General features: G+C 43.5%; 1 protein-coding gene across 1 annotated transcript; it reads right to left on the reverse strand.

Annotated features, from left to right (window-relative positions):
• Positions 1–11701: 11701 nt before the first annotated feature.
• LOC146072528 (procathepsin L-like) lies at positions 11702–33264 on the reverse strand. Its single transcript, XM_083179746.1, has 8 exons — positions 33218–33264; positions 29883–29986; positions 29160–29302; positions 26544–26735; positions 22843–23025; positions 18074–18233; positions 14544–14661; positions 11702–11939 (listed from the first exon to the last, which is right to left on the reverse strand). Exons 2-8 carry the CDS (start codon positions 29983–29985, stop codon positions 11840–11842), a joined length of 999 nt encoding a protein of 332 aa, XP_083035872.1. The 5' UTR covers position 29986; positions 33218–33264; the 3' UTR covers positions 11702–11839.
• Between the last annotated feature and the right edge of the window lie 27763 nt (positions 33265–61027).

The following is a 61027-nucleotide window of genomic DNA, read 5'->3' on the forward strand; positions in this document are numbered from 1 at the left end:
CTCTTAGCAACTGGGAAAGGGGTAAACCTTTCTTAAGTGGACGAGGGTGAAAGCTCTCATTAAACAACAACGTATTTTTGTCAGTACTCTTTCTGAACAAACTAGTGCTTAACACACCTCCATTGTTGGAAACATTTACATCCAAAAAACTAATTATAGTGTCACTGAAAGACATAGTAAAACAAATAGTTGTTTTCAAAGCATTCAAGTGATCCAAGAATTCAGTCAGAAGCCTAGCACCACCAGTCCAAATTAGAAACAAATCATCTATATAACGAACGTAAAAATATATGAGATGAAAATAAAGTGTTTGCCATAATGTTTTGATTTTCATACATATGCATGAATAAATTTGCATAGCTAGGGGCCATGTTAGACCCCTTAGCGGTGCCCTGTAACTGTAAATAAAAAAAAATTTCAAAAAGAAAATAATTTTTTGTCAAGACAATTTCCATCAAAAGTAATAAAAAATTGACATTAGGACCTTTATATTGTGGACTGCTGGTAACTAGGCTTCTGACTGCATCCAGACCTGACTGCATCCAGTACTACTACTACTACTTCATTGTGTTTGATATTGGTGTATAAACTGGACACATCCAGTGTGACCAGTAAGGAAGACGGTGGCAAGGTGCCTAAGTTCTTAAGTTTAATCAAAAAGTCTGTTGTATCTTTACGATAGTAAGTTGTGTTCTGTACTATTGGCTGAAGCCAAAAATCAGCGAATTGAGATAATGGTTGGCATAGTGATCCACATGAGGACACTATGGGACGTCCTGGGGGGGCGAACAAGAGTTTTATGTATCTTTGGTAAGATATATATAATAGGGATTCTGGGGTGATTTTGTGTCAAAAAGTAGGCTTTGGACTCATCGATCGAGTCATTAGACAGACCCAGGTTGACAATAGCATCTATTTCTTTTTTATAAGCATAAGTAGGATCATATGTTAATTTCTTATAGCAAGTATCATCCTGGAGCTGTCTATTAACCTCATCGACGTAATCAGTTTGATTTAACAATACCACCCCGCCCCCTTTATCAGCGGGGCGGATTATCAATGTGGCATTATTCTTCAATAACATTAAAGCTAGATTTTGTGGCTTAGTTAAATTAGAATAAGAAATTTTTTGATTATTAATGAAGGGCACGGTATCACGTTTGATCAATTTAACAAACATCTCAATAGCTGCATTCCAGCACAGAGGATCAAATATGCTCGCTGGCTTAAATGTAGAGACTGCTCTTGAGGGACTGGGATGTTTTGCAAAATAGTCTTTTAATTTTAACAAACGTGTAAAGCGATAGAATTCCACCTCAAAGTCAAATGATCGCTGTTTGAAGGTCCTTACAAAGGACAAGCCCCTTGTGAGGACATCAATCTCATGAACATTGGGAGTATAGCTGGACAAATTAAAGACTACGGTCTCCCTCTGCCCTTTCTGTTTGTCCTGTGATTTAACCCTTCCCCTTCTACAGGGTTTCTTATTGTGTCGTCTTTGTGTCTGGACTGGGTCACTGTTCCTTTCGGAAAAACTTGTCTATAGGAATGGTCAGAGTCTGAGGCCGAAGTATGTGTATCAACCTCAGAATATACCTTGTCATTTCTATTTGATCTTTTCTTCCTGAATCTCATGTTATCCCTCCAGGATTGTTTAGAATCGTACCCATTTAGCCAACCATAAACTCTCAATTCCTTATAGTCATCTTTTACAAGTTTGTACTTGCTTTTTTTAAAAGACAGTAGTTCAGCATGGAAAAGATTAATGGACTCATCAAGCAATAAATCACCAGAAGGGTCATTTTTCAATGATTCTGCACCTGCTTCCATACAAGTGGTTATTTCAAGTTCCAATAGAGATAAGTCAGTATTCACCTGGACTATTACTAGTAACATCAATTGAAAAGAACAGTCATTAAGGATCTGACACCATTGTTTGCAGAAGGCAGCATTGGTTCTGCCTAGAGTAGGCTGATTACGGATGCGGAACCTCTGGGGATAAGTTTTTCTTTATAGTATTGAGATAAGGTTAATGGATGTAAGGTTAATTCAACCTTTCTCTTTCTTAATTTTGTTAAATCAGCATAGATCTCAACAGGTGTTTCTACATCAAAAGCTAATGAGTTGGTATCTGCAAACAATATCCTTGCTGCATCCAAGGTGTCAAATCGCTTAGTACCCGACAAATCATCTATTGGTAATGTGGTATCCATTTTACAATGTCACACTAACTCAGTACATAACATGCAAAAAAAGAACAAGACAAAAATAAACAAAAACAACAAATTCAACAAGCACCATCGATAGCCATCGATGGTCAAAGATTGATCGATTTATCTTCCAAGGTGCCAACTGCATATAAATGTAAATCTTGATGTTAGCAATCCGCACACTTCTGAGGTCTTTTTAAAAGGCAGGTGCACAGTCCATTTAATGAATGTTATATTGAGTAATTAGAGGCTGGCTCACCATTGCAAAAATAGAAAAATATTTTTATAGTGAAAAAATGAAGAAGGTATCCAACAACTTGCAGTGGAGCTTTACAGAATATAAGCAATACTTATCAGCCATTAGAAAGCATCAGAGAAAACAAATCCACTGTGTCAGCCATGCTCAACAGCTGTTTCGGCATGGGGGTGTTGCTGTCGTCAGGAGCATACTTGGCTGAGACAAACAGCGCATATACTGTATATAGTGTCACTAATACAGCCTAATGAAATTGAAGCATGCTCACCTGTGCTGTATGTACCAGCAATCAAACATTACACCTCATCTCCCACTATGTCCGGGCGGCCGGATGTGACGCGGCGTCACTTCCGGTATCAGCCGGCTAGTAGCGTTGGTCACCATGGCAACCAAGACAACGTTACCAATAGATACATGGCGCAGGGAATGGGATGACCCGCCCACTGCGTCCGTCACTAAGGCAACGGCTAACACAGGAAAACACCAAAAGAAACAGCGCAGACAACCTGACAGAAGCCAGATCGCTCCGCTGATCACACCAGGGCTCCAGGTCAGCAAAAATAGAGCGGCGTGTCGACTAGAGACCAGGGGTAACCTAGGGCCTACTTATGCTTATAAAAAAGAAATAGATGCTATTGTCAACCTGGGTCTGTCTAATGACTGGATTGATGAGTCCACAGCCTACTTTTTGGCACAAAATCACCCCAGAATCCCTATTATATATATCTTACCAAAGATACATAAAACTCTTGTTCGCCCCCCCAGGACGTCCCATAGTGTCCTCATGTGGATCACTATGCCAACCATTATCTCAATTTGCTGATTTTTGGCTTCAGCCAATAGTACAGAACACCACTTACTATCTTAAAGATACAACAGACTTTTTGATTAAACTTAAGAACTTGGGCACCTTGCCACCGTCTTCCTTACTGGTCACACTGGATGTGTCCAGTTTATATACCAATATCAAACACAATGAAGGTCTGGATGCAGTCAAAAGCCTAGTTACCAGCAGTCCACAATATAAAGGTCCTAATGTCAATTTTTTATTACTTTTGATGGAAATTGTCTTGACAAAAAATTATTTTCTTTTTGAAAATTCTTTTTATTTACAGTTACAGGGCACCGCTATGGGGTCTAACATGGCCCCTAGCTATGCAAATTTATTCATGCATATGTACGAAAATCAAAACATTATGGCAAACACTTTATTTTCATCTCATATATTTTTTTACGTTCGTTATATAGATGATTTTTTTCTAATTTGGACTGGTGGTGCTAGGCTTCTGACTGAATTCTTGGATCACTTGAATGCTTTGAAAACAACTATTCGTTTTAATATGTCTTTCAGTGACACTATAATTAGTTTTTTGGATGTAAATGTTTCCAACAATGGAGGTGTGTTAAGCACTAGTTTGTTCAGAAAGAGTACTGACAAAAATACGTTGTTGTTTAATGAGAGCTTTCACCCTCGTCCACTTAAGAAAGGTTTACCCCTTTCCCAGTTGCTAAGAGTAGTCCGCATTACTTCTGACACCACTAATTTGTATGGATTCCTTTGTGAGATGGGTAACAGATTCTTGGAGCGTGGATATCCCAAATGCGAAGTAGATGATGCCATAAAACAATGGCCCTTATTCAGATCTGTGCGGCCGGAGCCGCACACGGTGCTCCGGCCGCACAAACCAATCCCCGCCCACGATACGGATCGCCACGGCCGTCCGTACACGGACGGCTGGCGATCCGCAAGAAAATGGTGGGGCGTACGCCTCCACCATGGTGGGAGCTGCCCCCTGCATTCGATGGTCGGCGACCATCGAAGGCAGGGCCGCACGCCCCACCAGGTCCCGCAAGCTGAGACCACACGGACAATCGTCCGTGTGATAGCTTGTATGGGGGCTGAGAGCTGACATCCGGCGACGTCAGCTTCCCGCCCCCATCACTGGCGTCATACCCTCATTAGCATGCATACGCCCCGCGTTTGCATGGGAACGCCCATGAAACGCGGGGCGTATGCATAGGGAAATGAGGGTATGAAGCCCCTCACGCCCCTATACGCCCCCTTTGCGGCGGACGAACTATGTCTGCGGCGAATTGGGCTGCACATGCGCAGATTGACCTCTGCGCATGTGCAGACTGAAAACATCGGCGGTACGGCCGCACGCGGGCCGTACCGCACGATTCAGAATAAGGGCCAATGTATGGAACTCTCACGAGAGGATTTACTGTTGGCTCAAAAATCTGCTAAGAACAGTGATCATTTAACTTTTGTATCTACATTTTCTATCGCTTCTGGGAGGATTAAAGAATTTTTTTTGAGGCATTGGCACATCTTGCAGTTAGATGACACCATGGGACAATTTTGTAAAGAAAAAACGTTATTTTGCTACAAGAAAAGCCATAGCATTAAGGACATTGTTGCTAAGTCCGATATTCAGCCACCAAAAAAGGTTACATGGCCCTCTGCTAGAAATGGCAGCTACAAGTGTGCCAAGTGTGTGAACTGCCAATACATGATAACCGGCTCTAAGTTTGTGGATCCTGCTACAGGAAAGGAATATGCCATTAATCACAATTTAGATTGTGACAGTCGATATGTGGCCTATGCTATTATCTGCTATTGCCCAATGGTGTACAATGGAAAAACTATACGGACTTTGAAGGAGAGAATTAATTTCCATCGTTCCTCTATTAAAGAAGCATTCAATTTTGTTGATCCTAATACCCCCCCTGTTGCAAGGCATTTTGTGTCTAGTAACCACACATTTAAAGACTTTCATTTTTTGCCTTTAGACCACATAGCTTCATTGAGAAGAGGAGGAGATCGTGGCAAGCTTCTGCTTCAGAAGGAATGTTATTGGATTCATCAATTGGGATGCATGTCACCGCAGGGATTGAATGAAGAATTATCTCTGCACTGTTTCATATGATGTATTTTCTGTATTTTGTGCATTTTTTGTATTTTTTACATTTTTCTCTTTTCTATGATGTGATTATCCTATATCAATGTCATTACTCAGAACTGTGATGCTCTTATGTTGACATTCGCGCATATTGTATATGTGACCTATCAGCCTGCCTTTATTGTAGCGCTCCCTTTATATTATAGTAACCGTCATTTTTCTCCTACTATAGGGTCGGTTTGCGGCAGGGCCCTAGGTTACCCCTGGTCTTTAGTCGACACGCCGCTCTATTTTTGCTGACCTGGAGCCCTGGTGTGATCAGCGGAGCGATCTGGCTTCTGTCAGGTTGTCTGCGCTGTCTCTCGTGGTGTTTTCCTGTGTTAGCCGTTGCCTTAGTGACGGACGCGGTGGGCGGGTCATCCCATTCTCTGCGCCGTGTATCTATTGGTAACGTTGTCTTGGTTGCCGTGGTGACCGACGCTACTAGCCAGCTGATAACGGAAGTGGCGCCGCGTCACATCCGGCCGCCCGGACATAGTGGGAGAATGTTTGATTGCTGGTACAGCACAGGTGAGCATGCTTCAATTTCATTAGGCTGTATTAGTGACACTATATATATGCGCTGTTTGTCTCAGCCAAGTATGCTCCCGACGACGGCAACACCCCCACGCTGAAACACCTGTTGAGCATGGCTGACTTACAGTGGATTCGTTTTCTCTGATGCTTTCTAATGGCTGATAAGTATTGCTTATATTCTGTAAAGCTCCACTGCAAGTTGTTGGATACCGTCTTCATTTTTTCACTATAAAAATATTTTTCTATTTTTGCAATGGTGTGCCAGCCTCTAATTACTCAATATATATATATATATATATATATATATATATATATATATATATATATATATATATGTGTATATATATATATATATTGCGTCTGGTGGACGGCGGCACTCGTGGAAATGTGTGAAATAAACAGGCAAGAGACCTTGTTTAACCGACGTTTCAAGCCCTGGCGGACTTTTTATCAAGGTGCAAGAGACTCTCTTGCACCTTGATAAAAAGTCCGCCAGGGCTTGAAACGTTGGTTAAACAAGGTCTCTTGCCTGTTTATTTCACACATTTTCACCGAGTGCCGCCGTCCACCAGACGCAGTATACATCCCTGTCAGGGATAATTAACGGAGGGCACCGGCTTTTCTTCATTGTTCCTGTACATTGGAGTGCTGCCCGTATGCAAACTATATATATATATATATATATATATATATATATATATATATATATGTATATATGAATATATCTATATGTATATATGAATATATATATATATATATAGATTTATTGTAGACTTATGTTTCTGACTGTATATGTATCTAAGCTAAGCATCTATAAGCCTCCAGGTGATTCATATGCAGCTAAGTCACAGTTTCTACTTGAGTCACCTTGTTAAAACTGGGTGCAGTGTGGCATAAAGAAAGTGTTTTAGACATTCTGCTATCGATTTTTGGTGGTTTCTGTCTTCTGGTTTGGACTGGACATGATGTAGAAGCTAAGTGAATCCTTGGCAGAGTGCCATTAGTATGAAAAGCCTTGGACCACAATCTTTTCAGATCAGTAACCTGTCCTTTATTTTCACCTCTTAGCAGTAATGTCATAGTATTTAGGGGGGTTAATAAATGAAGGTTCCCAAGCTACAGTATGTGGTCTGAGGCTAGAATTGGAGATGGAGAGTAAGCAGGAGATATCAGTGATAACTCATGCATTACTATTGTGCTAAGTTGCTCCAATACCTAGATTTTACAAATGTAGAGCTGGCCAAGATTTATCGTACATTCTGACAAACAAAAATCTGGTAACATATGGGAGCAAGTGACAGTTGACCATTTGCTTTGAAATTCTGGAAAACGGACAAAAACAGTCCTTCAGACATTACCAGATTTTTGTTCAAACCAGCCAGATTGGACAATAAATCTTTAGGTGCATGTCAGGTGATGATAAATGGTCGCTAAGGAGGTTATTCTGGTTGGTGCGGTCTGTTCCGAACTGTCTCGGAGCTGACCGAACGCCACGCTGTGCGGACATTGTAAGAACAAACGCCCACAGGTCCTCCGCATTCGGACGGACTCACTCTCTAAGAAGAGGGTGTGTTTTCGGACAACATCCAAACCGTGCGTGTGCGGTGGGATCACAAAGATTCTGCACGGTCTTACAGCGTCAGAACGGACGGGAAGCTGCCCGTACGCACCGATGTGGGGTATTTCCGTAAAAGTGACATGTATATTTATATTAGTGATACCAATTTCTGCCCATTGCTTGCAGTGTAAATGTGTGTAAAATAGCAAGAATGCAGTCGTGCTTTCAGCATATATTTGTGTATTTAGTAATGGTCCATTTAGGCAGCAATGCTTCCAATTGAAGCTATGAAAAGAGTGTAATTAATCACTAATGAGTAGAGGAGTGGATTGTATTGAGTTCAGCTGAGAGTGATTCAGGTGCGGGCATACTAATTGGGCGAACCGAATGCCTAGCGCATGAATAAGTGCTGTCCGCAAACTGAAACTTGCTTATGAAGACCGCATATTTCATGCGTGTTGGTTCGTTTGCAGTCGGTGTGCTGTCCGAATGCACACCTACCACAGTTCATGCACTCCCTCGTGTACGCCCATATTTACGCCCAGTTTTTCCTACTTTGAAACCACGCCCTTGTGTAGGTCCGAATGACGTCCATATTACGCCCATATTTCCCGAGTCAATTCGGTGGACATTTCTGTACGGTATTAGTGAGAACGAGTACGGAGACCATGCGTGGCACATGCGCATTGTGTTGCCTACGCATGCGCAGACGGCTAAAAAGCGCCCTCCGAAACAATTCGGAACAGACCGCACCAACCAGAATAATTCCCTAAGTGCTTTGATGGAGAGTGTGAGGAGTTTTAAATGGATTCAGTAGAGGAAGACTGTGAGGGAGTTGGCATAGTGGGAAGCTCGTAGCAGAATGACTGGATAGGAAGACTGGATAGGTAGGCAGCAACATTGAGGAGAGATTTGAGAGAGGAGAAACAGGAGAGAAGAAGCCCAAAGAGAAAGAAGTTAAAATAGTCAAGGTGGGTGGTGATTTTGAAGCTTTTTATTCACAATGAATATGTTTCTAGGAAAAAATAATAATCAGTGGTTGATTTAACAGCCATCCCACTGAAATCAGGCTGTTGCAGGTGCTGCCACAATGATTTCCCTTTGGAAGTGCTCCCTGCTAATCTGAGCCAAAAAGGAAGTCCCCCTACCCCCCATCCCCACAGCCTAACCCTAAACCCCCACCCCACACCACCCCACCCAGTACCTAAACCTCTCTCCCTAAAGCTTTCTCCCTACCCCCTTACATGATGGCAATTCTCCCTGCAAACCTACATTTGGGCTGCCGGCAGTAGGAATGCCAGCATCCTCAGAAATATAGGCATTCCGGCACCGGCCTTCTGGCACTAGTTGCGATGCCGGTATCAGTTTTGTGACTTTTAGCATCCTATCCTTTGGGATGCTAATTGCATCCCCTATTTATTAAGCCTTGCAGAGAAATTAAATGGGCAGATATAATGTAGCAGTTATTCAGTTCTTAACTACATGTTACAAGCAGTTAAGCATTGGTTGGCTGGTACTTTTTCTCTGTTCTCTCTCTCTCTCTCTCTCTCTCGGTTTAGTAAATAGCTCCCATTTTCTTTAACAAGGTCTATTTACAGAAAGGCAATATATAGTGGCTCCTTGCGGATATACAGGCACTGAGATGGGTTGTTTCCAAGCTGCTGCAATAAAGTGGGGTAGTCAGTTTCACAAAAAGCAATATTTAACACAACAACAGAGGTGCAGTGCTAATATTGAGGAGAGAGATTAAAAACTAAATACCATGGGATATTTTTCAAATATACAATGCAATGATATCTAAAAAATATGCAATGAAAATGGCAATACAAAATGGCTAATAGCAATTGATAGTAGTAGACGAGTACCATTTATAGCACAATATTGTGTAGCAATCTCTCACCCGAATGGCTGGATGTGAATAAGGTGCAATGTGTCCCGTTCCTATTGATGACCTCTTTGTATATTATATTCAAAACTGGCAGAATGTGGACTTGCTGTATAGTTGTCTCTGACACTCTCCAGATATAGGATCTCACTTGTGTTGATGGCTCATACGAAGCAATTGGGGTCCCTGGAGTGGAGACTGCAATCTTTAATAGCAGATTGTTGGTATTTGTTGGCAAATAGGTCCTGAGGTGTGTGCTGGGTTAGGCAATAAAGTGGATAGTGCAGGGGTCAGGGAACTTTTTTACATTTTACCCCCAAACATATTTAGATACGCCGATGTTGCCCTCTTGATTTCAAAGTAAGGGAATCATATGATTGTAATACACACTGTACCCCCAATAATTTATGATATATTCTGCTAGTACGTACACAGCCTGGAAGATATTCTTGATGATGATGATGATGATGATGATGATGATGATGATGATTACCATGTATGACTGTGTGTGGTACAAAATTTGTACCACACACAGCCATATATGGTAATCATCATTATCAATGGCTGCCAGGCTGTGGGTGGTATAGCCATTGATAATGTGACATCCAGGCAACTATTAGTGTCAGTATTTAAAGATGATATAGTGACAGTCTGTGCAATTTTTTTCCCCATAGACTAGAGATGGATATACCCTAACAGGAGCCTATAACCAAGCGAAAAAACTTAGCACCGCAGTACAGACTGTACGCTGCCGAGGTGGTGCAGCAACTAGTTGACTTTGAAGAAGAAGTGAGCGGACTTGGAGGCAGGGCCCGGGGACGTCACGCAGGGAAGCATGTTATACACAAGGTCCTTGTACACTACAGTACTGTTATATATATATATATATATATATATATATATATATATATATACACTGTATGTAGATTCTATATGCAATTAAATTAAATTCTTGGGGGTAATGAACGGTTGTGCTGCCGAGACACAGCCTAGGACCACTGGGCTAGTGCAAGCATCTAATGTGTCCAATGGGTGGTATAAAAGTCCATTTGATGGGTAGACTGCAATGTAGGTACTCTTAGGTAGGTACTTTTGATGCGTTTCACCGGTATTCAAGTGACTCTAAGACTAAAACTTAATTGAAAATCCTTGCCAAAATGGACACTGATTGCCACACCCTTTTTTCTGGAGCATGCAGTGGGGCCACGGCCTGGAGTCCCAATCAATATGCTGGGAGGTATGTAAATGTATTTGCTCCCCTTGCTGTACAAAATGGTTTATTCCAGACACAGTTACTAACTTTTTTTTTGCTTTACTTGCAAATCTGTATCAAACCCAATGTCTCAGGCGGGAGGTTAATAGCAGAAACCTGGCAAACACTGTAATTATTTTTTCCATCTTTGCTATTTCCCTACATGATGTGATTGCATAATTTTATGTCTTTTGGAAATTGCATACATTATTCATTGGTAATTTCAGACCTGTTTGAAGCTTATGTTGTGATTAGGTACCACTAATTATCTGAAATTGACTACTATCATCTGGTCACTGTCTCAAACAAATGTCCAATAGCCAAAACCAGGCACACGTTTTATATATATATATATTTTCTCTCTGCGCTATTTTCCTACAGTGATATTGCTCCATAATTACATTACTATAAATGATGTATTTTGTAATTACATGCATTATACTACAGCAGTTTGAGACAGATTTGAAATCCATGTTGTGATAAGGTAACATTAATTAGCTTCATTTGGCTAATAAATAACTTTTTTGTTTCCAACATTACCCATGTTGATATATACAGTATATGATGATTCTAATTGGTTTAACACTTTGAGTGCCAACGTTGCTGTGAGGGATGTGCAAAATATCTGCCAAATATGCCAGCGTCGCTCACAGCGACTGTTTTTGGTGCAATGTTTAACTAAACTTCACCAATAGAGGTGAGGAGTAGCCTTCACCTTTCATTACAGTATATACTGTAGGATTCTGTTATGTGCCTGTCCTGAATTTTGATCTGTGACTGATCGTTCTCTTTTGTTTTTTTGCTCTGTATTTGGTTATTGAATGAGATTCAATCTCCAATGCTGCATATATTGTTTGCATCAGCTTCAAGTAAACCTGGAGACAAGTGAGTGGGTGGCTTATTAAATACTGTATTTTGTAATGTATATAGTTTAGACTCTTGCATTTTATGTTCAGACATTAGCCTTAATTAAGAGTTCCACCTTCCCATAATTGGTTTAGCGCTGTGTACTGTACTCTTCTATTAGATATTTGCACAAGAATATAAGTTCAACAGTCTCAAACGTGCTTATGAATCTTTATTTACAAATTATGCTACAGAAATAAAGAATGCAAGATAAGTACTCTAGACATGGTTACAAATACATTTTTTTAGGGGATTAATTCATATAGACTTTTGATGATTCTTTAATGATGAGACTATACCAAATCCACAGATGCTGCCATCGATGTTATACCACACAGGTTAACGTTACGTCTCATCTTTGCATAGCCTTTCTCTCCCCAATCCTCGCCCCAGCTGTGTGAAATAAAAATAAATATAATTGAAATATTATTTGTAATACAATGGAGCAAACATAAATGCAATTTAAAAATTCATAATTTATAGTCTCCTTCTTCGGTGACTATAGGCCACCATACAACTGGGATCGGGAAATTGTGACAATCCGTTGCAGATGTATGGAGGCCTTAATCCTGTATGAAGATTTCTGAAAGCCAATTAAGTCATGTTAGACATTAAGGGCCAGTTGTATCAAGCTACAAAAAGTGATAAAATGGAGAGTGATAAACAACCAGCCAATCAGCTCCTACCTGTCATATTTCAGACCCAGGCTTTAGCATGACAGGTAGGAGCTGATTGGCTGGTTGTTTATCACTCTCCATTTTATCACTTTTTGAAGCTTAATACATCTTGCCCTAAAACCTGCAAGCGAGGGTGTAATGAAGCATTCATATGTTGATCAAGATTAGTCAGGCAATGAGCATATTCTGATCTTGTGCACAGTATCATCTGTTTCTTTTGACCAAGGGCCTAAGGACCTTATTCAGGTTCATACCCTTGCATGCAAATTCACATGTAAGTATGATATTTTTGAATGTGCATGCGCTGGGTGCATGCATCCACGGAGAACAGATCATTGCAGCTGGTGGGCGCAGGGTGGCAGGCTGGGGGGACTCACCCATGGTAATAGGGTGCTCCCATGAAGATGCTGGGCGTTCCCATGGAAATCGCCCAGTGACGTGGGCACCAGTGGCGGGTAGCTGAAATTACTAGATGCCAGCTGCCCACCCACTTCCTTCAGAATAAGCACGCACATCTAAGGTTGCTCTGACCAACCTTAGATGTGCGTGTGCCTTCCACATCATTCAGTGGTCAGCAACCATCAAATGATGTGGGTGTTCCCCCGCAGGCTGTGAATGGAAGTTTGTGTTGTACACACACTGTGAACACACACTGTGCGAACACACGCTGCGAATGGGAGGCGGCCAGGCCACCATTTGCAAGGCAGAGTTTGGTGGACTCACAAGGCTGCTAATTTGCAGCCTTATGGATCAACCATAATAACCCCCTAACTCAACATGGATTGCTAATTAGAGTAAAAGCAGTTGTCGGAGATCAAAAAGTCACCACTCAGAAAGAAAGAATTAATGCCCATTGCAAAATTGCAGATGCAATGCAAATAGCGATGCATTCGCAGATACATTTGCAAAAAAACATAACATTGAAAAAAAAATTTCCACCTTAGTATACAGTAGGTGCTCATACACAGTACAGTTATTGTGTGTGTTATGGACGAGATCGATGCGATTTGCATACAATGCGATCTAGTTCAAATAGTATGTGCAACACATAGTTTTTGAGCTGTGCGATTGGATGTGCGCTGGAGTGCGCATCTCATCGCACACAGCAATTGTACTGTGTATGGGCACCTTAAGGCTAGGTATCCGGACTCATGAGAGATTGACTTTAGGTCGACAGTCATTAGGTCGACCACTAATGGTCGACAGTAGGTAGGTCGACACCTTTAAATGGGTGACATATAAAGGTCGACAGTGACAGAAGGTCGACACAAGCAAAATGTCAGCGTACACATGATCGACACTAAAAAGGCACACACAATTTTTTTCCTATTTTTTTGGTTAGACCAACGTGGTTCATTCTTTACCATCCTACTGTGTGGAGGGAGAATAGAATAGTGTGCCGACACGAGTTTTCAAAAACATAAAAACTTGTGTTGACCTTTTCAGTGTCAACCATGTGTATGTTGACATTTTGCTTGTGTTTAGCTTCTGTCACTGTCGACCTTTAGTATGTCGACCATTTAAAAGTGTCAACCAACCGACTGCCGACCATTAGCGGTCATCCTAATGATTATCGGCCTAGAGTCAATCTATCATATACACCATAACCGGAAGTCTAGGGCTTCCACTAATCTGCTAAAGTCCCAGGCTGGAAGTGGTCATCGCTGATGTCAATGACCCACGTAAAACTGCCTTAACACTCCTGCATTTTCACAAACACACCCAGAAATTTTTATGTTTCTGCTCTTAAACTCTGGCTTCTTGTCAATCAAACTGTGACTTCTATACAGTTGCTATGCGTATGGATATTTATTTGCAAAATGCATATGCACATGCGAAATGCGAACGGTGAAACCGCAGTCATTAATTGTCTGGACTGCAAAATCTTTCAATAGCAATCAATACTGAATTAGGTCCTGTGTTCTGTCGGATTCTTGGTCCACTTGTGGAATAACCAGACCTTTGTAACAGATGTGTATGGCTAACATGAGCTCAAGCCCAATCATTTTCACATTGATTATATTATATTCATTATTCTGCATTCAAATAAAAAAATGTTTTATTCCAGTTGACTTTACTGCTTACTTTATGCCTCTTATGTCTCAATATCTTTTACTATCTCATCTCTTGTGTACACTCGCACATTAGTTCAGTTCAGACAAGGGCGGAGCTCATTAACCAGTACCATGCTGCAGCATGGCCCCTGCTCCCTCTATCGCTCCCCCCCCCCACCAGCTTTAGCAACTGTGTATGCACTTGCCGTTGTCGGCAATGCTCCGGGTCCCACTGCCACCAATATGTATTCATATGGAGAACATACCTGTTCCTGATGATCCAGTAATCTATATCCTCATCCTCCTCTTCGTCATGCTCTGTGCCATACCCCACAATAATGACTGCATGATTTGCTTCTTCGCTGCAGTCACCAACAAAAATACCTGAAATAAAGTAGCATAATTATCATTACTATTATACCTTGTTGCAAAAACATATTACATAGTGTGGTTAAATGAACCTTTTATTGTAATGGTAGGCATTTGGCCTTTACTAGACCATAAATCCTGTATCTATAACCACTATCTGCTGTGTACATGATTATCCTATTGTATACACAGTGCATTATAGTGGTATATATAGACATGATCACCATCACAGGCTTTATTAGTATTCATATGTTACAGTATACTGCGTTCCCATAGTGTATTCACAACAGTGTATCTCTATAATCTGGTAAATTATATGGCATCATCTTTCACTATGTACAAAGGAGCCCAGGCCATGCACTGTAGCATACTGTATATGTTGTCTGCAGGCCATGTCCTCTCTTGGTTTTAGTTGATAGATCTACAGTGTTTAGATAGACAGTCACTAGGTTTACCCAAAAGGTCAACATACAATAGGTTGACAGGGTCAAAAGGTCAACATAAAATAGGTAGGTATATGACATGGTCTACTTCACCATTAATATCGGCACAGACGGAGAACATAATAGTGTGCCGAGCATGTGAAGTTACACGTTACACTAATTTTCAACAGTTGTTGACACCGATGTGAAAAAAATGTGAAAAACTCATGTTGCCATTTTCATGTGTCTACCTTTTGCATGTTGACCTTTTGAACCCGTCCACCTCTCCCATGTTAGCTTTTCCCATGTTGTTTTTTTGAACCGGTGTTAATCTATTGCATGTCGAGCTGTTGAGGTTCACCTATTAACTGACTATCTAGACTCTGTCTATCTAATAATCCACACCCTCCTTTCTAATGGTTGGCCATGCTGTAGTGTCTGCCCACAACCGATACACATGTCCACTGCATTCTCCTGGTGAGCCCTTCATGCCCCAGCCCAACACTGAAGAGTCTTAAATGAACAATATTGTTACATGCTAGTTTTATTTCTCTTCAAATTATTACATTTTGTTGCTTCCAAATCAATTGACTTAACAACATCTGTGTAGACTTCTCACAAGGCACATGAGGCACATGCCTAGGTGTGACACTTGCCGGTGGTCAGGGCCGGATTATAATGGGGGCACAAGGGGTCAGTGCCCTTGGGCCCCCCTATAGCTAGGGGCCCCCTGTGGTTGGCATGTATTTTTTTTTTTTTAGCTAAAGGTTTTGTGCATGGGAGTGGGGTAGTGCTGCAGCTTCACCTATCTGCCAATGTGACAATGATTAATGGTGCTGAGCATTGGGAGCCAAGTGTGCAGTGCATTACTGGGAGTTGACTAAGTCCCATGACACTTTGCACCAGAGGGCAGAGGCTGAGACGTTTGTGCTGAGCTCTGATTGGTGGAGCTCATTACATGCTTCTCAGGCCCATGGATAACAGCAGCAGCAGCCTAGTCATGGGAGGGTTTTTAATCAGAGGCAGCACTGGGATGTGAGGTCTCCTACAGAGTAAGGTGCAGAGGGACAAACACAGGCTTTTCATGTGGCATGTATTTATGTATGTATGTATGTATGTATGTATGTATGTATGTATGTATGTGTGTGTGTGTGTGTGTGTGTGTGTGTGTGTGTGTGTGTGTGTGTATATATATATATATATATATATATATATATCCCCTGAAGTTACCCATTGACCAAGTTTATACTGCCTTTACTCTGTGTTTTGACAGTGTAATATTCGCCCATGCAGTTTGCGGCCAGTAATGACAAGTGCAAGAGTCCGGCTAGGCCAATTGTCAGATGAGGCTATTTGATTCTTTTTTGTGTTTGTCATTTAGGGCGGTATTCAATGAGGCTGATTCGCCAGGTTTTTATGGCGATTTTGTGCTGTAAGGCGAATTTCTGACTAAAACGGTGAATCACCCTATTCAATGACCAGATGGTGAATACATTTCAAGGTTTTTTTCGCCATGATTCACCGAGTAGCAATCGCTATCTTTTCGCTATCTTTTTATGGTGAAGTGGAAGGTGAACTTTTAAAATAAAGTGTTTTGTTTTTTACAATTGGTGTCAAAAAATCAGGAATTTTATTCTGAGGAGGGGCATGCTATTTTTATTCATTCATTCATATTTTTTTTTACACAGACCAGCCAGCAGGGGGCCGGAGCCGAGCCGCTCATTAGATATTCATATATTCACTGCACCAGATCATTACATATTCATGATCGGGTGTAGTGAATATACCCGGTCCCCTGCTGGCATGCCCCAAACGTTCTGGGGCAGGCAGGGAGACTTCCATCTCCCTGCCTGCCGCCGTCCTCAGGCTCCCTGCGGCGTCCGCCGCAGGAGCTCAAATTCGCCGGTCAGGGGCAGCGAGCCCCTGACTCGTTGAATACCGGAGCCGTCGAGGCTCCGGAACGCAGCAAGCAGTGGCGAATGTGCAGCGAATCCTAAACAGGATTCGCTGCACGTCGCCAGTATTCACATTGAACACTGCCCTTAGACTTTTTTGATATTTTGCAATTGCTGAGGGAGTAGGGGGCAATGCTTAGTAAACTGTGGTGGCTGAGGTGGGTGTGAGGTTGGTGCTTTTTTGGCAGTCGTGAGGCCCCAACATGAAGAGTTCAGTGTCATGATTTTTGGTCACCAATAATGTGCCTAGGGGTAGTCTCACTCCTAAATTCGCCCCTGCATCTGGGTCCATTTTATTAAAGCATTTTTACAGTGTAAAGTCAGGGTTTCGTACGTGAAAAAGATAGGTAATGGCAGGAGCTATAATTGAAAGGAGATGGGGTTTAAGTGAGTGTGAAACTTTACCTAATAAAATAATCAAATAACATTATTTAAAATAACATTCAGCACAGCAAGGTAAGCACAGGCTTCATTACCCACATTGATTAAGAACTGCAAATACTTAGATGTTTGCTCAGAGAAATTCACTAAAGCCCTAGATTAACTGCTTCACATTATGGGCCAGATTCTCTAAGCTTCAAAAGTGATAAAATGGAGAGTGATAAACAGCCAGCCAATCTGCTCCTGCCTGACATTTTTCAAACACAGTCTGTGACATGGCAGGTAGGAGCTGATTAGCTGGATGTGTATCACTCTCCATTTTATCACTTTTGAAGCTTAGAGAATCTGGCCCAATATCTCTGCAAGGCTTGATACAACTGCCGCATGTGAGAGAAAAGAGGCTTGTGCACAGAGAAGGAGAGAGATAAGAGAGAAGAGAGAGAGAGAGAGAGAGAGAGAGAGAGGTAAGGAGAAAGTATAGGTGGAAGAGAGAGAGGGTGGTGATGGTGACAAAGCAAATAAAGCCCGACAAAGCTAAGTAATATATATAGTAAATGTAAAATACATTAACATGGGAGATGGGTCACATGCTCATCTTCATATAATTACCGAGAGTAATTGAAATTGAGTTAAACAAGGTTATTTTTCCTATTACACAATGTATCTTACCATCCTTATACAACTGAAAGTCATCACTCGCATCAATTCCAACTGTGATAGGTCCATCCAGTGCCACTGATGATGCCATGTTGTCTTCTCCAGGCAGAACATAGTATTTGCTCACATTAACTGTTACTGCATTATCAGGTTTGTATAGGCAGGTGAATTTCTGGGCAGGAGAACATGGATAACAGTGATTGATCAATTCATATATTTCCTATATAAATTATTAAGCAATGTTCTAATCCACAACAATTATACAGTTTGTATATGAAAGGTTTGTTAGAGAATGAGACTCTAGTGATGAATGAATGTCTACAGTTTGTTGTGAACTACTGGACTGTGGTATATATTCATCATATTGTCAACGTTGCTCACATCAGCCAAACATTCCCATGACCCTGTCACTGGCTATACACTGATAACATACTTAGTGATCAGTACGGATGGTGTTATGGTTATCATTACTGCCTCACAGCGCTGAGGTCATGGGTTCGATTCCCACCATAGCTCTAACTGTGCAGAGCTTGTATATTCTCCCCATACTTGCGTGGGTTTCCTCCGGGTACTCCGGTTTCCTCCCACAATCCAAAAATATACTGGTACGCTAATTGTCTCCCAACAAAAGTAACCCTAGAATGTCTGTGTGTGCATGTACATGTGGTAGGGAATATAGATTGTAAGCTCCACTGGGGCAGGGACTGATGTGAATGTTCAAATATACTCTGTAAAGCGCTGCGGAATACTGAACTTATGCGCTATATAAGAAACTGTTCATAAATAATAAATCAGTCAGCTTGGCCAGCTTTGGTGACACTGACTCCAATGATAGATAGTCCATTTAGGACTCCTCCCCAACACTACTCATTAATTAGTGACACCCCTGTGAAGCACTTGTGTGTACTCTGTGTGTGTGTGTGTGTGTGTGTGTGTGTGTGTGTGTAGACCAGGAGGAGATTTAACTCTGTCTCTACCACAAGACTGCAATCTCCTGAAGAATGCACTAAAGTATCTCATGAGACACTACCCTGATTTTTCAGCCCATTATATTTCAATTGAAACTACAATATATAGTAACACATTCAAAAAGTATAATAATGTGTTCTGCTGATGGTTTTGTTATCATTGTTGAGTAAAGTAAAAATGAGAAAGTTTTATGATCAAAACTCTTCACAGTTTCCAGTTGTACACATTCACTATGTCGAATCTTTTGATGTGGCATGGATAATACATTAAAAGTCAACATTGTACCTGTTGACATAAAGAACATGGACCGTTAGCATTGCACGGACCTGGGAAAGGGGCCGGTTAGGGGCCTTGGTTCCACTGCACCCCATCCACTTCCCTGTTGTAGACAATGAAATTTGGGACTGGGAGAGTGAGGACCCTCTTCCCAGGCAAACACTCACAGTGCTGTGTGCTGGGCTGGGGTGAGAGCCAGTTGCAGAAGCAGTTAGTCCTCTCTCATCATGGCGGATGGTTAATGATTGCACCCTCCATCCCCTATTAGCAGTGCTATATTAAGGTCTAAATGGGCCTGGAGCTGAAAAATATCAAGGGCCATTATGCGCAATAATAGGGGTTGTGGCCAGCACCTAATAATGTGGGGGGCGTGACCAGGGTGCTAAGAATGCTGCCTTAGGAGTTGAACTGTGCACACCTTCCTCACTGGACCACTATATTATTTCTAATTTCTGACTAACTTCATAGCGCCCAGCTTCACCAATCTGAACAATATAATCCCCTTTAAACTTTGAAGATCTACTGAAGGTGGACATCTCTCAAACTGTTACCAGTCCCACTTACCAATATTATCCAAAGGACTATTGTGTATAGGACTATCATATCCTTCTGTGGAATCCCATTCCATACAAGAATATTGTGTGGTCATCCTATACAACTGATGTACCCTTTTGCCCCTGATGAAGTCAACAACATGGCGAAACATGTTGGTACAACTACATTGCTTGACTGATCGTTTTGTTCACTCGATAAGAGGATCTTTATTTTGTTTATCAGAATCGATCTGTACTAAAAAAACCTATATGCACATTGTTATGCCCTGTTATTAAACACTATTTTGAACGTATTTTGTTTTTAAGGTTTAGCGCACTCTGAACCCATTCTTGGGTATGAGATATATTGCAGGGGGCCCTCCAAAGGTGCACCCGCAGGACGCCGATGTCCTAAGATACTTGCGGGGTGAGGCAGCACTCCAGTCATAAAAAAATACTGAAAGCCAAAACTTGGTAGACAACATTTTAGCACCTTTTATTTGGTCACCTAAGTTTACCATACCATATACCCCTTATACAAATCATGCATCACAATAGTAACCCCCTTATACTGTACTTGCCTCTTACACATTATGCCACATGGAATGAGCCAAAATTCACAATGTGTCACATGGAGTGAGTCAAAACTCATGTTATGCCACACAGATTTTATTTTATTTAACATTTTTATTAACGATATTGGGCAGGGGTTACACAGCAATGTATCCATCTTTGCGGACGATACAAAATGAAGCAAAGTTATTAAATCATCACAAGATGTCACCACGCTTCAAAAGGATCTTGCAAATCTAGAGAAGTGGGCTAAAAAGTGGAAGATGAGGTTCAACGTGGATAAATGTAAGGTTATGCACCTTGGGAGACACAACTAGTGTGCTACTTATAACCTTAGCGGAGAGGAATTGGGTATTTCAATACTCAAAAAGGATCTAGGAGTCCAAATAGACAGCAAACTGGGGTGTAGTGCCCATTGTAATTTAGCAACAAAAAAGGCCAACAAAATTTTAGCATGCATTAAAAGGAGCATTGAATCTAGGGACTCAAGGATAATTATGCCACTGTATAAAGCATTGGTAAGACCTCACCTCGAATACGGTGTACAATTCTGGGCCCCACATTATAAAAAGGACAGCATTGAAGTGGAAAAAATCCAGAGACGAGCAACAAAGCTTATTAGGGGAATGGAGAATTTAAGCTACGAGGAGAGATTAAGCAATTTGGGACTATTTACATTAGAAAAGAGACATTTAAGGGGGGACATGCTCAACATGTAAAAATATATCAGGGGCCAATATAAGGAACTGGCAAACACCCTTTTTTCAACAAAAAAGGAATCTAGGACGCGAGGGCCTGAGTATAGATTAGAAGAAAAAAGATTTTGTTCAGCTAGAAGAAAAAATTTCTTTACGGTCAGAGCAGTCAAACTTTGGAACTCTCTTCCTGGAGAGGTGGTGTCGGCAGAGACACTGAGTGCATTCAAAATGGGGTTGGACAAGCACTTGTTGGTTAATAACATCCATGGGTACAAATAAGAAATATAATCTGTCCATAGGTTGAACTAGATGGACGCAAGTCTTTTTTCAACCTTACCTACTATGTAACTATGTAAAATTATGGCACAATTCACATTTTGCCACATGGATTGAGCCAAAATCCACACTATACCAAACGGATTGAGCCAAAATCCACAATATGCTTCACAAACAGGGACATTGCGCGCCAAAGGCGCGCATTAAAAATTTACACCATAATGCCCATTGCATGTTAAGCCACACACCATAATATCCATTATGTATTATGCCAAACACCATAATGCCTATTAAAAATTATGCTACATAAGTGCTGCTTACCTACATGCTCATTGCCAGGGGTTCCATGCTCATTGCCAGGAGTTCCATGCTCATTGCCATGTGGGATTACATGCTCATTGCCAAGGGGAATATATGCTCCCGGTAACTGGGGGACAGCCGCCGCCGGGCAGAAGTGACAGCCATTGACAGCCGGGCAGAGAGTGGGGGCTGCCCGGCTGTATTCAGAGCTCTGCAGGTCCCGGCAATTTGAAATAATAACCCTTTCACACAAGAAAATGCAGGGACTTACTCAGGAAAATGGTCCCAGGATCATGCAGGGACATTCCCGGGTGGGCCCCTTTTACACCAGCCTAGACCCTGCATTTTTTTGGTGTGAAGGGGAGAGAACCCCCCCCCCCCCCCCCTTTAAACGGCTATATCGTTTAACTGGCTATATCTTTGGAACCAACTGACCCATTTACATGATACCAGTATTATATTGAAGAGCTTTTAAGTGGGCTTCCAACGATTTTGGTCCCATGAAACTTGGCCATTTGGGTCCAGAGAAATCATCTGCCCTCAAAGAACATGAACAGCCATGAAATGACATTTTAGAAATAAAACAATCGGTGTACCCACAATATCTCTGGAACCAATTGACCCATATGAACCAGCCTGGTATCAGACTGAAGGCCCAGCGATTTGGGTTTGAATGAGATCAAAGCTTCTGTGATGCCAGGGGGGAACTGCCAGCTGTCGGAACCGGGTGGGGGTCAGAATTAGCGGGTCCCATGTTATCCTGTGGGGAAAATGTTCCAGCTTTGCCCCGCGATATCTCCGGTTCCCGGGGGGCTAGCGACATGGGGCTGGGCTTGTTGGAAAGCCACAGTCCTCATCTACAAAATGGGCATATTTAGAGAGTGGGTCTGGAGCTTTAGCTTCATCTGGCCCATTGTTAATCCGGCCCTGCCTATTAGCCACCCATCCGTCCTTACAGTGGTTCCTCCCTGTGCAGAGTTTCCTAAGAAGGGGGGCTGGCTACACCTCTCTGCATTGGCCATGCCTCCTCCCAGTACTTGGGCCAGGGAATAGCTGTTGGCACCCCTGCATAGATTCTTACTACCAAACTTTATTGTATGAATTGATTAAGAATTGCATTATTTTCATGATAAATATTGAAATTTACTGATCTTACCTTTTCTGAGTACTCATAATCTTTGGCCAGCATGACGCCGTGATGTGTAACATATTCCAAAGCATTTGTCGGCAATCCTCCACAGCAGCCTTCATCTACATTATCACAGTCTACAAGTTGCTGCTCACTCAGAACAAGTAGCTCCTTAGACTTGATACAATGATGTGACTCAATCACACCCACCTTAAAACATACAATTTAGAATTGACTAAATCTTCTAAATGATAATAAATTGGAGAGAAAGCAGTTAATATTCACATCTTTCATCATTTGTTCTCAATTTTCTGGCTTTTTATGACCCTTAGGAAAAGAGAACTGTGTGGAAAAGCATGCTGTTCTTATACTTTCGTCTTTATGTACTAAGATGGGAGTTCTATTGAAGATGGTATGTAATACCAACCAATCAGAATCTACTTATTTATTTAGCACCTTCTAGAAGATAGTAGATATAATCTGATTGGTTGCCCATAGCAACATCCCATCTTCAATAGATAAACCCCTTTGACTACATATTATGGAGGTGATTCTGATTTACAAACTCACCCATCTGTTCGCTCCGGGGTTTGATGGTGAAGCTCTGCACATGCGCATATTCGCTCACGCGCATGTGCAGGGCTTCAATGCGGGCACCTTAGAAGACTTGCATAGTCTCCGTGGCGCTCGCAATGGAGGGGGCATGGCAGGGGGGGGCGGGTACCTGACTTACGGAGGTGGACAGCTGATGTCACTGGACATCAGCTACCCACCCAGTTTTTGGAGCCCAGTTTTTGGAGCTGCCGCCACCCATTTGCTAGTGCAATTCGCACGCATGGCATGGGAATGGATGTTGCACACTAACGTCCATTCGCAGGCCAGGGGGATCCACCCACATCTTTCGATTGTCGCCGAGCATTGAAAGATGTGGAAGGTGCACGCATATGTAAGGTTGCTCCGAGAAACCTTACATATGGGTGCATGCATGGGTGCACGCTGGGAAGGAGATGGGTGGGCAGCTGACATGTGGTGATGTCAGCTGCCCGCCTCCTGCACTCGTGTCATGGCCTCATGAGCATGAGAACGCCAAGCATTCTCATGGGAACGCCCATGAAAAGAGTTCCCATATGCTAATGGTGCCAACTACCACCCCATGCCCCTCTACGCCCCCCCTGCCCGCTGTCCTGGGTGGATGCACCCGACGAACAGTATGTTCGCGATGGGTGCACGCACCCTGCGTATGCACATGTGCAGAAATGTGCATGCGCAGCAAAACAACATCGGTCCCCGTGCGACCGCAGCCTTGCTTCAAATGGACCTGAATAAGGTCTGCAGTCTGTTGCATGCCCATTACTTTCTCTCAACTTTATCATTCTGTAAGACTTTGTACATTTACCACATTACCTTGCCATGTTTCCCAGTGTCTAATAACTCATGCTTGTAACTATGAGGACATTTTTCAAATCTCAGGTTTATTTAACAGTATGGGCGAAATGTAATAGGGTGGGATTTTTTAGACATGTGCGATTTTTGGTCAAAAACGGCCGAAATCGCACTTTTTCCGAAAATCGCACATTTAATAGGTTGAAAATCGCGGTAAAAATCGCACTTTTTACCGCGAAATCGCACTTTTGAAAGTGGCGATTTTTAGTCACATTTCAAATCGCATCCAGATGTTTTCCCATTATAAAGTATACAACTCGCAAATGTAATAGGGTGCGATTTTTGGTAAATGTTACCAAAAATCGCAAAAAAATAGACCAGGTTCTGACAGGCGAATTTGACAGAACCATGCACAGATCATTGAGATGTGTGCATGGTCCTGTTAATAAAAATGTGTAAAAGTGTTTTTATTAAAAAAAAACGGCGTGGGGTCCCCCCTCCTAAGCATAACCAGCCCCGGGCTCAATGAGCCGGTCCTGGTTCCAAAAATACGGGGGACAAAAAATCTGGGGGTCCCCCGTATTTTGAAACCAGCACCGGGCTCCAACAGCCCGCGGTGTCATGCCACAGCCGGGGGACACTTTTTACACAAGGTCCCCCGGCCGTACCATGAGCACCGTGGCTGGTCAGCCTTGGATGGGGTACCTGGAGGAGTGGGGACCCCCCCCAATAAAGGGGTCCCCCCCCCCAGGCTTCACCCGTCCAGGGCTGAAGCCCGGGGCTGTCACCGGCGTCCGTGGCCAGTGGACGCCGGCCTGATAGGGTTAAATCGATCATACGTTACATTGCTTTATACCGGAGAACTACAAGTGCCAGCAGACCTCCCCCGCATGCTGGGACTTGGAGAACCACAAGTCCCAGCATGCGGGGCATTAATGGGCCCGCTGGGACTTGTTGTCCACCTGTAAAAAGAATGTTTATAAAAAACACACACACAGAGAAGTAAAAGTTTATTACACACACATCCACACACCTCACTTTTACACCAGCGTTACTTACCATTCCTGGATCCAGCGCTGGTCTGGCTGCTTCACAGCCGGCTCCCCCCGCACTGACAGGCAGCGGGGAGAACCGGCTTTCTCCGTTGCCTCTAACAGCTTCTGTAGCGCTGTTCCAGCGCTACAGAGGCTGAGAGCGCGATTGGCTGAGCTATGCGTCTCCATGGAGACGCATAGCTCAGCCAATCAGGACTGAGCTATGCGTCTCCATGGAGACGTATCGGCCAATCGCGCTCTCAGCCTCTGTAGCACTGGGACAGCGCTACAGAAGCTGTTAGAGGCAACGGAGAAAGCCGGTTCTCCCCGCTGCCTGTCAGTGCGGGGGGAGCCGGCTGTGAAGCAGCCAGACCAGCGCTGGATCCAGTAACGCTGGTGTAAAAGTGAGGTGTGTGGATGTGTGTGTAATAAACTTTTACTTCTCTGTGTGTGTGTTTTTTATAAACATTCTTTTTACAGGTGGACTACAAGTCCCAGCGGGCCCATTAATGCCTCGCATGCTGGGACTTGTGGTTCTCCAAGTCCCAGCATGCGGGGGAGGTCTGCTGGCACTTGTAGTTCTCCGGTATAAAGCAATGTAACGTATGATCGATTTAACCCTATCAGGCCGGCGTCCACTGGCCACGGACGCCGGTGACAGCCCCGGGCTTCAGCCCTGGACGGGTGAAGCCTGAGGGGGGGACCCCTTTATTGGGGGGGTCCCCACTCCTCCAGGTACCCCGTCCAAGGCTGACCAGCCACGGTGCTCATGGTACGGCCGGGGGACCTTGTGTAAAAAGTGCCCCCCGGCTGTGGCATGACACCGCGGGCTGTTGGAGCCCGGTGCTGGTTTCAAAATACGGGGGACCCCCAGATTTTTTGTCCCCCATATTTTTGGAACCAGGACCGGCTCATTGAGCCCGGGGCTGGTTATGCTTAGGAGGGGGGACCCCACGCCGTTTTTTTTAAAACTTTTTTTTTTTTGCACAAAATCGCATTTATGAAAATGCGCACAAAAATGCGCACATTTTCATGACTAAAAATCGCCCGAAATCGCGGCAAATCGCAATTTTTTTACGCAAATTCGCATCTCATTACATATGCGAATTCGCGGCAAAAAATTCGATTTTTAAAGGTGCGATTTGGTGCGATTTTTTTTTTGTCTAAAAATCGCACCCTATTACATTTCGCCCTATATGTTTGGTTTATCTCCCTATTGTGCAATGACAACAGTACAACTATCAAAAAAAAAATATTGTTATATATCTATGGCTAATTAAATGTACACAGATACTGTATATGTTGTATTACCGTTGCAAATGCCCAGCAGGAGCCACAAAATCCTCCTTGATTTTTAACCTTTGTCACACATTTTGAATCTCTCCAGTCAACTGAATCTGGTAAGTTCAAGTTTTTTGCATGAACCTGCACAGGAATATTCTTCTTGGTGGATGATTTCTTTTTTGAGGACAGGCAATTCCTGGAGCTACGTTCCTCTGATGTCTAAAACCATAAGATTTCATAATAAATGAGAGGTACAGTATTACCTGCAGCATACCGTTGACTAAAATATCCTTTATTTTTTTATATTATATATATTTCAATTATTGTATCTTACAAAATATTGGGGAATTGTAATAGGGTCTGAGTTTGTGAGGTTCTGGGATTTCTGCCAAGATGGCCCGTATTTTGCAGCAATCATTTTCATGGCAAAAGCAGGTTGGTTTGGTATATTGGCGCTACAAATATATGGCCTCTAAAAGGGGGCATGGCTTCACTCTGTGGGGGTGTGGCTTCATGGGAAGAGTGTGGCTAAGCATCCCGAGCTCCATATTCATCATTCTGGGGGCCTGGGAGATGTGGGCTGCCCCCAGAGGCTTGTCTGAAGTGCCAGCTTCTACATAGTGACAGGAGCAGGTGATGCATATAAAGTTACAGTGCATTACCCAACTTCTGCCACCAACAGTGACAAGCTGTATTTTGGTATCACTCATTGGCTGGTGACACCTCAGTGAGGCCCACACATCCTTCTGCTGCCACCGTTTATAGACATAAAATACATAGCACATACTGTATAGTAACACTCTGAGGAGGGTCCTTGCATGCACTTTAGCTCCATGCATTGTTAATCACCATGTCTAATATAAATGATATTCCCTATATGGCTAGAACAACATGTAGTACATCCTGCCCATGGAGGAAACATCTATGGTAGGCATCTGGGGTGTACTGCGTAACTTGCTGCTGGCAGGGTGTGCATATAGTATAAGTATAGCTCACTTCTACTATATGCACACCCTGCTCACCTGTCTTGATTTATCTTGTTTGTTAAAAGGAATAATGTTTTTTGTCACCTGTATACAATGTCCTGGCTTTTGATTTGTATCAGGCATTTTCTTTGTATGCAGTCACAAAACCAGTGGCTGAACTTGTGGGTGGTGCAAAAATATAATTTGGCCCCCTTCCTTCACCCCAACCCAAGTTCACAATATGCAACACGGCAATGGGTGACACGGTGATGCAGAGGGACAGTGAGACACAGGGGTAGGTAGAGTGGGGTTGGGATAATTTGGTCTACAGCATGATGGTCGACAGTCATTAGGTCGTCATCATTAGGTCGACATGAGAAAATGTCGACATGGGTCTAGGTCAACATGGGAAAAGGTCAACATGGTTATAGGTCGAAAGGTCATTAGTTCGAAAGGTCTAGGTCATTAGTTCGAAAGGTTAGTTTGACATGTCATTAGTTCGAAAATGTCTAGGTCGACATGTGATTTTTCACTGTTTTTTTACCTTGATGTCAACACAGTTGACATGGACATAGTTTAAAGTGCACCGCACCCCCTCGCATCGATCGCTGCACTCGCAACGCGTCGGGCAGGTTCCTCGCTATGCTCAGCACCCTATTTTATTCTTCCACCACGCCCTAGTGGATGGTAAGTCATGAAATACCTTCTGCACATTTCGGCTAAAAAAACAGTGAAAAACCCCATGTCGACCTTTTGAATGTTGACCTAGACACTATCGAACTAATGACTTGTTGAATTAACGACCTGTCGAACTAATGACCTTTCAACCTTTTCCCATGTCAACCTTTTCCCATGTCAACCTTTTCCCATGTCGACCTAATGGTGTTGACCTTATGACTGTTGACCATCATGCTGTAGATCAAATGACCGCATCCCGGCAGAGTGTGACAGGGAAAAAACAGTGGAAGAAGGGGGGCAGGGGCAGCAGTGGGCCACTTAGTCCTCCGGAGCCCCGGTGCATTGCACCTGCTGCACCAATGGTAGTTCTGCCTCTGCACAAAACTATTTGGTGGGTAGCAATAACCTGACACAGTTTTACAAAAAAACATATTTTGGAGTGCACACTTATTTCTCTAGTGTGATTATTGTACATTTGTGCTGTAATAATGGCTTATTACTGGTACTTTCTTGAGACACCTAAATATGAGTCAAAATGCAGTTCAATAAGTAAAGGTGCGTACACACGGGCATACAATCGCTGGCAATATGGTTGTTGAGCGACCATATTGCCAGTGATTGGAGTGTGCACCGGCGATAAATCGCTGATTGCGTGCTCCCGTTTTCAGCCCCCTAATGATTGCTGGTCGGATTACCAGCGACTTCCCCTGCCTCTTCTCCCGGCAGTGTGACATTTTCATCAGCGACCATCTCTGGTCGCTGATGATAACGGAAAACACTGAGCAATATGATTGCTGAGCAATATATTGCTAGTAATATAGTGCCAGCGATTATATTGCTCCATGTGTACACAGCTTAACAGATAACATGGGCAATAACCGAAAAGGCTTATTGCATTACATTAGTCCAGCAATAGATAATATACTTAAAGTTCCCCATTCCTGTATATGTGTAAATAGATAAATTAAATTATAGTCTTTAAACTTTGGTTGAGACTTACCATATCAGCAAACTTGTTCATGGCCATGGTATATTTAGTGAGACCCTGTTCAAACAATCGGTTGTGTTTCTCCACCTTATGCCAGGTCTCCTCCCAAGCTTTCCTCCGAAACTGCTCATCATATGCAGTGACATATTTCTTTTCTGCACAACATTTGTTAGATGCAATAATTTATCAACATAATGATTTATTTGTACTTGAAAGATATGTACAGTAGCACATGCTGTGGCTTAAACAGAAAATAAAAAATAATCTAATAGGATAGTAAAACAAATTGACATATTTCCTGAATGGCGGTGGTCTTGGTTACTTGTTGATGCTTAAAGACCTTGGTATTTTTAGAAATTTCTGATTGCCTTACAGACCATGAATAATTTGAATTGAAACTGGACCACCAACCCAGAGCCCACATGAAAAATGCCCCTAGGGTGCCATGACACCCAGTATGGGAACCACTGCCTTAGAGTAAAAATAATCATGTTTGCTATACATGGTATAAATCATTAGTTGGTGAGCCTGTTGCAATGGGTTTTGGACATTTTTGCTTGGGTGTGACTGGATCTGCAGCCGTACACATCCATTCGTACAGTGTGCACCTTAATTGGCAAGGCGAGGTTTCACTGTAGTGGGTTGGAGGCTAAGCTGATCGCTGGCCATGCTAATTCGCGCCCGTGGAATCAGGTCCGAATCAGGCCCAATATAGATAAAAATCCAGTATCTTACCATGTTTGGATTTCCATGCACTCCATTCTTGGTTAAGGAAATGTGAGGCAGATGCACATATGATGATAGCAGCCAAAGTCCAGAGTTGCTTATCCAAATGCATCCTAAAATATTTGGAGTGAACAATGAAAGCCAAAATGTTAAATTAGGTCACATTACAGAGCATCCTTTTTGGATAGGTAGGTAGTTATTAGAATATTGGGCCTGATTCAGGTTCATTTGCAAAGCACATTTGGTTTGCTAATGGGCAAAACCATGTGCGCTGCAGGGGGGCAGATGTAACATGTGCAGAGTGTACTTCAGACTATCTATATTGCAGTATAAAAATAAAGCAGTCAATATTTACCCTGCACAGAAACAAAAGAACTCACACAAATCTAACTCTCTCTGCACACGTTACATCTGCCCCCCTGCAGCGCACATGGTTTTGTCTATTAGCAAACCAAATGTGCTTTGTGAATAAACCTGAATCACTCCCATTCTGCATGGATAATGAATCATATATATGCTGTGCTAGCTGACAAATGGATCATTCTCACATTTATTTGCATATTTCTCACTTCTAATGGTTGATATTATTCCCAGCCTCAGCAACATCCATACCTCCCAACTTTTGAAGCTCTGCAGGCGGGGGGGCGTGGCCTTATTTGGGGGCATGGCCTATACTCACGGCTCTTCCGCGAGGCCACGCCCCCATTTCGCCGCTATGGGGGCATGACCCAGAGGCTCTGTGAGCCTCTAGCCAAGCCCCCAGTCCCCTGGCTGCGGGAATAGACGCTGTGCGCATGCGCACAGCGTTTATTCCCCGCTGCTTAGCAGCTGACAGGGGGGACTCCCAACAGCCCCCCCACACCGCGGGACACTGCCGCCCGCGGGTGGGACATCGGGACAGGCCCTGACAATCGGGACTGTCCCGATAAAATCGGGACTGTTGGGAGGTATGAACATCCAAAAATATAATACAGTTATGTCACCATAACAATTCAACAAAGGACAATTACACCAAATATTATTATTATTATTATTATTATTATTATTATTATTATCATCTATGGCTTGATTTGTAGGAGCATTTTCTAAAATCTAGTGAGAATGCTTAGAAAATGCCCCTATATACGTGTGTAGGCCCCATTACAATGTTCATGGCAGATGACTGGCCAATAGTAACAAGTGTTAGTTATGGATTATTTATTAAAACGATAGTGTATAACATATCTTCATTTGTTATTGTAATCAGTTTTGAAAGGCTCTTCTGTATTTGTACAGCACCAGAAATATTGCTTTGAAACCCCTGGGCCCCACTCTGTTCTTATATGGGGCTGCAGCACCGGCCAAGCAGTGGAGGGGGGTTCACAAAGCAGATATACATACATGTTATCATGTATTTAATATATATATATGCTGGATCAATCCTCAAATCGCCAGCAATGAGTAAATCAAGCGCCTTGCAGCGCCCGTGAATCATCATAAACCATTATCCACTGTTAAGCCCACCCCTGGACTCCTATTGGCTAGTTACAGGAGTAAGGGGGCAGGTTTAACAGTGCATAACGGACTATGCTGTTTCGTGGGTGCTGCAAGGCGCCCGGTGCACTCATGCTGGCAATCCCCGAGGGATCAATCCAGCACATATATTACATACTGTACATGATAACATGCATGTATATGTGCCTAGTGATCACCCCCGCTGCTAGCCTAGTGATCATCCCCACTGCTAATGAGGCCCCTAAGGGGCCTTGAAGGGATTTGCACTGTGAGGGGAGGGAAGGAGGCGGGCACAGGGCTGGAGCAGAGGAACGGACAGCGTTTTATGGGCAAGCCCATAAAAAACATTATTGGATGTTCACCTGTGAACGCAGGCATGTTGATGCCTGCTCGGGTGGGCGGCTGACATCACAAGATGTCAGCGCCCACCCCAAATTCGTCCATCTCCGGCAAAGATAAAAGTCTAGACTGACTTTTATCTGCGAACAGGGGAAAAGATCATTCAATGTCAGGGACCATCAAAAGATTTTTCCACTGTGTGGCTGCATGCGAGGGAGTGTGTAAGCGTACACATCTCCTTGCATTCAAATGTGGGCACTCGTGCTGCTGGAGGGGGGGGGGGGAGCGATCAGTCGGTTGGTGGGTGGCGTTTTCCTGTCAAATATTTAACAGTCTGACATGTCTGATGCAGAGCAGTCAGCAGCAGCAGTAATCAATGCCCAGTCTATTTTCTTTCTGTGTATACATTCACTTGCATTGTGGGTATTTCAGGGGTGGTAGGCTAAAACTTTGCCTGAGGTGCCATGAGACCTCTCACCGGGCCCTAGGTTTACATATAGTATATATCTCCTATGCTTCTATCTGGAAAGCTGCTTCATACATTACCAGGGTAAAGAAACACAATTCTATATGGTTATATAAAAACTTGACAGAAAAAACGTATTTACTATAAAAAAGTATTTACTGTATATAGAAATCAGGGGGCCAAGAGAATGGTTAATGGTTAGCCAAGCCTCTATGATGGCTGGCCGTATCGACCACTACCTGTGTACTGTAACTCCCAGATGAGCCCTTCATGCTCCAGTCCGAAACTACGTTCATCAGCAAGAGACCACAACTTAATAGTGTCCTCTTGGCCAAATGTCTACTGTGACCGTGACTCTCAAAGATACATTATATGGCAGCACTGAATTTCTGTTTAATTTCTATTATGTTTTAGGATGACAAATGTTTATTAAAATGTTTCTCATAAAATGTCCATTGTAATACTGTAGGTACAGCAGTGTACATATTTCTTACTACATACAAGGGGCATCACGGACGGTGTAATGGTTAGCATTACTGCCTCACAGCACTGAGGTCATGGGTTTGATTCCCACTATGGCACAAACTGTGTAGAGTTTGTATATTCTCCTCATGCCAGTGTGGGTTTCCTCCGGGAACTCCGGTTTCTTCCCAAAATACCAAAAATATACTGGTAGGTCAATTGGTGTCCAACAAAAATTAACCCTAGAATGTCTGTGTGTGCGTGTACATGTGGTAGAGAATTTAGAGTGTTCAACTACACTCTGTAAAGCGCTGTGACGTATGTGTGTGCTATGTAAGAAACTGTTAATAAATAAATACAAGTTGTACAATCACTTCATGACATGCTGTAGGCACATGGGCATTCAAAAAAACATAATGAAATATGTAACTTTTTATAAAATGCAGAATAATTTTCTTTGCTTGCATGCTAACCATTTACTGATATGGTAAGGAGTTTTCATTTTCTTGTACATTAGCACACATTCACACAATAGAATTATCGCTATATATACATTGCAAATTCAATAACACATGGTACTGACCTGAATGATTGTGTCCAGCAGACAGTGTTAAGGCTTTACAGGACTAAACCTATATATACACATTCAGATGGGATCTATTTACATTATCAACATTATCTCTTAACCTTTAGGGTGACTGTACAATCAGATAACTGGCAGCAGTTGAACCTAAACAGATGGTAAGATACAAGGTTTAGTTTAGGGTCAGTCAGAGGGAAATATGTCAAAATGGGGGAATAAATATTACTGATTGAAATGGGGAAAGAAAATATGCAAGACCACAATTATTACATTATGCAATCATCTGTCTAATGGGGACATTTTATATAAATTTCTAAGCAATCTGGCTAATGAAGCACAAATTGCTCAGTGTGTATGCCCCGTAGCGATGGCAATGTGCGGCCCGTGCGTCACTGTCGCCAGGCTAGATCATTCAAGCCTGCAGTATAAATCTATTCATCGCCAGTGCTCTCTCACCAGAGAACATTGGCCATGACAGATCACTCAACACACATCTCTGGTGCATCGCTGTGTGCTGAACGATCTGTGCTTAAGTAGATCCCACAGCAAAAATTCTGACTACGCAGGGCTGCAGAGGGGACACTATGCTGACTACGTTAACAAAGTAGCATAGCGTGCCGCCGTGAAACTACACAAGTACCAAATTATCTTATGGAAACTACATTTTGGCCCAGAACAGGTTCAGTAACCCATATAACCCAGATGTCATATTTAATTAGAGGTTCAGGAACTGAGTTCCTGCTGAATAGCACTGAGAGTAGGTAAGGTAAAGTGAAGAATACAAGGTGACCCCTGCTGCTGTACTTTAGCCAACTGACCCAGATATTACTGGGGAGGAGGCAGCAGTGAAACATTCAAATCTAACTGTTACCATTTTGAAATTCCTATAAACCTTCTCGTATACAGAGTGTACAGAGAATGGAATTTGGGGAGTGGCAGAGTTGGGCTTTGGATGCCCTTGCGAGAATCAGCATATGTCCTATAACATATTGGTCACAAGGGGTAACTCTCAAGGACATATGTGAAGGAAGGCTAATTTAGGTCATAAGGATAATCCAACACCTGTTACTCGTGCAATCAGCCCTGAGACCTCTGAAGAGAAGGCCAATTCCAAAATATATGAGTAAATATATGGCGTATATTACCAACATGGTAGCAGTTTCAACAATATTTTGAGATTAAGGGCCCAATTCAGACCTGCTCGCTAGGCTGCATATATTTGCTTCCTAGCAAACAGGTAAATGCCGCCTAGACCCGTCGAACGCATGCCCCTTCGACAAGATGCGAGCAGATGTGGTTTGTGCATGCACATACTACCCCCCCCATTGGTGATGGGACTAAAGTCTGAATCAGCCCCTAAGGGACAAATCCAGAGTTCACCAAAACCTGTGCACCAGTTTATAAGCATACAGTATCACCTTATGGAATATATTATTAAGGATCCGCTCCCAGGACTCGCTGTACAGTGTAGCATCTTAGAGAGGTCAGCCTCCTATTTTGTATTTATCGGTAGTTGTGCCACAAAGATATTTCAGAGCGAATCAGGGTAATAAAGGAAAGCCCTGTTATGGGCTTGTTTTGAGATAAGGAATAGTATGGTAATTACTGGCGTGATGATGGATATAATTTGATAATGTGCTTTGCCCATAAAACATTAAATGGGCCATACTCTGCAATGATCTGGCTGATGGCATTGGAGAGATCATTGGAGGCTAGGGGTTGAAATCTGGGATCTTGAGCCATATAAAACTTCCACAGACAAGGACTGTGTCATTACAAATGTTCTGAAGCTAGGTGCATAAATGACAAAAATAATGTTGTTTAGCATATAGAGAGACCTATGGTAACTGATGAAGCTAATTTACACACTGGCCCTCTGACTATACTGCTAACCCCCCCCCCCCCCCGTGCATTTTGCATGCAGCAAAATGCACAAGTAGCACAGCGCATTCACTGTCCTGTACCCATTTTTATTTACTGGCAATATTTTCTTATTTACGCCTCCAATTCATGTAATAACTTTATAGCCCTTCTATATCTAAACCCTTGGATTATGTAATGCTCATCTCCTATCAATACCTTTTAGGCACATAGGAAGCAGCAACATACCGATGTGAGGACACTATCCTATACATAATATCACATTCTAGAGGCACTCTCATCTCTGTCCTAATGGGTGAGCATCTTGCAATGGCACTTGATGTTATCAGGGTGTGCCCCCTCTTTGAGACAGATGACTCTCCTTTTTTGATTATTACCCCATTATACAACTGTATGCTGTAGACTGCTCACTTGCCATATCCATTATTAGGGTGCAGTATTAGCAAGAAGTAGCAGTCATAGTTGCCCCATAAGTGCAGGGGTCTATCTGGTATGTTACTCTGGGGTACTGCTATACCACCTGTACCTAGACACAGGTACCGTTTACTATCTGTGAGTCACATCAATTTGTTGAAGATGCTTTAGAATAATTTATTCCATACAAATTTATTTTGTAGATGTTTACATATTTACATATTTTTTAACCTTTTTCAAACCTTTTTTTTAATCATCCTTATAAATTCGCAGCACACTATACACTTCAGAGACAGCCCCCAGCTGGGGAAGGGAGTGGGAATCCAGATCTGTTTAATTCTCTCATAATCAGTAAATTATTTTTAAATGAAACAGAGGGCCATTGCTTGAGGGGTGCCGGATGAAGCTCCGATAGTGATCCCGACAGTCAGTATCCCAATGTCGGGATCTTGACTGCCGGTGCTCCAACAGGGGGGATCCCGACTCACAGGGGCTATTCTCCCTTGTGGGGGTCCATGACCCCCATAGAGGGAGAATAGAACCTGTGGTGAGCGTAGCGAGCCCCGGGCCCGCAGCGTGGCGAACACAGAGAGCCCGCAAGGGGCTTTTTTGCACTCGCCCCCCTGACGGAGCACCGGCATGATCCGCACTGTCGGAACCCCATACCACACCCTGCTGGAGTGATAGGATCAGTTAATAGGACATATTTTGTGTTTGTAAATGACAGCCCCTATCTCTAATGTCATATATTCATGGCATAGCCAGCGGATGGTGGATGAGAGGGCAGGGGTTATCCGACTGTGTTTCCCCCTGCCATCTTGCCACATAGATAAATCATGCAGATTTTACTAAAGAAAAAATAAGCGCACTTTTATGGCTTACCGTCATTCACATATACAGTGGCGTAACTATAGTCCCGCAGCCCCCGCGGTGGCGGGGAGGCACTAGGCAGGTGTGGGCACCTGGGGGGTCTGCGGGACTATAGTTACCACCTGGTACCAGCTCCCGACTCCTGCCCTCCCCCTCCTTACCCCATTGCCGCCGGCGCTTCTGCCTCTAACCCGACACGCAGATCTGTGTCGGGTGACGGGCGGTCCCCGGCTCCGGCTGCAGTGCTAATATAATAAGAGACACTCAGAAAATGGCTGCCCCCATAATGCTGTATGGGGGCAGCCATTTTTTCGAGTGTCTGTTATTATATTAGCACTGCAGCCGGAGCCGGGGACCGCCCGTCACCCGACACAGATCTGCGTGTCGGGTTAGAGGCAGAAGTGCTGGTGGCAATGGGGACGGGTAAGGAGGGGGTTAATATTTCGGGGGGGGCACCCGAAATGTCCGGCGGGGGGGCGCAAAAAAAGTAGTTACCCCTCTGCACATATAAGTATGCTTACCTGCCATTATGGGCCTTATTCAGATCTGAGCTAAGTACAAATTTGTTTGGAAAATGGGCAAAACCATGTGCACTGCTTGTGGAGCAGATGTAACCTGTGCAAAGAGAGTTACGTTTGGGTGGGGTGTGCTGAATCTGAAATCTAACTTGCAGTGTAAAAATAATGCAGCCAGTATTTACCCTGCACAGAAACAAAATAACTCACTCAAATCTAACTCTCTCTATACATGTTATATCTGCTCCACCTGCAGTGCACATGGTTTTGCCCATTTTCCAAACAAATTTGTACTGAGCTCAGATCTGAATAAGTACTGTACTGTGCAGCGGTCAGCCTCTCTACAATGTGTGATAGATGTGCAAAATATCTGCTAAAAACTCCAGCGGCGCTCACATTTGTTATATAAATTCAAATAAAATTGTAAAAAAAGATGATATATCCTATAGAAGGTAAACATTACAGGTCATTTATGATGAATACAAATGTTTGTTTGACAATTTTCACACTGATTTTGACAAATTCACTTGGCACTCATAGGGTTAAGAATGGGCTGTTTCACGTGGGCCACGTGGACTTGTCCCCCAGGCTAAAAGTTGCCATTCCTTTCTTTTTAACTGTATGCACCTTTAGCGAACAGACAATAAGCCACCATACCTGTGTCACCAATATTAGTATCATACCTGCTTCAAATTCAGGGCCGGCCTTAGGCATAGGCAAACTAGGCAATTGCCTAGGGCATTTGGAATGCCATGGGGCATCAGCAGCTTCTGCTGATTAAAATGATATGCAGCATGCCTATATTCTGTGTGTGAGTGAGGCTGTATCTGCATATGAAATAGTGTATTCATGGAAATCACTGTAACATAGCACTCACAGTCACAGTCGCACACAGAATATAGGCATGCTGCATATCATTTTAATCATCGGAAGCTCCTTGTGTGTGCTGATCATAACAATGCAAATAAGATGAATTTTCAGCAAAAAAGGCACCCAACATTAGCAGAACTGGCCAGGTGCTGCATGGCCTATCGAGACAAGATGTATGAGGAAACATCTGTATCCAAGCAGAGGTAGAGGTCACAGTGTTAGCGGCTGTGCGAGTGCTGTCTGCGGGTGGGTTCGGCAACTGTGCAATAGTGTTCGGCATATGTGTAAGGGGCATTATGTGTGTCATGTATAAATGCATTAATAATGTGCAACATATGTGTAACAGGCATTATGTGTGTCATGTGTATAAGGGCATTAATAAAGTGCAACATATGTGTAATATGCATTATGTGTTTAATGTGTATAAGGGCATTAATAATGTGCAACATATGTGTAAGGGGCATTATGTGTGTCATTATGTGTATGAAGGGCATTAATAAAGGTTGGCATAATGTGTAAGGGGCATTATGGTTATAAGGACATTAATAATGTGTGTCATGTGTAAGGGGCATTACTGTGTTGTATTATCAGGTGTGCCAAGAGAAAGGGGTAGGGGGTACAAATTACCCAGGCCAAAGTCTGATGGGAGGGCCCATTGGGGGCCCCGGACCCCCTCCCCTTAAGTGACAGCAGCAGCTGCAGCTCTTCTCCTCTGCCCAGCACACACTGCTTTGTGCTGGGTTACAGAGGTGCTTAAAATACAATATTTTCTCAGGATTTTTTTCTAAGGGTATAATGTGAATAATGTGAGGAGTAATGTATATAAGGTAAAGTGGTACTACTGTGTGATGTAACGTGAATAAGGGACACCATCGCATGATATAATGTGAATAAAGTTGCACTACTGTGTGGCATAATTTGAATTGGGGGTACTATTGGGTGGCCATGCCCCTTCCCAGCAAGAACACACCCCTGTTTGGGCTGCGCACCGAATGTGTGCACTGTTTCTATTTAAAATAATGCGGGTAGGAGCACCAAAATGATGACTGCTATAATGAGGGTTGATGGTGCTGGGAAAGGGGAGCAGGGTCAGAGGCGGAACTAGTGCCGGTGCTAGGGGGCACCTGCCAAAATCTTGCCTAGGGCGTCATTTAGGCTAGGGCTGGCTCTGTTTAAAGTTATCCCATACCTACACTGTTTGAAGTTGTAAGCTTATATTTCACTGAATGATTCATCATTCATGAATCACTGTGAACTTCACAACCTTTATATCATATTAGATTGATAATAATTCACCATGTGTCATGCAGATGGGCTTGTGTCCAAACCAAATGATAGTGTGTATTTTATCTGAAGGCAAGGAAAATACATTAATGTAAAGCCGTATACACACGGGACCCAGCCCCAGCGATTTCGGCTAAGCCCCATGTGTATCAAGATGTAGTTAAGCCATCAGAGAGACAGCTAACTACATCCTGTCAGCCCCGGGAGCCACAGCCAAATAAACTGAGTAGCAAGAATATTCTTACCTGCACTATTTGGCCAGGCAATAGCCACGCCGCGGGGCTGCGCATCACTAGTGCCCACTGTGTACACACGGCGATTCAGGCAAGCCTACTAAGCTATTTTGACAGTGTAGTCAAAATTGCTTAGAAGAATCGCCCTGTGTGTGCACCGCTTAAGACAATAAGTATGGAATTACTTCAAATACACCATTTTTGATTCAGTTAGGCTTCGCAGATCTATTCAGTTCAATTTAATCTATCTATCTATCTATCTATCTATCTATCTATCTATCTATCTATCTATCTATCTATCTATCTATCATATGCAACAGGAATTGGAAATGCAGGTAAATAATGTACTGTATTATAGTCCTGTATTGTATTCTATAGAAGAAAGATCCATCATACTGTATATCTAACATAATATTACACTTAGCAGGGGGGTAACTAAAACTATCACATACCTCTCAACTTTTGTCTTATGAAAATTGGGGCCTTTCCAGGCCCAAAAGTTGCAGCTGGCCCCGATAAGTGGGTGGAGCTACATGCCATATTGGAGTGGCCTCAGGCAGAGGGTATGTATCCTAGCGCTGCGACCCCCGTTTTCATCATTTTCCGGGGCATTCACTGTGCTGCCCTAGCAGCTGGGCAGCCTCCGACTCCCTACCTGCACTGAAGAGTAGTGGTGAACTCTGACTCTCCCATACTGCCCCCCACGCCCAATAGACATTGCTACCCACAGTAGGGACAGTGGGACAGTCTCTAAATAGTGGGATTGTCCCACTGTAATCGGGTGCCAGATCCCCCCCCCCTCTCTCTCTCGGGCAAATTTTCTAAGATGGGAGTTTGGTATTTACAAGGGAAGAATCTTCAGAAGATCTCCCACAGATTAAATGCTCGGCTCTTGACTGCTCCCAAACTGTATGTTTGAGTGAGGAAATAGTCAAAAATAGATTACAGAACCTAAATAGTAACAAATCTGCTGGCCCAGACAAAATACACACTAGGATACTAAAATAATTGAGTTCTGTCATAGCACTACCATTATATCTGATATTCGAGGAATCAATAAACTCGAGGACAGTACCAAGGGACTGGCGCATAGCTAACGTAGTACCAATATGGAAGAAAGGTAGAAAAACTAACCCTGAAAATTATAGACCAGTCAGCCTTACATCCATTGTGGGGAAAATATTAGAAGGAATAATAAGAGATAGTATCCAAAATTTCTTAGAACAGGAGAAAGTTATAAGTAAGGCTCAGCATGGGTTTGTCAAAAATAGATCATGTCAGACTAATTTAATTAGCTTTTATGAGGAAGTCAGTAGGGGGCTGTACTTAGGGAAATCTGTTGATGTAATGCTGCTTGATTTCACTAAAGCTTTTGACACTGTGCCTCATAAAAGGTTTTAATGAAACTAGGTAATTTAGGGTTAGGAGATAACATTTGTAATTGGATTAAAAACTGGTTGCACAATCGGGGACAGAGAGTGACGGTAAATGGCATACATTCCAGCTGGAGTAAGGTCCAAAGTGGAGTCCCACAAGGTTCAATATTGGGACCCACCTTGTTTAATGTATTCATTATTAATATTGGACGTGACATACTGTAGTGAGTAAAATTGCAATATTTGCAGACGACACAAAATTGAGTAAGGAAATTAACTCAGGAGAGGATGTGGAAACACTACAAAGTGAATCAAATAAACTGGAAAGGTGGGCGGAAAGGTGGAAAATGCAGTTTAATGTTGAAAAATGTAAAGTAATTGATTATGGGAACAAAAATGAACAAGCTACTTATTGGCTAAATGGAGTTATTATAGGGAATTCTGCTGTACAGAAGGACTTGAGGCAGGACCGGCGCCACCACTAGGCAGCCTTAGGCATTTGCCTAGGGTGCCGGCCACTGGAGGGCGGTAATGAGCTGCAGGAAGAGCAGCTGCAGGAAAGGTCCCGCCGGCGCCGACGAAAGCAGGAGGAAGAAAGTGCACCTGCCAACTTAATTATTCATGTGAGTGAACACCCTCTCCCCCCCCCCCACCCCCGGCTGGTCATCGGGACATACAACCCCCACCGCCCCCCAATCTGGTCATTGGACTGCCCCCCGCCCCGCTGGTCATCTGACTCTCCTTCCCCCCCCCCGCTCACCCCATTCCGCATGGGCATTGGGACATAAAACCCCCACCCTGCCACCTCCCCCAATCTGGTCATCGGGCTGCCCCGCCCGCCGGCTGGTAATCAGTCAGCGCCGCGGCAATTCTCAGAGCAGGTGGCGGCCGCGTCCCGCATCAGCCGCCCTGCCCCCCGTCCCCCTCCCGGAGTCAACGGTAATCTTCGTTCGGCGGATGGCGGCCGCAGCACACTCCCCCACCCCGGCTTGTGAAGCGCCACTGTTTGGTGGGTGGCACCCCCCCCCCTCCCAAGCAGCAGTCTTTTTAGATGGGGCACAGAAAAATAGTTATATATTGTTATTAATAAATAAAACCATTCCCTGCTAATTTCTGTGAAGTGTGTGTGTGTAATATATATATACATATTTCACAGAAAGTTGCAGGGAATGGTTTTATTTATTAATACAATTATATAACTATTTTTCAGTTTTTTTCACATATTGTCTCATATTTGAGTAATGTGGTACTTCATTAGCCTTAACAGGCTTATATTGATATGCATCATTTTGTTATATGTATTTTTTTTATGTTATGTCAAAGTTTGTCATATTGTGCATAATGTCCAATCTGCTGGATCTGTTCCAGGTGCGCCGCCGGAAGGACGCTGTCTGCCTGTTGCAAGGGTAACAGCCGGAGCTGAGGGATTGGTGACGTCATCTCCCGCCGCCCTCCTTGCAGCGGGGTCCCGCTGGCGCCATGCGTGGACCAGCGTGTGGCTGACAGGACATGGTGTTTAAAGGTAAGCTCTTCTATGTCTGTTTGTAATGCTCTTGAAAACGGGGATGACTCCCCTGAAACGTTGGGCTAATTAAACTTTTTTGCACCCTAACTGCTGTAGTGCCGGTTTGTGTCCCTGGGTCTGGGGACTTTGTTGGGATACTTGTGCTGTGTGTATGTGTGTATATGTATATATATGTGTGTATATATATATATATATACCAGCGTGGGGGGGGGGGGGGGGGGCGAGGTGTCTGGGAAACAGGGGCGGTATCCTGAAGTTTTGCCTAGGGCACCTAGATTCCTTGCACCGGCCCTGACTTGAGGGTCATTACAGATGAAAAATTGGGTCAAGTGCAGCAGCAAATGCAAACTGTACACTGGCATGCATTAAAAGAGGTATGGATTCAAGGGATGCCAATGTGATAGTGCCTCTTTACAAGGCATTGGTGAGACCACACTTGGAATATTGTGTTCAACTCTGGGCACCGCAACTGAAAAAGGACATAAATGAATTGGAACAGGTACAGAGAAGGGCGACTAAGCTAGTAAAAGGTCTTGAATCACTAGAATACAGAGATAGGTTAACCAGGCTAAATATGATTTCACTGGAGAAACGGAGGTTAAGAGGTGATATGATTAGTATGTTCAAATATAGGATTGGGAATCATATGGTACTGGGACATGATTTGTTCACTAACAGGCCATCACATGTACATGAGTACTGAGGCTTGTGGAAAATAAATTCCGTACTTAAGAAGAGGATTCTTCACCATTAGAGCAGTAAAACTCTGGAACTCATTGCCGATGGGGGTGATTACAGCAACTACTGTTAATGAATTTAAATCAAAACTGGATGCATTTTTGGCCACTAAGGGAATCCTATAGATATGACTTACTCAAGTAAGTAGTTACAATTTATACAGGTTGAACTCGATAGACTAATGTCTTTTTTCAGCCTTAATGACTATGGCCCTTATTCTGATCGGTGCGGCCGGATCCGATTATGCGGCCAGGACCGTGCGTGCGAAACCCCGCCTTCCATACGGATCGCGAACTCTGTCCGTACGCGGTAAGAAGCTGGCCGAACGGACCGCACGTGTATTTTTCACGGAATACGCCTCCTCCATCTAAGGGAACCTTCCCCATCATTCGATCGTCACAGACCATCGAATGCAGGACCGAGTGCTCCACCAGCTCCCGCAACCTCAGACCACACGGACATTTTTCCGTGCAAAAGCAGGGATCTGGGCGGGCAGCTGACATCCGGCGATGTCATATGTCCGCCCCCTACACGTGCGTCACGGCCGCATTACCATACAGACGCCCAGCGTTTGCATGGGAACGCCCATGAAACGCGGGGCGTATGCATATGGTAATGAGCCCAAATAGCCCTTCACGCCCCTCTCCACCCCCTGTTCGGAGTGTTCACATATGCGGGATTTGGCCGTACGCCCCGCTCGCACATGCGCAGAGACGCCTCTGCACATGCGCAGACACAAAACATCGGCGGGCCGAACGCACGCGGATATATCCGCACCGACCAGAATAAAGGCCTATGTTACTATGTTACTATGTTACTATGTTGAAGATGAGATGTTGCCCATAGCAACCAATCAGATTTATTTAGCACATTCTAGAACAGTGGCAGTCAACGCCAGTCCTCGACAGCTACCAACATTTCACATTTTCCAGACAACCTAACTGTTGCAAAGTTGCACTCATTACTCACTAACACATTTTAAAAGACCCACAGGTGGAGCTAATTACTTCACTTGTGATCCTGTGAGGAGATCTGGAGAACATAAAGTGTTGGTAGCTCTCGATGACTGGAGTTGGCTACCCCAGTTCTAGAAGGCAATAGATAGAATCCAATTGGCTGTTATGAGCAATATACCATCTTCGATCTTAGTTAATTCTCTCTCTCTCTCTCTATTATATATAAGTACACTTTTTATTAATAAACTGGTTAATAAACCATTCATGCATATCATTTACCATACACATAAGCATCATATGTTATTGGTTGCAAACTTATCAAATTATGCATAACAGAGAATCTCATTTGTTTTCTAACAAAGAGTAAATTATTGATCATTTATGTACTGTATATCTTAGTACTGTAGTTGTCGACACATACTGAAATTATAATAAAAAGTGAAAATTATACTGTGTGTATTATCTTAACATATCAATTGTATGAACAAACCGAATTGTATTATAGTTTTACATATAAGACAGCACATCTTATATATCCTTTATCAGTTTTACCATGTTTCAGTGCCATGATACAGGAGCGGGGGTGCAAAGACGGGACCAAGAAGTCAAACCCCTTGCCACTGAGCTGGAATTGATAGCATACCATGAAGTACGTTTCATGGAATCATGAATTTTAAGGCAGATAATCAAGAGGTAAGGTCGTGATATAACTTTCCCAGGTTTAGAAAAACCTGGCCGAACATAGTCCCTTCTTCGGGATAACTTCTATCCAATCCATGTTCAAGACAGGATACATTTTAGAAGCTGATTGGCTGGTACTTTATCTCCCTTCTCTGTATTATGTAGGGTATAGACCACAACAATATGGCCTCAAAACACCCGATTTAGATACAATCTCGACCGATTATATGTAAATTGGGCATGTTTTGGGCCATTTCTGATCCGATTCCGATCCGATGCACGTGCCTGCTGGTCGTTTGGTCGTTTTACAGATCCTACCTGTAGCACAGGTACAGGTCGTGATAGGGTCAGATTCAGATCGTGAGCAGATCGTGTGCTCCATGAGCCGATCGTACGATGGTCTTACGATCTGCTCACGATCTGCATTCTTCTGATGTGTACCTAGCATTACTCTCCAAGGCTTAGTACAACTCCCCCTCAAGCAGTGTGTAATGCAGCTTTATATGCAAATACATAAAAATAAAGAATATTTTCTTACTCATACAATCGCTGAGTCTTTTAAACGCTCAGTATGTTATTTGATAAGATTACATGATAAAAGACCCAAGTGTGAGATAATGTATCTCTCAGAAGTTGTGTCCGTTTGTAACTGTAAGTTTATAAGATAACCTTATTTCTGTTGCAAGCTATGTGAATCATACAAAGAGAAGATAATACAGCTCTTATAAAGAAGATAATGATCGCTGCTTGATTGTATAATCATATTATTGAAGTCCCATGCGAGAGTTACAGTAGCTTTCAGAACTGGTATCTGATTATAACAATAAACCATATGGTAACATTGTCTCTGATATTCTTTTTCCACTGAGGATTAGCAGGCTGTGTCCTCTCCCTGCTCGGTTGTTCTGATAGCAGGTGCTGATAATCCATTTCCTGCTAGCATTTAAAGACGTATCATCATTCATTTTACCCTATGCAGTACAGGTTCCCTATTCTATTAAAGTTATTATTTTCAGGTTTTACATTCCAATTAAATTTTTTTCATGTTGTTTCGATCCATATTTAAGTTACAACTAATCTTATCCCAAATTTACTGTCCTATATATTTTTTGACACTATAAATATTAATTTTTTTATATTTGTGAAGCTTTTCTATATTATTTTGCTTCTGTAGCATGTACTTAAATTGCATTACAATGAATTGATTCTTATTAAACCTACAATAGTTCTACAATGTTAATAGGGGGCTAAATGTTGACAACAAATTAACTACATGGCTCCAGTTTAAAACTTAATAATTACAGGGTGAACTTGATGGATGTCTTTATCATACTTGCCTACCTGACCCTCTCCATGAGGGAGAAAATGCTCTGCTCCTGGACTTCCCTGGTAAGGTATGATTGCCAGCACCTGTGGTGAAACACCTTTACCTAGCTCCCCACAGGTGATGGCAATCATACATTACCAGGGAAGACCAGAAACAGAGCATTTTCTCCCGCAAGGAGAGGGTCAGGTTATGGTGTAAATTTTTTATGCGCGCCTTTGGCGTGCAATGCCCCTGTTTATGAAGCATATTGTGCATTATTGCTCAGTCTGTTTGGTATAGTGGGTATTTTCGCTCAATCCATGTGGCAAAATGTGAATTTTGCATTAATCTGTGTGGCATAACGTGAATTTTGACTCAATCCGTGTGCCGTAGTGTGAATTTTGGCTCAGTCGGCGTGAATTTTGGCTCATTCCATGTGGCATAATGTGTAAGAGGCAAGTACAGCATAAGGGGGTTACTATTGTGTTGCATGATTTGTATAAGGGGTTTATGGGGCGGGATGTATTAAAATACATCGCCGCCCTTCGCCGCCCCCCCGCCGCGATGCTGCCGCATATGTACTAACATATGCGTCTGGCATCTCGGTGCGGTGACGGAGGCCCCCCGCGATACCTGTACACTGGTGTGCGGGGGGTCTCCGTCACCTCCCTGCCGCCACGCTCTCCCCTCACGCCGGGGACAGCTATGCATGCTGTCCCCGGCGCTTCCTCCTCCCCCCTGCAGCCGGAAGGATGTCCGGCTGCTTCACTAGGGGGAGGCAGGGCTTACCTTCCGGGGTCCAGGAGGACCCTTCAGGAAGTTAAGCCAGAGGGGGGGTCGGCGAGTCGGCGGGTTTGCGTCAGCGTCGGCGGGCGGCGAAAAGAAGCCCATAGGCTTCTATAGGGTATCGCCACCCAAAGGTGGCGATACCCTTCAGTGCGGTATCATTTTTGATACATTGGAGGTAAAACCGGGGTTTTACCGCATTTTCCATTTGATACATCTCGTCCATGGTGTGGTAAACTTAGGTGACAGCATAAAAGGTGCATAAAATGTTGTCTACCAAGTTTTGGCTTTCAGTATTTTTTTATGACTGGAGTGCCGCCTCACTCTGCAAGTATCTTAGGATATCGGCATCCTGCGGGTGCACCTTTGGAGGGCACCCTGCAATATATCTCCCTGCATTTTTCCTATGCCAGCCCCCTGCCTTTTCCAGGCATATATAATTAGTTGAAAGTATTTACACAAATAGAGACATACCCATGAGCAGACCACCCAAACAGAACACTGGTCACGCCCCCCACATTATTAGGTGCTGGTCACAACCCCTATTATTGCGCATAATATGCCCTTGATAATTTTCAGCTCCAGGCCCATTTAGACCTTAACCCCTTCCCGACATTTGACGTACATTTACTTCATGGCCGGGATGTACTTCCCGACGCATGGCATAAATGTACGTCATGGCTTTAAACTGTCACCGCGTCTATAGACGCGGTGACAGTTTGGAGATGTCTGCTGTCCCTGACAGCAGACATCCCCCCTCGCCGCCCAGGGAGGGCAGCGATGCCCCCCCCGTTCGGCGATCGCTGTGATTGGCTGTTCAAATGTGAACAGCCAATTACAGCGTTTTCTGTGTACCGGCGAATAACGTTCGCCGGTGACACAGGGATCGGTGGTGATTGGTGCTGTAAAGTACAGCTCCAATCACCACGGGGTGTAAGGGTGACACTGGTGTCACCCCACCTCACCCCACCCGCCCCCAAAGGCCGTGATTGGTCCGTCGGACCGACGGACCAATCACAGCAATGGAGGGTGATTTAAACTAACGGTGACTGCACTGCAGACGCATTCCGTTCTGGAATTGCGTGCAGTGCGGTCACCGTGCCTATCTGCCGTGATATACTGACCTGATCCTTGCAAATACTTACCTGATCACTGCTTGTAGCGTGCTGGATGCTTCCTGGATCTTGTGACTTCTTGTGACTTCCTGTGTTGTGCTGCTGCAGTGTGATAGAGTTATAGATAGAGAGATAGAGAGAGATAGAGAGAGATAAAGAGAGATAGAGAGAGATAGTGACAGAGAGTGCTATATTTTGTGTCTGCTGCCCCCCCCCCCCCTGTTGTGCTGATCAGTATATCTGTGCTGATCAGCAACTTTTTGGGGGTGCTGTTTTTTTTTTTATATATATACAGCTGTGCTGCGTGTGCAACTGACTGCTGCCCCCCCTTTTGTGCTGATCAGTATAAATTAACTGATCAGCAACTTTTTGGGGGTGCAGTTTTTTTTTTATATATATACCTGTCAGTGCTGCTGCTGCAGTGTCATAGAGTGATAGATAGTGAGAGATAGAGAGATAGAGAGAGATAGTGACAGAGAGTGATAGAGAGTGCTATATTTTGTGTCTGCTGCCCCCCCTTTTGTGCTGATCAGTATATCTGTGCTGATCAGCAACTTTTTGGGGGTGCAGGTTTTTTTTATATATATATAACTGTCAGTGCTGCTGCTGCAGTGTCATAGAGTGATAGATAGTGAGAGATAGAGAGATAGAGAGAGATAGTGACAGAGAGTGATAGAGAGTGCTATATTTTGTGTCTGCTGCCCCCCCTTTTGTGCTGATCAGTATATCTGTGCTGATCAGCAACTTTTTGGGGGTGCAGGTTTTTTTTTTTATATATACCTGTCAGTTGCTGCCAGTTGCACTGTCAGTTGCACCAAAGGTTGTGCACCTGCTGCCCCTCACTGGTAATCAGTGTCGCATCAGTGATCACCTTTTTTTTTTTTTGAGGGTGCTGTGGGGTCTTTTTTTTATTTTTTTTTTACACACACTGTGATTTTGTGGGTGTCCTGTGGCCACTGTGCGCTGATCAGTGACGTACATCACTGATCAGCTTTTTCGGCACAGGGTTGATCTATTTTTTTTTTATCAAATTCCTGTTGCCTTTGAGCGCTGTTCAGTGACGGACGTTACTGACCAACATCTGTGCTCAATTTTTGGCGCAGGACCTTTTTTTTTTTTCTGCACTACATACACACTACACACTACATACCCCCCCCGGGTTGAAATAAAGTTTGTACCCCCCCTACACTATACACGTGTTGAAACATTTCACTACCAGAAACACAAAAATAAAAATGGCATCCCAAATGTCATCCCAAATGTCATCCCAGTCATCCAGAAGAATGTATTCAGCGGAGGAGGCATATGCCATGCTTGCCTCTGACTCTGACACAGCCAGTGATGCAAGCGAGGAATTTGAAGGATTCATCTTAAGCTCCTCTTCCTCCTCTAGTGATGAGGGACCCCCTCAAAGACGCCCCCGTAGAGCAGCTGAGACCCCCCCCCAATAATTGATCTTGTATGGACCCCACCACCAGACAATTTTGAGCCCCAGGTTCCTGAGTTTTTGGCCATCCCAGGAATCCAATTTGATTCCACAGGTCTCAGAGAAATTGACTTTTTCAAATTATTTTTCTCTGATGATTTTATAAATTTAATGGTGGACCAAACTAATTTATATGCCCAGCAGTTTATTGCTCAAAACCCCACGTCATCATTTGCTAGGTGGACCCCTGTAGATGCAGTAGAGATGATGACGTTTTGGGGTCTGGTGTTTCATATGGGCATAGTAAAAAAGCCCGAAATTAGGCAATATTGGAGTACAGATGTTCTGTACAGCACCCCACTTTACCGTATGGCCATGACCCGGACTCGTTTTGAGTTAATCCTTAAATTTTTGCATTACAACGATAATGCACAGTGCCCACCCAGAGATGATCCCACCTTTGACCGGCTATTCAAAGTCAGGCCGGTCATTGATCATTTCAGTGCCAAATTTGCAGAGATGTACATCCCAGATAAATTCATTTGCATAGACGAGTCCCTTATACATTTTAAAGGAAGGGTTAAATTCCGCCAGTACCTTCCCAATAAGAGGGCAAGGTATGGCATAAAAATGTATAAGCTGTGTGAAAGCACCTCAGGGTACACTCACAGGTTTAGGGTATATGAAGGGAAGGATTCAAGAATTGAACCGCCAGAATGCCCCCCCTCCCTCGTAGGTGTTAGTGGAAAAATTGTCTGGGATTTAGTGCACCCCTTCCTGGATAAAGGTTATCACCTCTATGTGGATAACTTTTACACTAGCATCCCCCTGTTTAAGGCCCTTGGTTCAAGAGGTACAGCAGCTTGCGGTACTGTGCGCAAGAACCAAAGAGGCCTCCCAAAAACGCACATTGCCCAAGTAATCAGAAGGGGTGAAAGCAGGGCACAATCCACCGAAAATATGTTGTTGGTCAAATATATGGACAAGAGGGATGTCCTTATACTGACAACAATTCACGGAGACAGTACCACCTTCGTCCCTGTACGAGGTACCAGTACCCACACCTCAAAACCTAATTGTATCCTGGATTACAATAAGTACATGGGCGGAGTGGATCTTTCAGATCAGGTACTGAAGCCGTACAGTGCCCTGCGGAAAACAAAAATCTGGTACAAGAAGCTGGCCGTGTATATCATCCAGATGGCACTGTATAACGCTTACGTGCTATTCCGTTCTACCAGCCAGAGGGGGACATTTATGCACTTTCAAGAGGAAGTCATAAAGGGCCTAATATTTGGGAACCAGCAGGCAGAGGGCCCCAGTACTTCTAGTACTGGCCCCCGTATTATACCAGGGCAGCATTTTCCTGATGAAATCCCCTCCACTGGAAAAAAGGGCAGGACACAAAAAAGGTGCAAAGTTTGCTATAAAAAGGGAATAAGAAAGCAAACTATTTTCCAGTGTGACACTTGCCCCGACAAACCCGGCCTATGTATAAAGGAGTGTTTTAAAATATACCACACATCTATGGATTATTAGGTTCATCATTTCACCGTGCTTCGGGGGTCTTGCTAATGCCACATAGCACCCACCATTCATTCCACCAGAATCTGAGCCGCAAAATCCAAAAATCACTCCTTCCCTTCTGAGTCCTGCCATGCACCCAACTGGTACTTTTTGGTCACATGTGAGGCATTGCCGTACTCGGGAGAAATTGGGGCACAGATTTTGGGGTGCTTTTTCTCCTTCATACCTTATGAAAATGAAAAATTTTGAGCCAGAACTGCATTTTTGTGTAAAAAAATTTAATTTTTCATTTGCACAGCCCAGTTGTATCAAAATTGGTGAAACCCCTGGGGGTTTGAAATGTACACTATACCCCTAGATGAATTCCCTGAGGGGTGTAGTTTGCAAAATGGGGTCACTTGTGGGGGGGTTCCACTGTATTGGTGCTTTGAGGGTCTTGCTAATGCGACATAGCACCCACCAACATTCCACCAGAATCTGTGCTGCAAAATCCAAATATCACTCCTTCCCTTCTGAGTCCTGCCATTTTTTGGTCACACATGAAGCATTGCCGTACTCGGGAGAAATTGGGGCACAGATTTTGGGGTGCTTTGTCTCCTTCATTCCTTGTGAAAATGAAAAATTTTGAGCCAGAACTGCATTTTTGTGTAAAAAATTTAATTTTTCATTTTCACTGCCCAGTTGTACCACAATTGGTGAAACCCCTGGGGGTTTGAAATGTACATTATACCCCTAGATGAATTCCCAGAGGGGTGTAGTTTGCAAAATGGGGTCACTTGTGGGGGGCTTCCACTGTATTGGTGCTTCGGGGTTCTTGCTAATGCGACATAGCACCCACCAAAATTCCACCAGAATCTGAGCTGCAAAATCCAAAAATCACTCCTTCCCTTCTGAGTCCTGCCATGCACCCAACTGGTATTTTTTGGTCACATGTGAGGCATTGCCATACTCGGGAGAAATTGGGGCACAGATTTTGGGGTGCTTTTTCTCCTTCATACCTTATGAAAATGAAAAATTTTGAGCCAGAACTGCATTTTTGTGTAAAAAATGTAATTTTTCATTTGCACAGCCCAGTTGTATCAAAATTGGTGAAACCCCTGGGGGTTTGAAATGTACACTATACCCCTAGATGAATTTCCTGAGCGGTGTAGTTTGCAAAATGGGGTCACTTGTGGGGGGCTTCCACTGTATTGGTGCTTTGGGGGTCTTGCTAATGCGACATAGCACCCACCAAAATTCCACCAGAATCTGAGCTGCAAAATACAAAAATCACTCCTTCTCTTCTGAGTCCTGCCATGCACCCAAATGGTATTTTTTGGTCACATGTGAGGCATTGCCATACTCGGGAGAAATTGGTGCACAGATTTTGGGGTGCTTTTTCTCCTTCATACCTTATGAAAATGAAAAATTTTGAGCCAGAACTGCATTTTTGTGCAAAAAATGTAATTTTTCATTTTCACTGCCCAGTTGTACCACAATTGGTGAAACCCCGGGGGGTTTGAAATGTACATTATACCCCTAGATGAATTCCCTGAGGGGTGTAGTTTGCAAAATGGGGTCACTTGTGGGGGGCTTCCACTGTATTGGTGCTTCGGGGGTCTTGCTAATGTGACATAGCACCCACCAAAATTCCACCAGAATCTGAGCTGCAAAATACAAAAATCACTCCTTCCCTTCTGAGTCCTGCCATGCACCCAAATGGTATTTTTTGGTCACATGTGAGGCATTGCCATACTCGGGAGAAATTGGTGCACAGATTTTGGGGTGCTTTTTCTCCTTCATACCTTATGAAAATGAAAAATTTTGAGCCAGAACTGCATTTTTGTGTAAAAAAATGTAATTTTTCATTTGCACAGCCCAGTTGTATCAAAATTGGTGAAACCCCTGGGGGTTTGAAATGTACACTATACCCCTAGATGAATTTCCTGAGCGGTGTAGTTTGCAAAATGGGGTCACTTGTGGGGGGCTTCCACTGTATTGGTGCTTTGGGGGTCTTGCTAATGCGACATAGCACCCACCAAAATTCCACCAGAATCTGAGCTGCAAAATACAAAAATCACTCCTTCCCTTCTGAGTCCTGCCATGCACCCAAATGGTATTTTTTGGTCACATGTGAGGCATTGCCATACTCGGGAGAAATTGGTGCACAGATTTTGGGGTGCTTTTTCTCCTTCATACCTTATGAAAATGAAAAATTTTGAGCCAGAACTGCATTTTTGTGCAAAAAATGTAATTTTTCATTTTCACTGCCCAGTTGTACCACAATTGGTGAAACCCCGGGGGGTTTGAAATGTACATTATACCCCTAGATGAATTCCCTGAGGGGTGTAGTTTGCAAAATGGGGTCACTTGTGGGGGGCTTCCACTGTATTGGTGCTTCGGGGGTCTTGCTAATGTGACATAGCACCCACCAAAATTCCACCAGAATCTGAGCTGCAAAATACAAAAATCACTCCTTCCCTTCTGAGTCCTGCCATGCACCCAAATGGTATTTTTTGGTCACATGTGAGGCATTGCCATACTCGGGAGAAATTGGTGCACAGATTTTGGGGTGCTTTTTCTCCTTCATACCTTATGAAAATGAAAAATTTTGAGCCAGAACTGCATTTTTGTGTAAAAAAATGTAATTTTTCATTTGCACAGCCCAGTTGTATAAAAATTGGTGAAACCCCTGGGGGTTTGAAATGTACACTATACCCCTAGATGAATTCCCTGAGGGGTGTAGTTTGCAAAATGGGGTCCCTTGTGGGGGGCTTCCACTGTATTGGTTCTTTGGGGGTCTTGCTAATGCGACATAGCACCCACCAAAATTCCACCAGAATCTGAGCTGCAAAATACAAAAATCACTCCTTCCCTTCTGAGTCCTGCCATGCACCCAAATGGTATTTTTTGGTCACATGTGAGGCATAGCCGTACTCGGGAGAAATTGGGGCACAGATTTTGGGGTGCTTTGTCTCCTTCATTCCTTGTGAAAATGAACAATTTTGAGCCAGAACTGCATTTTTGTGTAAAAAATTTAATTTTTCATTTTCACTGCCCAGTTGTACCACAATTGGTGAAACCCCTCTGGGGGTTTGAAATGTACATTATACCCCTAGATGAATTCCCTGAGGGGTGTAGTTTGCAAAATGGGGTCACTTGTGGGGGGGTTCCTAACTTTTAGCATCTTATGGTGCCTAGAAACCTACATGGAGCCTAAAAAATAATCTCATAAAAAGGAGGCTCCAAAATCAAGTAGGTGCTCCTTCTATTATGAAGCCTGTGGTTTGGTCAACGTGCACACTAGGGTCACATATAGGATATTTATGAAAACAAAAGAATTGGGGGAATCAGTTTTTAGTCACATTTCTCTAGTAAAATGTACTGTGTTCCTTAGAAAAATGTATTAAAATTGAAAATCTGCAAAAAAAATGAAATTTTGAAATTTCACCTACACGTTGTTTTAATTCCTGTGAAACACCTAAAGGGTTAACAAACTTCCAAAATGCTGTTTTGAATACTGTGAGGGGTGCAGTTTTTGAAATGGCATCATTTATGGGGGTGTCTCACATACAAGTCCCTCAAAGTCACATCAGAACTGAACTGGTCCCTAAAAAAATCAGTGTTTGAAATTTTCTTGAAAATTTGAGAATTTGCTATTCATATTTTAAGCCTCCTAGTGTCCAAAAAAATTAAAAGGAGGTTGAAATAATGATGGCAACGTAAAGTAGACATATGGTCTATGTTAGTTATTAACTATTTTGAGTGGTATGATTCTTTGTCTCACAAGCAGAAAATTTAACATTTTGAAAATTGCAAAATTTTCCATTTTTTTTACGACATTTTGGTATTTTTCACAAAAAAACACAGACTGTATCGACGAAAATTTACCACTAACTTGAAGTACAATGTGTCACGAGAAAACAATCTCAAAATCACTGGGATAAGTAAAAGCAAAAAAAAGTTATCCCCACTTAAGTGATACATGTCAGATTTAAAAAAAGGGCTCTGTCAGGAAGGCAAAAACAGGCTGCGGCGGGAAGGGGTTAATCTGGCACTGCAGGTAGGCAAGTATGGTCTTTATTCAGTCTTACTTATTGTAAGGTTATTAATGATAACTTGTAGCTTGAAGATATTTTGACATGAATGTTAGAAGTCTGCATTTGTTATAAAAAAAATACAAAAACGTTTTGTGTTACAAAATTATAATTGTTAGTAACTTGTGTAATGCATGGTAAGAGTCCTCTATGTGGGAAGTTCTGGTATTGCATGCAAAGCAATTAAGCTGATATAGAAAGTATAATCATAGCATTTACAAAGTATAATCATAGCATTTCGAAATACTAACTAGAATGGTACAATATGGTAAAATCCTGATACTGTATACCCTGGTTCATTTAATGCTTGAAACATCTGTAAAGATTAAAACATTTGCATATTGACATGAATGATAACTTCCTGCAAGAAAGCTTCTCGTTTTACATTGAAACCATATCCTCAGTGGTTTATATATTTGATTTTGCCTGCTACTGATGTTATGACCTCAACTAGTACTCAAAAACATTGAAGTGAAATGAAGGCCCCAAATATAGATATTCAAATTCTTGCTTGTGTTGTTCATTGTGTGTTGAGATTAAATTTAGATGCTCAAGTCTGAGGTTAAATGTTTTGTATAATTATCTATTTTGAGGTTATCCTATATTTGAGTTCAACATTTGGGTTAAAAGCAGTATTTTTAGGAAATCACTGTAACATTCTGGGTAACATTTAATGGGATGCGATTTTTTTGCACTTTCAAAATCGCCCATTATCGCACTATTTGAAATCACATTTTTTACCGTGAATTCGCATATTTAATGATGATGCGTATTCCGGGAAAAAAAGTGCGATTAAGTGCGATAATGGTTATACTTTTCTGTGTGTGCGTGTTTTATTTTAACATTCTTTTTACAGGTGGACTACAAGTCCCAGCGGGACCATTAATGCCCCGCATGCTGTGACTTGTGGTTCTCCAAGTCCCAGCACGCAGGGGAGGTCTGCTGGCACTTGTAGTTCTCCTGCATAAAGCAATGTTAGGTATGTGAGTTTTAACCCTATCATGCCTGCGTCCAATGGCCACGGACGCCGGTGACAGCCCTGGGCTTCAGCCCTGGACAGGTGAAGCCTGGGGGGACTCCTTTATTTATCCTTCATGTACCCAGTCCAAGGCTGACCAGCCACTGTACTCATGTTTCGGCCGGGGGACCTTATGTACAAAGAGTCCCCTGGCTGTGGCATGACACTGCGGGCCGTTTGAGGACAGTGGTGCAGTAGCCCAGCAGGGATGGCGATCCCGGTCGCGGTGATTAGGTCAGGTGCTGAACTGTGGTCTGGCAGGTGGGCACAGAGAAGCAGACAGGCTGCACAGCATGACCTCTGACATCAGGCCACGCTGCGCGCAGCCGCAGAGCAGTGCGCCAGGGTTTGGGAGCAGTTGAGCAGCGCTGCCCAACATTGATTTGCGCATGTGAAGCTCCAATCCCAGGATTCAAATTCCGGAGTTTTTAGGGCCAAATCCCGGGATCCCGTCAATCCCGATCCTGGGATTGGCCACCCTACATGGAACATATCATTTTAACTAGCAGAATCTGCTATTTGCAACATTTAAAAAAAAAAAAGATGCTAAATTTAATGGAAAAATACAGATATGCTACAGAGTCTTGCAGACCACACGTGTTATGTTTAAGGTGACTTGTATCACATGGAGGATAGATGTATTATCCATTACCTTTAAATAAAAGTATTTTAGCCCCAAATAAAAAAAACATGTGAGAAGTATGTCTTGATGACCTCTTCCTTGAATCATTTAGGATCTGGCAGTGCTTGTAGACTTTTTACTCCCAGCTGGTCTGCCACCATTTAAATTAGAAGGCTTATTGGATGTCCTGCAAGATTACCAGTAAGTAAACATCATTCTTAAAATAATGTATTAATGATTACGGGGGAGATTCTCTAAAGGAAAAATGTGGTCAAAACCCTTATCAGGGTTTTTACCGCATTGTGGGCTTCTCTAAACCCCCAGCCGGGTTACCGCAACAGAGGGGCATTGCCAGCAAAAGCTGGGGATGCCCTATAGAAGCCTATGGGCTTCTACCGTGACCCACCGCCACCACGCACCGACCTCCGCCGCCCTGCACCGCCCCCCCCCCCCTCACCTGTGTCCGGGCAGCACAGAGCTGTGCTGCCCGGACCTGTGACCTCCTCCTTCCTGCACTGTAATCCTCTTCCGGGTACAGGGAGGAGGAGAGGCTGCCTGGCAGCAGCAGCATACAGACTGGGTAAGGGTGGGAGGGGGAAGCCGCCGGGACCCGCTGCACATTGTTGGCCAGATCTTAACGCAAGAACTGTCCTTTGCCATAATTATCACCACGGTAGCCGACGATGTGCGGCGGACAGGGGGCGTGGATGTTACAGCATCCCACCCTACGTGTGCTTTGGTAATACCTTTGTAAAAAAAACTGGGACGAACTTCTCCACTGTCTCTGCTCTGTTGTCTGTAAGGTACCCCAAGTTTTTTCGGTACTGCTTTCCTAGCACGGCGCCCACGATCTAGATTGTATGTGTGGGGCTGATATCTCAAGCATCTCATGCATCTTATGTGTTTGTGCGGCATAAGATGCATGAGATGATGCAATCGACGCGATCGACGCGATCGACGAGATTGACGAGATTTTTACATTGCAAGCATCTCATGCATCTTATGTGTTTGTGCGGCATAAGATGCATGAGATGATGCAATCGACGCAATCAATGAGATTTTTACATTGGAATCAATGTAAAAAGGCCCCAAAACCCCAATTTCATTTGCTAATCCCCCCTCATGGTTGAAATGGCCCCCCCATTGTTAACGCCACCCCACTATTGACGCCAACCTGAAGTTTGGCGAGCGCCGCGAGCCCGCAAGGGGCGCCGGTACGCGTCCTCCGACCTTTTCATACCCCCACTATCCACGTCGGTGTGGAGTCGATTTTATATAGTGTGGCGAGCGCAGCGAGCCACCGAGCCCGAATCGTGGCGAGCGCAGCGAGCCCCGCGAGGGGATGCAGAATACATGTAAAGTAGTCCACATCCCCTCGCGGGGCTCGCTGTGCTCGCCACGCTTCGGGCTCGGTGACTCGCTGCGCTCGCCACACTAAATAAGATCGGCTCCACGCCGACGTGGATAGTGGGGGTATGAAAAGGTCGGAGGATGCGTACCGCCGCCCTCGCGGGCTCGCTGCGCTCGCCACGCTTCGGGTTGACGTTGATAGTGCTGGTGGCGTTAACAATGGTTATTGGGGCTCACGATTTTTTATCTCATGGATCTCATGGATCTCATGCATCTGATGGTTGCATAAGATCCATGAGATTAAAAAATCGGGTCCATCGCGTTGATTGTATGCCTTAAGAACCTTAAACTTAAGGCATACAATCAATGAGACGGGCGCCGTGCTAGGAAAGCAGTACCGTTTTTTCTGTTATATTGTATCAACATTTACTTGACCTTTCCTATGGTATCTAAACGTCCACATTTCTTTCTTGCCCCATTCCATAAATGAGCTCCTTATCTGTTTTACATACACTGAAAGGCCAAATTATTATTTTCACCAGATAAGTACTTTGTTGGGCAGTGTTGCAAGTAAGGGGGTACAACGTGGTACCTAGTACCTGTAAGAAATATGTTGCAGGTACGCAGTACCACTTACCCCCTGACCCACTGTCAATTCTATTTATTTTAAATCTAAATATAATGCATCTGCAGCCCGCCCACCCAGCATTATGATTGGTGCTGTATGCAGCTACCGGCTACTGCTGATTTAGCCTGTCACACTGACAGGCATCAGCAGCGCCGACAGCATGAAGAACAAGCTCCACAATTGTAAGCACAAGCTGCCCAGCTCTCCTCCAAGCAAGAACCAACCTACCCCCAGTCATTCCCTGTTTCTCATTCCCTGTCTCCTGATGCCACGCCACTATTGTCATTTAGTCACTCCTCTAAACTTTAAGTCAGAGAGAACCTGAGAAATATGACTGGGAATTGCAATTAACAGGTCGGCTGTGGACTGCTGCTTTGAAGTTGGATATCTCCAGTTCCCCAGGGCAGATTTTCAAAATCAGGTATCCTTGGAAAAAGGGGATCCTCAGATATCAGCATAGGGCCCTTATACACCTGGGGCCCCTGGGCAAGTGCCCATTAAGCCCATATATGAAAAGACTGCCCTGCCTTAAGGTGCCCATACACTAAGGCGATTTGGTCTGATTTCGGCCAAATCTTGAGCATACTGGATGCATTTCATTGTTTCCATTGCATAGTAATTGTGTATGGACAGGTCTTCTCTTTCTGTAGCCCATGCAATGTAAAGTGAAGCCCACTGTTTTTTGAGAGGCCATAAGTATTGTACCCTCTTTTAGATTTGATGCAATGTTGACAGTCTGTGCAGCTGAACACATTTGCCCACTCTACATTATGCTCCACATCCAGTAGACATTTATGACTGCAGACCTTGCGCTCATACCCAGTTTTTGTTTGCTTATCCCTTCTATGAACACTTTAACAACTGCTTCCCCTTAAAAAATTCATCAGTACAGCCATTTTATATTGATCGCAATGCTGCTGTGTGTGCCAACATTGAGCACTGAATTTTACTAAGGGATTGATAAATCATGATGGCTAAAGAGGCTAAGCACCCATTTTTTCTATTAGGCACGTTAATTTTTTTTTGAGCTTTTGGATGCAATATTTACTAATGCTAAGGTGCAAAGTAAAGAGGATACGCATTTCTCTGTGTATTCCCTACTTGTTTACTTGCTGTTTCTTCTCTCCAGAAGAAGCCTGGAGAGGAGTCTTTCAGAGGGACTCAGGGGTGAGGACGGAACCTGATGTCATCAAGTCATGCCTCCATTACAGTAAGTGCAGTGATTCGCTGCTCTTCAGGCGGGTACAGGGCTAATTTATATGATTTGTTCTATTTTCGACATAATGACTATCGACCATCATGCTGTAGACCAAATGACCGCATCCCACCTGCTGGGCCCTCGGCCCAACCCCAAGCTCCAGGCCCCATAGCAGTTGCACCCACTGCACCCTCCATGTTACGCCACTGGGTTCTTATCTGCCATCAAATTCTATGTTTCTATGAGTACAAACTGCACCAACTGTATTTTTTTAGCTATTCTTAATGTTGTTCTTAATGGAGCATCTCCAAGACACATATGTATGTTACTAAATCACATTGTAAATAAACTACAATGTGACTTATTTCAGTATATTGGCCCGAAACTGCTTGAATGACAGTATTATGTTTAAGTAGAGGAAGGTAATTTTAATTGGGTACTCAGGGTGTACCACACATTGACAGTAGAAGGGAAAGCATTTTTTTACTTTTTTCCATTTTTAAATTTGTAGCCCAAATAGATGAAGTATTGACGTTTATTTTTTTGGTTCATCTTTAATACTAAAGCAACATGAAGATGGACATCTCTGCTGATCAGGCAGCCATTGTAGAACAATCAAAACCCTTAGTGTATCTAGCCATGCCACAATATGGCTATTATGTAAATGAACAAGATTATGTCATTTAGACAAGCACCAAACTTTCTGTATTCATTATTCTTTATGTTTTGGTAGTGGTGGGTGGAGGTCGGACAATTTCAATTCCAAGGCTTTTCTAACCCACTATTATTTAAAAATCACAGTAAGTTATCCAAGAACCAAATGTCCACAGTGGTAATTAGAATGCTGTGATCCCTCCAGAATGATCCTAACATTGCATGGAGCAGTGAAATTCTTGAAACTATCCCCTGTGTCATCCCTGGAAAAGTGAATATTAAACTGTTAGCAGGACTGAGTTTTTCTAGACTCACTTTAAATAGTTGAGGGGATTGGGGAGTTTAGTAAACTTAAAATAAAATAATTATGTTGCCGTTATCTTTAATTATCATGACTACCACACACAGTGGCGTAGCTACAGCACCGCAGCCCCCGCGGTCGCGGGGTGGCGCTGGGTAAGTGCGGGCGTCGGGGGGCTGCGGTGCTATTATAATGCCCCATCCCCCACAGCTTTACCTATGTTCGCTGCGGTGGTCCCGGCTCCCCTGGCTTCATTCTGATGCTATTTCGACGGGCTATCATAAAATGTCCACCCCCATATAGCAAACAGTTCTATAAAACTGTCTGCTGTATGGGGGCGGCCATTTTGTGATGGTCCGTGTTTAGCATCAGAATGAAGCCAGGAGGGGAGCCGGGACCAGCGCAGCGAATACAGGTAAATATGCGGGGGATGGGGGGGGGGGGCATGGGCGGCCGGGGT

The sequence above is a fragment of the Crinia signifera genome, chromosome 4, assembly GCF_055691185.1.
Source record: "Crinia signifera chromosome 4, ASM5569118v1, whole genome shotgun sequence".
Taxonomy (NCBI): Eukaryota; Metazoa; Chordata; class Amphibia; order Anura; family Myobatrachidae; genus Crinia; species Crinia signifera.

What these genes read in the sequence shown, in the direction of transcription:
- LOC146072528 (XM_083179746.1), bottom strand. Translation starts at nt 29,985, where the DNA reads ATGCATTTGGATAAGCAACTCTGGACTTTGGCTGCTATCATCATATGT. An exon ending in CCTGCTGGGCATTTGCAACG is followed by an intron (nt 23,026 to 26,543) that starts GTAATACAACAT and finishes GTATGTTTTAAG; the next exon opens with GTGGGTGTGATTGAGTCACA. An exon ending in CTTTCAGTTGTATAAGGATG is followed by an intron (nt 14,662 to 18,073) that starts GTAAGATACATT and finishes ACTTTATTTCAG; the next exon opens with GTATTTTTGTTGGTGACTGC.